Source organism: Wolffia australiana, chromosome 10 (assembly GCF_029677425.1).
Source record: "Wolffia australiana isolate 7733 chromosome 10, ASM2967742v1".
Taxonomy (NCBI): domain Eukaryota; kingdom Viridiplantae; phylum Streptophyta; class Magnoliopsida; order Alismatales; family Araceae; genus Wolffia; species Wolffia australiana.
In genome coordinates, this window is record NC_135844.1 from 10,716,614 (window position 1) to 10,788,702 (window position 72,089).

The 72,089-nt window shown below is 39.7% G+C and overlaps 2 protein-coding genes and 2 pseudogenes across 2 annotated transcripts; 3 read left to right on the plus strand and 1 right to left on the minus strand.

Annotated features, from left to right (window-relative positions):
• Positions 1–23,002: 23,002 nt before the first annotated feature.
• LOC144708279 (putative mitochondrial protein AtMg00860) lies at positions 23,003–23,377 on the plus strand. Its single transcript, XM_078581530.1, has one exon. The coding sequence runs from the start codon at positions 23,003–23,005 to the stop codon at positions 23,375–23,377; it is 375 nt and encodes a 124-aa protein (XP_078437656.1).
• Positions 23,378–26,598: 3,221 nt separating this feature from the next.
• LOC144708280 (GTP 3',8-cyclase, mitochondrial-like) lies at positions 26,599–32,305 on the minus strand (annotated as a pseudogene).
• An 11,593-nt stretch (positions 32,306–43,898) lies between these two features.
• LOC144708475 (protein LURP-one-related 15-like) lies at positions 43,899–45,052 on the plus strand. Its single transcript, XM_078581835.1, has 3 exons — positions 43,899–44,196; positions 44,357–44,584; positions 44,672–45,052. The coding sequence occupies exons 1-3, from the start codon at positions 43,951–43,953 to the stop codon at positions 44,804–44,806; spliced, it is 609 nt and encodes a 202-aa protein (XP_078437961.1). The 5' UTR covers positions 43,899–43,950; the 3' UTR covers positions 44,807–45,052.
• Positions 45,053–65,034: 19,982 nt separating this feature from the next.
• Positions 65,035–65,586, plus strand: LOC144708281 (nuclear transcription factor Y subunit B-1 pseudogene; annotated as a pseudogene).
• Positions 65,587–72,089: the final 6,503 nt, after the last annotated feature.

Genomic DNA, 72,089 nt, shown 5'->3' on the forward strand with positions numbered 1-72,089 from the left:
CATTGACACCGCTGCGTTGGCCAAGGGGCCCATCCTTTCCCCTGCGGCTGAATGGATTCAACGTGAACTCTCCCTGCCAGTCACCAGATACCATGGGTATTATTCTTCACTAGAGCGGTCAACCGTGTCTTCATGAAGACTCTTCAAACCAGCTCAAAGATCCTTGTAAGAGGATCAGGTCTTGTCAAGAATTATCTGCTACCCCTTTCACCCCCTTGTAATTGCTGGTCAATTGTGCCATCCAGAACGTCTTAGAGCCTCTTGATGGAACCATTGTGGACGATACTCGATCCAAGATACTTCGCACTGCACCAAAATATTTTAGGCTATCTGCCTGCAGGTCATATCCATCTCTCCTTTCATTTACAGCGTTGATTACTTGTTTCAGTATTGATTCACGAATGCTCTACTTCCTAGAGAGAATTTGAATGTGAATTTAGGATTAGCCACCATATTTGTTTTAGAGAAATTCTTGATGGTATCGGGCCTGTTCATTTATGTTGATGGTATGGATGTTCTTGGACGAGATCATTCCCCACTCGTCGTCTTTTGATCTACTCATATAGGCCAATGGGCGTCTGTTTTTGACATAACCCGTTCGTGTTGCCAATTGGTCACGCCTCGGATCTTCTTACTACTGTCGTACTTTTCCTTCTGTAAACCTACTCATCATCTCACCTCATTATCATCACATTTCTTGATTGTCTTCCGTGACATAACACGAATTGTCAATTTCTGACAGTCGTGTTACATCACTTCTTCCTTCATGACCCTTGTCAATGGAATTGATATCTCCTCTTGTGTGATGTATCAAGGCAATCATATGAAGTATTTCTTACATACAATGTTCCATGGTGAGGTCGACTGTCAAATGAAATGTACAAGGTCTTCTTTTGTGACCTCCGACGTGCGACCAGAGAAGTACTGTTTTGGATTTACTTTTCGGTCAAAGATGTTAGCCACCGATGATTGGCTAGAAGAGCTGCCTTCTTGTGCCTTCAACTCATTATGCTTTTAAGATGCACATTTTTCAACTATCGCCATAGGACCGTGCTGAAACTATACTTATTTTGCTCTATTGTCACAACACAACCCGGATTATGTGTCAACATGAAGTGTGTCTGTGCAACACACTCATTCTTTCTCTTCTTCTTTTTTTGCTTTGGCCAGCACTTCCCTCAGACAATGCAGAGCTTTCATAGGCACTAGATGTATGAAATAAAGGACCTCTACGCATCCTGTGCACCTCACTACGAAGTTATGAATAAAAAATAACCATTTTGTATGTGTTCAATAATTCATGATAATCCAATTTATCAAAAAAAAAAGATTAATTTCTTTTCCTTTTTTTTAAAAATAGATTAATATTATTTGAAAAAAGAATAGAGAGATGATATGCTGCCAAGAATTGAGTGAAATACTATGACGATGATGATGAAACTAATATATTCTAATGATGAATTAATTTCTGTTTGAAGAATAGAGAGAATATTTTTCAAAGAAGATTAATTTCTTTTTCTTTTTGAAAGATAAATCAATATATTCTGAAAACGGAATAGAGAGAATGAAAGAATCAATATTATGATGATTGATGACATTGTGAGTGAAATCCAGGCATGAGCATTGGGTACTAAAATGAAATCAGACGTTGGGTGCTAAATAAAGCAGTATTATAGGTGGAGTCCTCTTCGAGAACTCATTTTTCAATGGTGTACACCTAATTTGTTGTAATTACCCTTGAGAAGTAAAAACAAAGTATGAAGAGACTTACCAATAGAATTACAGACACAAGCATGTAGGTTGACAAATTAAAAATTACCTGATGTCAGACAGCATGAATGATGTCGTCTGACGGGTTATTCCCTAACGCGGTGTATCTACGTGATGACGTGAATCCTAGGCAGATGTACGTGCAGGCCCCGATTCGTGGGGATTCGCCGAGCTCTGAGCTCTGGGGTGGGCGACCGGTGATAATGACAGTGACCTTCTGACCCTCGTCAGAGAGACGACGGTGATTACAGCGTCGAACATAATAATTTCCGTTGAGGCTCGCAAGTGACGGACGGGCTCGACCCATACCAGGTAATTCACTCGTGACGTAGTTTTCTCAAGTTAATCTCTCACCTATTCTAACTGAGCGCGGTGGAGTGCAGCCAAAAATATACGGAAAGACATAATTTAACTGACGAGCAAGGGGAACGTCGTACTTCCTCTGTGGCAGCGTTCATTGTCGATGTCTTCTTTGGGCACAGGCCGGTGCAGGCAAGTTGGCAGAGGCGTGCCGTTGACGGACATGGCTTAGCTCGACATGCGACGATGGCGAGGGGGAGAAGGACGTGTGGGGCATGGGGACGATGGTACCGGGTGCAGCAGCAATAGTGTGGCGAGGTGGCAGCGTTGTTGCAGGCGGCGCGGACACGTGCAAGGGCGCGTCTAGCGGCAGTAGCAGCTGTGGGCAGTGCGAGTGCTGATCAGGTGCGATCGCAAGTAGAGGAGCGACGGGGACCTAGGCGCGTCCGACGACTAGGGACGCTATGAGAGCAGACACGGTCGCGACGGCATATTGGTGGCACCATAGTCGCGGTTAGGAGTTGGGCCTAGACAAGCGGCACAAGAAACGTCAGGGGACGTACAATGACAGGTGGCCGAACATGACCAGCACATTACTGGTGGGTGCTGGCAAATTACGGGAGCAACGTTCGAACCGTGCCCGCGGTGTGGATGATTTAGTGCTCGATCAGTGCGGTCGTCCACATGGCAAGCAGTCGGACTATCTGCGCTGATCAAACCGCGGCCAATATGTCGTAGTTGATCGAAGGCTGGTGCCAGGCGTCACTGTTGTGGGGGTGACACATCAGTGTTGCGGCCAGAATGGTCAAACGAACAGCACAAGCTGCCGGATGCCGGTGCAACAAGAAGATTTTCCAGAGTTGACGCGGTGCGAATAGGGGTCCTGGCGTGGTGGCTGGGGCGCTAGGATCAATGGCGTGGCGAATGGGAAGCTGATGGGTTTCCACGCATGCTTTGAACTATCGTGCGATGCGTTTCCCATCGTGCGTCGCGGACGTAAAGTTATATTTGTGGAGACCAAATTCAGTCAATGCCCCAAGAGTGTAGCGCACAGGTCGATGACCAGTTCGGGGGGAGGTGAAAGGAGTCGATTGGGCGGGCAAAGATCGGCGGCACTTCTGCTTTGATGTTCCCTCTGGACCCTCGATCCGTCCTCCCCTAGAGGCATGACAACGCCCAGGTCAGCCAGGCGACGGATTAACCGTCCAGCGTCCGTGAGTGTGCGATGATCAGAACGCGCACTCCGGCAACTTTGGATTCTCAGATCAGTCAAGTGGCCGATTGTGGGAAATATGTGCAGCGCAGGCGACTTTTGAAGGATGGAGACACATATTCACTTTGACCGTCAGTGGGGGCGGCAGTATCGCAGCCGTGGAATTGCACCACTGTGCTAGGACGTTGTTTAGTCTTGGTTCCAATCGAGAGGGTAACCTGGCCAATGGTTCACATACTGGCCTTCTTGGGAGAGATAGTCGACGAGGGATGACGCTGAGAAGGCCCTCTCATGAAACTATCCCCTTTTACTCCCTTCTTCTCTCCTTCTTCTTCTTCCTCCTCTTCCTTTTCCTTTTCTCTTCTTTTTGGGGTGAGATCTGGTCGACTAAACCTGCCAAATTGAAACTTCCAGATCTGATTCTTGACGTGCCCGTCATGGCCTTATATAGGGCCATGATGGGCCCATTACAATTAGTCCACACAAGGGGCCCAACAAGGAACCCCTTTTACAACAATTAAATTAAATAAAAAAACAAAAGGGGGAACTTAAAATGACTCAAAATAAAAACGACGGGTAAAATACGACGATACGGACGAGTCATGATAAGTAGGTGAACTCGTCGTGACAAACACAAAACATGAATTAGACAAACAAAAACGGAAAATTAAAACAAGAGCACGTGCGCGGACGTGCTTTACCCGTGGTATTTAAACTCGAGAGTCTTCATGGACGCTTTGGCGTGCCAGTCGTGCGGGGCATGAGCAGGCTGGTTGTCGGGGACGATGATGACGGCTTCGACGAGGTGGCTGCAATCCCCTGCAAGCACACTCCATCATTAGCATTTATATGCATAGTCGTGTAATTTTGATAATAAAATTTATAATCTCAACAATATTTTATAATGTAGAAGTTACCAAATTCTCCATTTTTTGGCAGTGGAGATGTTGATTCCCAAAGGAGCATTGACTGAACGATTGAGGGGTAGATTACTTAGTATTTGTGAAGAGAGGAAAGATAGGGAGACTGGGAAGACAAAGAATAAAATAATGAATTCTTGCTTACATGTAAACATCAATTAGGTGAAAATAAAAAAGAGATACATGGTTGTATAATGAGAAGATTGTGGAAATACAAAGAAAAATGACATAATGGAGACTGGGAATCATGGTCCATTAATCATTACAGTGACGGTAATGTATCAGTAGAAAAGAAGATTTATTTTTTTTTATTTTTTGAAAAATAAATTAAAGAAGATTCATATCTTACTGTGATTCTTGAAGGAATTCCGTCAGATGATTCTTGAAAATGAAGAGAGGAAATCGCCAAGCCGCCAAGGGAGAAAGGAAATCCGCGAGGAACTGAGGAAGAGAGGTAATTGCTGAGTCACCGAGGGAGAGAGGAAATCGCCACGGAACTGGGGAAGAGAGGAAATCGCCGAGGAGGGAGGAACTGAGGAAGAGAAGAAATTGCCGAGCTTTCGAGGGAGAAAAGAAATCGCTGATGCTGGGGAGGGAGAGAGGAAATCGCTGAGGGAGAGAGCAAATCACTGAGCGAGAGAGGAACCGCCAAGGGAGAGCATCCTTCCAAAGTTCAAAACCTAACAGATTAAAAAAAAATGCACAAATCGAACAATTCAAACTGCACACGGGTATGTGTGATGATCTGTGCAAATTTGTTAATGGTCTGTTGGGAAAACCGAACCGAACGAACAAATCACACAGATTCTCACAAAGCAAACTGAATAACCATGTCTATCTTGGACTCATAGCCAACTCTAAAAAATATTCCATAATAACATTATGCGTTAGATAAAGATTGTGTTGATAAATCTTTGTCCTTCACTCATTGTTCAAAACAGATACATATTACATCATATATGAATAGTGAGTATTTTAAAAATGCAATTCAAATTGTTATAAAATTTTGATTAATGTCATACATCAAACGCCTTAAAATAAATGGAGATACTGCCCACCAATATCGCCAAATAAAATTGATTCAATATCTATATTCTAGAACTAAGATTTTATAGCTGGCTTGTACATGTTCCTGTTAATGTGTTTACGCCAATTGAGATGCAAACCTAATATGCATGACTTTTCAAATGAAGAAAATACTTGAGTTGGGATGTACTTAAGTTTACGAATTTTGGAAATGGAAGAAACAATACAGTAAGGCTTTAATTTTTTTTAAAGTTAATGATAAAAAAATAAGGTATAAACTTCATGGGATGTATCATTCATCTAAAATGTTTGGATAGGACTATATCACCCTTTAATAATCCTAACCCTAAGATGGTTCACACAACCAAGTGAGGTGAATGAGTTTGTTTTCTGAAGGTGACAATTGCATTACATTTTAAATCAAACTTATAACTCTAACAGTCACATTTCAGGTTTGATTAATTCAGTAGGACTTTTGTGATGGAATTCTATGGACTAGAAGCCTGTCACACTCTAAATAAAGTTAAGTTCAGTTTTTTTTCTCGTTAAATGTAAGGATGAAAGTTCTCAAACTCTAGATAGGAGTTTAAGTAACCTAATGGTAACTTTAAGCTAAGTTCAACTCAAGTTAACTCATATAAATCCCGGTGAATGTTACTCATCGATGATTTCCAAATAAATGACAACTATTCTTAGGGATTTCTTTAAATTAAGCTAAGTAAAATAACAAATATTTTTTTTGATCACAATCCAATTGTAAATAATTAATTTACCAAAAACTACTCAAAACATAGTAAGGGTTCAAAATAATATTTTTGGAATTATTTTAAGTCTGAATATCATGATTATCACTTTGAAAGGTGTTATCAAAATGTTAATTTCCAAAACATAAAATATGAAGGTAAAAATAAGTTTCACATCATGAGTACGGAGTGAATATGAGGGCTTATTCACAATGTATGGTGTGTATATTTTTTAAAACTAGGGTGATGTATAAGCAGGTGGCTATACATAAATACGAAGTTAATTTAAAATTAAAGGAAATAATTGATGGAAATATATGTCACCGGCAAGCCTATCCCAGATTTCATCTCCTTCCATTTTCATTAATGGAACATTCATTATAGTGCACGGTAATGCTTATAGTGAAGCCCGTGAATACATAATCAGACTTAGTGAGTTATGATGAGTTCTTAATATGAACATCAGTTGTCTTTAAGCATGTATTCTCAAGATTTTTGATAAAATAACACTATCTAGCGTCACTCATATGACGAGTACACCATATCCACTAGCCATTAGTGTGGAGACACTAAGGATAGATAGTGGATGTTCTTTTGTGGAAATAGTTCACTGAATTGATCTGTGTGAATCCCTAAATGGTATTATACCAAACTGTCAATAAGGTTGATTCACGTTCGGGTTGTGAAAGTGGTTATTATACTTGAGACACCAAAGACATACTATGGGTAGATAGTTGTATTTTGACTACGACATTTGAGTCTCTAATCATGGGATTCTAAAGTTTTAGTTAGAGTGCATCAAGAAGTTCTTAAAGACAATTGAGTGGTCAAGATGGGATCGTCCACCCTTGATATAAGAGGTGACAACTCAACGAAAATGATGCAATGAAGTCCTTGGCCAAGGAAGCAAAATATCGGAGAAGAGTGCTCCGTTGATTTCCAAATGCATCAGTACTGACTCGAATGATTGATTAGGGTTTGATAATTTCCCATTCCCTATGGCATCCTACGGGTGTCAAGTCGATGAGGGACTATACTTGCATGGAAACCGATGACGAATGTGTTCCATGAGTGAGTTTGGCACCCATGGGTTGGAAACTCAACCTAAGTAATCGATGACATTAATTAATCTTTATGATGATATAGTAAATTAATTTGGAAGGCCAATTAAGGTTATTAGGATAATAACATTGTTAACTAGACTGATACATGGGCATAATGGATCACACGAAAATGGTTTTTTGGACGTCACAAGATATTCTTAAGTGTGTGGTTTTATGAGAAATATCCAATTAGCATAAATAGGGGAAGGCCTTGAAAAAAATTCACCTAGGCCAAAATTGTTCAAGGGCCTTCCCCTTGGCGCACATGACCACACTCTATCACCAAACGTGACACCACTACCACACGAGATGTCCTGTGTCATGACACGTCACCAACGTCAACTTCCAAACTGGTGTCCGAGCATCATTTAAAATTAGCTTTGAATTTTATAGTGATCTTATGTTTTCTCTTTCCTCCAAGGCCTATACATAGGTCAATGCTTTAATGGACTATGTGGTGATTTTTCTTTTGGAATTGAAGTTTTTTTTCTTCTAAGAGATGTTGCCTTAGTCCCCTCTCTATTGCTGCCATCGCCGTCTCTCGCCGCCGCCGCCACCGTCGAGAGGGGAGTTCTCTGCCCATCGTCAACCCCCCCCCCCCCCCAGTGCGCACGTCCGCCCGTGCGCACCTTGCGTAGGGCCGCCTACCCATTGTCCCCCCAATTGGATCCGCGACACCCTGTCGAAGCGCACGTCACTCGCCCCCGCCAACGATGCATCGAGAATTTCCTACATCGCCTCTTCGCACTATGATGACTCTAAAATATGTCATCAAATAATCAAGTTCTCAAGTTTAAATTCATTACAATTATCTTGTGAATTCATGCTAAGTTCATGCATATGTATTGTTTAATGAAATCACTAACCCCACTTGATTCTTTGAATCAAGTGGAATATATTTAACGTTTTATGGCTAGTGAACATTCAGAAACAGGTTAAGAAGATCAAGGAAGAGAGGAGGATCAACAGAAGTGGGCAAAAATTCGAAGTGGCAAAAATTACAAAAATGCCCCTGGGCATGACTTAAGAGAAAACCTATAAATACTCTCTTGAGAGAGGAGTTTAAGTGTTCAGAATTTTCTCTAAGGAAACTAGGGCTTGGAGAAGAGGATTTTTGCACCCTCCAGGAGCTGATGAGCTTTTGGAGTTGGAGAGGAAGAACAGACTAAAGATAGCTTGGATTGAAGAACCACGCCTCGCCGCAAGGACGTGACACCCGACGTGGGGAAATCGCAAGCTTCAGCCCTGTAATCCCTCTCTTCTCAGACAATTTTGGTTGGGTTGGAAGAGTCACAAGATCTTCCAATGTTTTCCAACTGAGGATTGTTTCGTTTTAGATTTGATTTCAGTTTAAACTTTGTTCCTTTGTTGTTCAAATCGTCTTCCCCAAATCTTCCAAAAGAACAGAACTCCTCCGCATCTCCACCACGCCGTGTGCAGCAAAGCCGCCAGCCAGTGCACAGCCAGACGCAGCACGCAGCACGCGTGCACCAGCGTCGCAACTGCACGCAGCGCGCCAGCAGCCGCGCGCGCGCAGCAGCGCAGCTGCGCGCAGCCGCGCCGCAGCGCACTGCTGCGCACAGCCGCACGCAGCAGCGCACTGCTGCGCACAGACGCACGCATCACGCAACCGCGCGCAGCACGCAGCCGCGCGCAGCACGTTGTTGCGTGCAGGCATTCCGTGCATAGGCAGCCGCCGCGCGCAGCACGTTGTTGCGTGCAGGCATTCCGTGCATAGGCAGCCGCCGCGCGCTGCATAGTCAGCGCGCAGGAGGCCGCCAAGCACGCAACACCTAGCGCGCGGGTTATCCCTGCGCAGGTGTTCGATCCTTTGCCCCAAAGGGCAAAGGATCTGTCTACAGAGAAATTCTCTGTAGACGGCTTGATTAAGTTGCACTTTAACGTACTGAAAAGGAATTTCCTGCTGTTTTCTTTTGCTCCCTGTGGATCGACCCTCACTCGCCCTAACTTGTGAGGTTTATAAATTCGTTGAATAAGCTTAATCCTCACACATGTTACTGATAAATAACCAGTAAAAAACACAGTAAAATTGAGCTTATCACACTACTCTTGTGCCAAAGGTACATTCTTCCCTCTTTCGTGTTAGTGTTACTCGTTTGTTTTTCCACCGCCATCGGACTTTGTAGAATAGGTTTGAATCTTCTTGTGATAGACCATTCGAGATATTGGTTTTGGAGCTTTGTTTTCATCGCGGTGGTTGTAAGACAGTCCTCCCACCCTCGACAGAGGAAAGGGGCTGCACCATCAACAATTTCACTAGATTTAAATGTTCGAAATCAATCGTGTTAATTTGTGGTCTATTTTATCCATCCCTAGTTGAGTTAGCCTATCCTAGTCGTGTCAGTCCTAGTCATCCTGCATCACCCCTTCTTCTCCCTTCACCCAACACATCCACTCCACTCCCGATTCAATCAGGACTGGAGTAATGACGACGAAGGGTTAATGGAGCTCGTCAAGATGGAGGAGATTTGACATGCTGTGGACCACATAGATACATCCATAGGCTGCACACATGAGCAGCTCGGCTCGTCTTGCTTCAAGATTAAAGAAATCACGGATGCGATCTGTGCACATGTGATTCATTTTATTTTTTTTACTTATGCCATAATGATTCCGTTTAAGTCTTGCACTTCATGAAATCATCATGTTCATCTAGATCCAGGCCTCTAGAACCCCTTAGTGGTATCAAAGTGGTGCATGGTAACTTAGTAGTGGATGTTCAACGCACATGAAAAGGGTTCTACAAACTTTCAGAAACTTTCTTTAACTATATGAAGGTATAGTAACAATTGGTGATAGTAACACTGGATAAATTAGAGGGATTTTAGAAAACAAGGTTGACACTGAGACTATTACAAATACAACTTTTGGTTGACATTCAATGAGGCAACTATATGTTTATTAGCCAATTACAATAATAATGAGCATGGATTATTGCAGAAACAACTTACTCATTTAAGATACAAAACTTTGAGGATGTTGGATGTGTAATGTTGTAAACGGTCTGCCTTGAACCAATTAAGATTCAAAATTATAAATATCATCCATTGGATTGGACAAACAGGTCCTTTGAGCTGCACACATTTATGGATGGTGAAGTGGATAATATTGCAAGGATACCTTCACATTTTGATTAGAAATCTAAAAATACGTGTACATGTGCAGAATGAAAAAAAATTCTAGATATCAGATGGTTGAAATATTGCATATGGACTTATTTGGTCCAAACCAAATAACCAGCTTAGATGAAACATTATAGTTTTTAGTAAAATTTTGATTTTTTAATATTTATTTGGTTATTTAAGTTGAGCAAAACTTTATATGTTTTGAAATATCCTCATAGAGCATGGTATGGGAATGCAGAAATTTTCATATAGGGAATGTATAGAGCATGGTATGAGAATGCAGAAATTTTCATATAGGGAATGTATATAGTGCTTATATGATTGTTTTATACATTTGTGCAGAAGATATTATTTTTGGTTCCAAATGAGATGAATTTAATGGGAAACCTATTTTCTAGGACTCAAAATAAAACAATAATCAAGAGTATTTTTATTTTTCATGATTGATATACAAAATGGAAGAGTTTAAAATTGCTTCAACCTTTAAGTCAAACTATAATTAGAAATAGGGGAAAATATGTGTATCATAAAATGTATAGTGGCATAATCAGAGAACCTATTTACATAACTGGAAATAGGTATAATATTGTCTGCGCTTTAATTATTTTGTAGAATTAAGAGTCAGCCAAAATAATCTCATTTAACTGTAATAAGAAAATTTTTGCTATATGTTATGGAAGACAAGGAACTATGGTATCCAAAAAGTCAAGATGTTAAATCAAGTCCTGTCATCAAATCAAATTTCATGTTATATAAAATGATTTGAATTTATCATTTTCATTTCAAATAGATACCAACTAGTCCACTGGTTTTCATTATTGAAACCTAGTAAACTTCACATGTAGTTGACTGCCCCTACACCACATATAGGTAATATATTTATATATATAAGTGAAAATTTTGAGTAAATAATTTTATTAGATAAACCCAATAATAATAATTTAATAATATTAATTACATATTTTTTAGTTCAAGGAAGTATTAAATTAATAAATTTTTTGGGTTAGAAGATGTATTTTATTTCTTTGATACCCTAGAGTGATTTAGTCGGATTTATTGTGATGTAACGCTCATAAATGAATGGTATCTTTAAAAGAATCTTATATTTCTCAACTGGAATGGGTATGCCTTCATTTTAAAAATGTTTAACAACTGCAGTATTGATAGGAAAGTGTGCACAGTAAGTTTGGATGGAGTGCGCCAGCCCGCTCCCCCAAAGATGTCTGCAGAGACGCTATCACCGCCAGCACCATCATTTGAGGCCCCACCAGTCCACGTCCAGCCCGACCGACACGACAAGGCAACAATGAAGACGCCCGGGTTCAAATACCCCGAGTGAAAGCATGTCCATGCTCATTCGGTTTGTTATTTTATCCTGTTTGTGTGTTCATTTTGTCATGTTCGTATCATTGTGTGTCGCGTCGTCTGCGTCATCCTCGTGTCCAAGATTGGTGAGCCGAGTTCGTGCGTCATGCATTGTTTTGTTTGTCGCATTATCATATGTTTTCTCGTCTTTCGCTTCTTTGGATTTTTATATTTTTCTCTTTGGTTTTAAAGGGGGTCCTATGTACATGGACCCCCTTAATGGACCCTCCCTAGGGGCCCATTTAGACCCCCTATATAAGGGGATAAGGGGCGCCTCTGGCACAACCCCCTATGTACATGGCCCATTTAGACCCCCTAGGTCGGTTAGACTAGAATTAGTATTGAATTTTTTTGTTTGAGTTTCGCTCTCATGCGAGGAAGAGAAAGGAGAAGAGGGACAAGGAGAGAAGAAGTGGAAGGAGGGGAAGAGAGAAGGGGAAGGAGCAAAGATGGCGGAGTGCCGACGTTGCCCGCTCTTGTGGCTTCGTCCAATGCCGGCTTCCTCTAGTCCATCCCTATGAGCATGCCTCCGTCCCTGGTGGTCGCAACGTCGACACCAACTGTTTGTGATCTCGCATGCCATGGCCCTTGGGTAGGAAGGTCGCCCCAACTTGGTTACACCCTGTTGACCGGCATGCGCGATCCTCCGGGCACGTCTGCCATTCTGGTTCGGTAGCATCTCAAGTCGATCGGCGCGAATGACCCTCCCTCTAGGCACACTCATTGCCTGGTCCAGCTGTGCCCTACTGACCAACGCGCACCATCCTCCAGGCGCGTACACCGTCCTGGTTCGGTAGTACCCCGGGTTGACCAGCGCGAGCAACTCCTTCCTTTGGGCACACACATTGTCTAGTCCAGTTGTACCGGGTTAACCGGCCGTGCAAGCGACCCACCGCGTACGTACCTTGCTTGGTTCGGGTGGACCCCGAGTTGACCGGCTGCGTGCAATCCTCTGGCATCTCGGCTGATGGGACTACTAACTCCCCTGAGGACGTACACCTTCTGCCATAGTTGCTACCCAGTTGGCTGTCTGTCGAGCAAGATGACCAGTTGACCACCGCGTTATTGCCAGCTACCTACGCAAGCCAGCGACTTGTACAGCTTGCACCACTCCTATCATTGCCGTAGGTTAGAGCATACTGCTGCTACACGCCGCCCTACACCTCTCTCTCGATGCTGTAGTGCCTGCCCGTCTCAAACCCACACCCGCATGTCTGTGCCGCCGCATCCAACTCTTCGACCTCGCCTCCATCTTCCCACACCTGCTCTAGTGCAGCGTCCCGCCGCTTGTCGAGCTACAACTTGCCTGCCTCTGGCACAACTCTGCCACACCTGCCCACACCGCATGTGCACTGACGAAGATGTTGACGACAAAGGCCACCACCGACGAGGTATGCCATTCCCCTTGCTCGTCAGTTAATGTACGTCTTTCAGTACTTCTTTCGACTGCACTCCACCGCTCTCGAGTTAGTGTAGGTGAAACAATATATCAAGAAAAGCAACTACAAGTTGAGTGTTCTCCTAGGTGCGGGTCAAGCCCGTCTGTTATGTGCGAGCACCAACGGAAAGCATTTTGTTTGACACCGTAGTCGTCATCGTCTCTCTGACGAGTGTCAGAAAGTCACCGTCACTATCACCAGTCAACCACCCCAGAGCTCAGAATTTGGTGAATCCCACGAGTCAGGGCCTACACGTGTATCCGCCTAGGACATGCGTCATCACATAGTTACATATCCTACAGGGAATTACTGTCGGACGATGTCATTGACGACGGTCGACATTATCTTGGTATCAGAGCATCATCTCGGTACCAATCGGATGATGTCATTGGCGACGTCCGGCATCAGGTTTCTTCTCAAATACATGTATATATGCTTATGATTCAATAATAGTTGTTTTGAAACCTTCATCCCATTGGGATCTCAATGTAAAGAGGAAATATTGCCTTATTTATCCGCCATAATATATGTTTGGCAGCCTTTGCTACTTTGAGAACTTTAACTCTTGTTTATCATAATTGCTAGATGGGGAAGATCCTTTATGAGTCTTGAAACACAATATTATTAGATCACTATCATGGATTTCTTATGTTTATTTTCAATATAGGTAGATCTTTGTGTGTTCTGAAGTTTAGATTATGGTATCTCTTTTTTTACAATCATATGATGATTTTTGACGTCTTGTGACATCATATTTGGAAAGAACTTTTTTTGATATTTTAGAATAATAACTATATGACGTCAAATTTATACAGAAAATTATTTTATAACAATGGATATCCTAATATTATATTCATTGATACAGTAATTATGTACCGTCAAAATTGTAAAATTAGAATCCAACTCAAGAGTTTATTTTTGATATTTTTAGGAATGAAAATATATTTATGGTATAATTTAATGAGAATTCTGTAGTTTCTATGTGTTTCTTGATGATGGATTATAGTTTTTGATTCAGGTAAAACTATATTTATCTACGTAATTGAAGACTTTGAACGTTATAGCGATGATCTTCAAAGATTAACCATTAAGTCAACTATGCATCTACCAGATTCATGATTTCTCAAGCGAGACAGATTGAGATATCTGATAAGCCAAAAATAGGGGTGAATTTTACAACTTTTTAACCCTTTGTTGTTGTTAATTTTAGCTTATACAATAAAATTTATAAAACCTTCACTTAAGATGTATAATGATAAGTATAGGTATTGTCCAAGGGAAGCTAATAAGGAATTTCAATTGTGATCTGCGTATATAATTTGACCCTAATTAGAGTCAATTTGATCTTCAATGAAGATCCAACCTAATTAGATGATGAATTTAGAAAGGCGGGTAGGAGAGATGAGAAGAATATAAGAAATAGGGAGCTCTAAATTGAATTCTTTGATCCAATTTAAAGGATCAAAGGAGTCAATTAGAGGGATTAAGAAGAAAATTTGATTGGTGTTGGTTGGTTTTGGAGGCTTGGTAATTCATAAATTACTAAACTATTAGATAGTAAAAGCAATAAAATATCTCCTAAAAATTAAACGTTTTTATAATTTTCCTTTTAATGTGCAAATGGAATAGCTAGATCAATTTCATAATTTTTTCCCAATCCTGAAATGGGCTTGTACATTCCGCTGAAGCCAAGCGATTTATAAATGCAGACCAAGATCAAGATGAACAATCACAAATTTACTAACACAATCTAAATCACACTAAAAATCAAATACAATGAAATAGAAAGCACCTAATAGAGTTGATCCAAGATAAAGCTCCTCTCTGTCTTGCAGCTGTAAATAGAGCCACCTCTAGAATGAACTTCTCCTCTTGAAATTTGGCTTTTATACTTAAGTTACATGGTAAAAATTTCCATTTTAACCCCATTTAGTAATTAATTTGTATCTATCAATGTAGGATTGATCTGAATGATCCAACTGTACAGATAGAAAGAGGGTAAGACGAGCAAATTCAAAAAAAAATCATCTCAATCGAACTTCAGGATCAAACGTTAGTAGTAAATGAAAATCGACCAATCTAAGCCATTGGATCAATTTCCATTTATTTAATTTAATTAAATTTATACGTGCAATGTTGTGTTGTTCCCTGATTGGCCGACGCATTTGAATGTTAAAAATCGGGTTCAACCTCGTAGTGCCACATACCCCCTATCATGGAATCAAAAATAAAGAAAAAAACAAAAAAAACAACATGATACATAGTGATTTGCGCGAACCTGTACGCTCTTTGAAAGGTAAACCAGTCAAAAGGTCTCACGTCACCTTATTTGCATGGGCTTTGCATGCACATCACGAGGGTGAGCTTACCTCCCGGAGAGAGACTGGCCTGGAATTTTGCAATAAAGTTCCTGATAAAATAGGCACATGCAAACGGACGCTGCTCGGAAAACACTTGGTGTATATATCCTTTTCGCTTTCTCTCTCCTCCTCATAAACATTAAAAATTGTTGGTTAATTGCAATAAAACCCTGTAACTATTTAAATAATATCTTGATGCCTGCACACAAGACCGAGAGCTTTTTTTAGGGCATAATTACAACAATAATTTAAGAAAAACTCCCAACTTTAGAAATTTCTCTAAAACTCATATTTCCTTATAACTATATCCTTTTCCAAGTTAAAAATTCATTTCTTCCTCGAAAGAATTCCCAAAAATTCCAATAAAATTTCAGAAAATTTTAGAAAATTCAGTAATTCATCTCCGCATTAATTAACATCAAAATTAAAATTTAAACGTGCCTTACTTAAACAGAATTATTTCAAAATTTAATAAATTCTAGAAAATACATAAAATTAACAGAAAATTAGGGAAAATCAGAAATCACTTGGAAACATAAATTATATGTAACCCCATTTTAAACTCTTTAAATGCGTAAAATTGTGCTAAATTGCTTGAAATAAAGACCAAATTTAAGGTGTTATTAGTATATATGTGTCCAGCACCCACGTGTATCCATGCGATCCTGACATGTCCAATCTACTTCATCTTTAGAAACCTCATTAATCGCTCCATCATCATTGTTATGCTATCTTATGACTTCGGGAGTGGATAGAAGCTAAGGGGAGAGTGGAGAAGAAGGATGGCCCATGTAAAACTTGGGCCTACATGAATTTAAGTTCAGACCTTACCCATTAATAATAAATATAATTATTTTATTATAACCCATTAATTTTATGCATATCTTATGACATCCAAAAGACCTTTTGATTGTGACACTATAGGTCCATGTAACAGTCTACTTAATGAATCTAGCATCACATAAACTTTAATGGTCCTCCAATAGAATTATCTAGGTCAATATATAGATTAATTAATCATGAACTGCTTCTGTTTAATTGATACATCAAGTTTCAAGCCTATGAGATGCCAAGCTACACCTTTCACTATATAAGATACAAATGAGTGCGTTGCCTCATGGAATCTCTCTGTTATTGGTTAGTCTTTATGTATAGTATATAAACCTGTTAGTGCTCCCATGATGACTAAGATTATAGTTGATTGTCAAAGCCTAATTGATCATCTGGGTTACTGCTCATGCATTTGGAACTCCTCGAAGAACTCTCCTCTAATATTCCACTACCTTGGTGAAAGTCTTCATCACATCATCTTCCTTCAGCTATATCCTCTTATACTAAGGCCTTGTGGTCCTCTCTTTTTCATTCCATCATCTCAGTAAACTTACTGTTGTACCACAGCTAAGACAGTTTTGAAATCCATGAGTATGTACCACAGCTAAGACAGCTAAGACAGTAAACCAGGCACAAACGTCCATTCAAAGACGTCTTTGGTATCTCTATTCAAACGACTACTTGGCAACTATGACTTGAATCATCCTAAGCTATAGCTTTTTATAATATCACTCATAGGTTTATGCAGATCAATTTGATGAAATATTCCTACTAAAGAGCACCTACCATCTATTCTTAGTGTGTCCACACTACACTGTATCACATATATTAATGGCAATTGAATGAGATATGATATGTGTAATTGACTAGTCAACCACATATATTTCCACCAATTAATTAATCATAATGTATCTCAATGTTATTTATTTGGAATGTTGTTAATAGTTATGGATGGATGTCAAGAAGAAAATTATGAATGTAGCACACGAACTCAGTGTTATGCTAAAATTATGGGAAATCTGCACAAGTTTAGTTGATTAAATATAATATAATTATCAAACAATCTTAGTCATATTTGAATAATTCTTATTAAAAATTATAGGGACTTAGGGTCTCCTCTAATGAAGGGTGAAACTGAAGGATTATCTAAAAGTCACTATTTAATTTAAAAAGGTGTTAATTTTTTAATTAAAGCTTTGTATGAGAAATTTAATCTCGGGGTTTTAAAACCTATAATTATAAAACTAAACTTAGAATATGTCTCTACTAGGAAATCTTATAGATTGTATGTGTTAAATAAGGCCCATTAGGTCTAATCCACTATCCTTTTCTTTCTCTATCTCTCTTGTCCAACATGGATTAAATCTCTAATCCTACTGTCATTAGCCTTTATTAAGGCATGTAATCCTCTCTTATTAATATAGAAAAGGAATACAAGCATTCTCTCTTTTCCACATGGTATGAGAGCATTGATTGATCCTAAAATTACAAATTTTCCAGTGAAAATTGGTGTTGGTTATTCCGCTCTTTCAGCACCTATGTCTCTCTCTGGTGCGGCCTGTCCTTTTGCTGTCGGCCGCCATCATTGACAATCGTCCTCCTCGCCAGCCTCTCCTTGCCAGCTCAATCAGGTGACCATGTCTCCTCACCATCCTCCTCCTCGCCTGTAGTAGGATCGCCCTACGACAGCTCCTCAGTTGCATGTTTATTTGCATCAAATAACATGTTTATATGATCATATTTACATGTATATTTGCATCAAATCACTCATATTGGATGTTATCAAGCTTAAAATGATTAGATCTATTTATAGAATTTTTTTTTAAAATTTTCTGCATTTTTTGGGATTTTTATAACCATAAAGAATATAATTTTGAACACAGATTATGATTTTTATTGAATTGTTTGACATTAAATTTGGAAAGATATGATTTTTTTAAGTCGAAATATATATTTATATGTATTATTTAGGCTTTTCTTCTAATTATCATGATTTTTTTATATTTATTTTAAAGCCCTTTTATTTTGAGCGTCACACATCGCCGTTTAATTCGTGGAACGGTGACAAATAGGAAACCATTTGAATGTTTGGTGACAGCCTATCATTTTAGCATGAATCATCACTTCGCAATTCTGTGAAGTGATGATTGCAGTCAAAACTAATGGCGCTGCCTTTTTAATGTGTTTCTGCGTAGGCTGAAGAGGCTGAACGAAAAAAATGGGAAGTTTTTTTGGCAATAAATGACACCAAGACAGAGGCAAAAAAGGACAAAAATTACCTTTTCCCGTCCTCTCTTTGGATTCCAGTGACGGTGAGGTGGCGCGCGCGCAGCCACATAGTAAAGTCAGTAGATTCCACGCGCCTGATGTGGCAGAAGCTGATGCGCCATCACGTCAGCGCGAATCTGCCCTCTTTCTTTCTTTTGTCATTTTGCTGCCTTTTTTTCCTTTTCCTAGGTGCACGGGGCGCGGAAACGACAGCCGTCGTGTGGAAAATGAAAAAAGCACACGCAGAATACAAAGTGGTGTGGAATGTGTAACACGCTGACTTCTTAAACGTACACGAAAAATGATGACGATGACGAGGAGAGAGAAAAATCAAGGGCTAGGATTGGCTAAAATTCAAATGGCCATAACTTTTGATCTACAACTCCGATTTAGCTGAAAATTTTCAGTGTTGCTTCATCTTCCCTTCATATTTCAATTCATACCCTTCGATCTATAAATAGAGGCCTGGATCGTTGTACAATTTATCTTGAACTTGCTTCGTACTTGTGTGGGCTGATTAAAAGATAGTGAGTTTTGAAATCCATCAAGAGTGTTCTTGGTGTCCTGAGTGTGTGTGAAGAAGCATTTGAGAAGAGGGGGAGCTTACCGGCACTAGTAAATTATTGTGATCTTGGCGGAATGTACGGATCTAAGGTAAGCGTCTTCGTCTTACGTTGTCTTCTTCCTGTTACTAAAGTTCACAAATTTAGGATTTATAATCATACTAGCGCGCTAATTCTACTCTCTTATCTCTTCTTTTCATCATCGCCACCATACCACTTCACATCCAAATAATATCTTTGTTCACACCGTCTTCATCGGCATATCCATCACAATCACGCACTCTTTTCTTTAAGTTAAATTAGCTTATAACTACGTATATTTTATCGATTTTACTAGATCACGTCCTCGAATCTTGTTCCTGTTGATTCTCTCATCAATCATAACCATTAGAAGAAGGTAATCCCTTAATCATCGTTCCCTGTGAAGACGATCCATACCAACCACTAACTACGTATTTTTTAATTTGGTTAAAAATATTTTTATTGAAAAATCTCAACTACCAACGATAAATTTTAATCCTAAATTTGAGATTATTAATTGGCGCTGTTGTCGGGGAACGGTAGCCACTAAGGATTTTAATTTCTTTTATTGTGGTGATCTTATCTCTAATAGTGATCCAAATAGTGTAAACATCTCCATGAGACTGACAAAGACACGAAGAAAAGGTACAACTCTTAAACTCTATATTTTTTGTCATTTAGTTTTAGATCTGATCATGAACGGTAGACGATCACAAAAACATAATGAGAATGAAAGTGAAGGATATAAAGCAGATACTTTGAATAATCAAAACAACCACCTTGAGAATTGTGTTATAAATGAAGGAAATAGACGACGTAGATTAAACGAATTTTCTGCTCCTTTATGATATGAGTCTTTTACTAGGATTAATGCACCGATCGACGAGGGTTCAAATTTTAAAATTGATGATCATATGATTCAGTTGCGCAATTTCCATGGTTTATCTCAAGAAGAGCCATATAAGCATTTGTAGGAATTTACTTTGATTTGTTAAACATTTCACTTTTGTAATGTTACGAATGAGGTTATTAAAATGCGGTTATTTCCCTTCCATCTTAGAGATAAAGCTAGAAGTTGGTTTACATCTCTCTCTCTCTCTCTCTGAATTTCGATTCATGGAAAGAGATGGAAATTGCATTCCTAAAAAAATTCTACTCCGTTGGAAAAATGAATTCATATAGACAAGCAATAAGAGAATTTTGTCAAGGGCCTGACGAATCCTTAGGAGAAGCATGGGAAAGGTTAAAAGAATTAACTCAAAAATGTGCACACCATGGCATAGAAGAATGGGAGATAGTCCAAACATTTTATGCAGGGTTACGAGATCAAGACTGGAAGATGATCGATGCTGCTAGTGGAGGTACATTTATGCATAAATATTTAGATGAAGCATTAGGCATTTTAGAAACAGTGGCATAAAATGATGCGTATTACGCTGCTCGTAATCGGAATGGGAGAAGTACAAATCCTAAGAGGGGAGGGATGATTGAAGTGAATTCCATTGAACCTAATATACGAATTGAGCAATTAGTGAAAGCTTTTTTTGATCTAACTACACGAATTGATAGTTTAAAATCACCTTATTCCTCCCATTCTTCTCAAATGGTTACTCCACTTTGCCATCGTTGCTCTAGTGCTGATCATGTTGAAATATATTGTCCAATGCATGAGCAAATCATGGCTATTGATCGGTCCAAGATGAATAGACCTATAACTCAAAATTCTTGGAATCCGAGAGATAGTGGCTATCCAAAGAATAATATGCCAAGAAATACATATCAAAATCCTATTCCTTTTCAACAGAAACAAAGGAATTTTTATCCAAGGCCTAATCACAATACCTTTCACCAAGCTACTAAGCCTTTGTTTTATGAGCTCGACATGAATGTGCAGGAGAAACAAGATAAATTGGAGCAGATGCAAGCTCAAATGATCGGAATGCTACAAGAATTCAAGAAGGAAATGGAGTGAATGAGAGAAGAAAATAACTCAAGGGCCGACCTCAAACTAAAAGGAAAAATGAACGAGAATGGATTCCCTATCCGTGAAACTGGTCGACTCGCAACTCAACCCCAAATTAATCATAGGAATTTGCATTTTATAAAAAGTCATGATTCATCTTCTCACGAAACCGTGCATGCAATTTCTAAATTACGAAATGGGAAAGTTTTGCCGGATATTTCTTAAGTTCAAAGAGAAGAAGAAGAAATATCTCAGGAAGATAATGATGACTCTACCAAAAGATAGCCTAATCCAATAGGGTATGTTCCACCTCTTCCTTTCACTGATGCTCTAAGAAATTCTAGAGTTAAACCAAACCCTCATAATGAAAGTCTTTTAGAGATTTTTAAACAAGTAACCATCAATATTCCCTTCACTGAAGCAATCCAACATATTCCTTCGTATGCAAAATTTTTGAAAAATCTGTCCACACCTAGCTGAAAGCATAAGAGAATTCAATTATCCAAAAATGTTAGCTGTATTTTAAAAAATCCTCCAGAAAAAAGTAGGGATCCAGGAGCGCCCCTAATAAAGTACGAGATAGGAGAAATGATATTTTCTTAATCACTACTTGATTCAGGAGCTAGTGTCAATATTCTGCCAAAAGCCTAATACAATAAATTTAAGTTTGGGGAATAAGAACCAATTTTTTTAGAGTTACGATTAGTAGATGGTTCTATTAAGCAGCCATGTGGGTTATTAGAAGAAGTTGTTGTCAAAATAGAACAATGTTATTTTCTTGTTGATTTTATTATTGCCGATATGAAGGTAACCGATGACATTACAAATGCTCCTATCATTTTCGGAAGACCCTTCTTGGCAACAGTTAGGGCAAACACGAATTGGGAAAAAGGAATAGTAGAACTGAAAGTTGGTAAAGAAAAAGTGGAGACTAACATATCTAAGTTAATGAAATATCCAGAAAAATCATCCGAAGAGTTATGTTTTCTTGATGTTTTTTAGCATACTGATCACAATTCTTTATATGAATCTCCTTAAGAAATTTTAGACTCTTCAATTGTTGATGTATGCTCACTTGATGTAAATATTGATTTAAAACTGTTACCATCAACTTTAAAGTATGTGTTTCTAGGAGTAAACAATAATTTTCCAGTTATCATTTCATCATCTTTATCTTTGAAACAAGAGAATGAATTACTCGACATGCTTAGAAAATATAAATCTGCTATTGCATGGTCTATTTCTGATATGAAAGGCATTAGGACAACTGCATCTGTTCATAGAATTTTTACAGAGGAAAATTCTAGGCCTACTAGAGGATGTCAAAGAAATGAAATCCCATCATGCAAGATGTAGTTAGAAAAGAGACATTAAAATGGTTAGAAGCTGGATTTATTTACTCCATTTTCTGACAGCCCTTGGGTGAGTCCTGTGCATGTAGTCCCTAAGAAAACATGAATCACTGTAACTAGAAATGGTCAAGGGGAAGAAATTCAAACTAGACTTCCAGCTAGTTGGAGGATATGCATTGATTATAGGGAGCTTAATGCAGTTACAAAGAAAGATCACTATCCACTACCATTTCTTGATCAAATCCTAGAAAAATTAGCAGGAAAAAATTATTTTTGTTTCTTAGACGGATATTCAGGATACAATCAGATAGAAATTCACCTTGATGATCAAGAAAAGACTACTTTTACTTGCCCTTTTGGAACTTTTGCCTTTAGGAGAATGCCATTTGGACTATGTAATGCACCAGCTACATTTCAAAGATGCATGACAGCTTTATTTTCAGATTTAGTTGGAGACTGTCTAGAGATTTTGATGGATTATTTCTCTGTTTTTGGACAAAATTTTAATGCATGTTTGACTAATTTAGAAAAGGTTTTGCAGACTTGCATGGAGAGACGGCTAGTGCTCAATTGGGAAAAGTCTCACTTCATGGTCCAAAAGGGAATAGTACTGGGACACATGGTCAGCAGCTGTGGATTAGAGGCGGACAAGGCCAAAGTGGAGGTGATCCAGAAGCTTCCACTTCCCACCAACACCAAGGAACTTAGAGGGTTCCTCGGCCACGTAGGCTTCTACAGACGGTTCATTAAAGATTTTGCTAAACTATCAATACCGTTGTTGGCTAAAGATATGAACTTCATAAATGATGATGCAGGGAAGCAAGCTTTTTTGCAGATAAATGAAGCTCTAGTGAAAGCACTGATACTACAAACTCCAAACTGGAACTACCCATTTGAACTTATGTGCGATGCTTCCGACTTTGCAGTAGGAGTAGTGCTTGGTCAACAATTGACAAGAAGCCCGTGGCCATCTACTATGCTAGCAAAACCTTAGGATAACTGAAAAGGAATTTCTAGCGATTGCGTTTGCATTAGGTAAATTCAGATCTTACTTATTAAGTAGTAAAATAATAGTATTTTCTGATTATGAATGTATTAGATATTTAATAAATAAGAAGAGGCAAAACCTAGATTAATTAGGTGGATATTATTAATTCAAGAACTTGACCTAGAGATTAAGGATAAACGAGGATCTAAAAAGTGATGTAGCTGATCATTTATCCCGATTAAATATCAGTGGCCCAATCTCCATTGTTAAAAAATTTCCCGGATGAGCATATCCTTAAGATTAACACCAGAAAAGTCCTGTGGTTTGCAGACATAGTTAACTATTTAGGTAGAACTCCGAAGGATTGGTCTGAACAAGAAAAGAAGAAATTTATGAGAGAAGTCTAATACTATTTTCGGGAAGATCCTGAATTATTTCACTTAGGGGCTGATGAAATTTTGAGGAGATGCATTCTAGAAGATGAACATAGGAATATCCTAGAGTTATGTCATTCATTTTTTTGTGGGGGACTTTTTGCATCTAAAACCACTGCTTTAAGAATTATTCAATGTGGTTTTTTTTGCTTACGTTATTTCACAATTCATATGAATTTTGTAAAAAAATTTTAAAATGCGAATCCATGATCAATCTAAGAAAGAATGATGACATGCCACTAAAACTTATTATAGAAATAGAGATATTTGATTTATGGGGTGTAGATTTTTATGGGTCCTTTTTCACAATCCTTTGGACATGAATATATATTGATGGCATTAGATTATGTGTCTAAGCTGGTTGAGGCAATACTCACTTGGGAAAATGATCATAAGGTAGCATGGAAATTTTTAATTGGATATATATTCTCTAGATTCGGTTGTCCAAGAGCAATAATTAGTGATGGTGGGTCCCATTTTATTAACTCACATTTCAGGACCCTCCTCAAGAAGTATGGGGTTCATCATAAGATGACAACTCCTTACCATCCACAAGCCAATGGCCAAGTTGAGGTTAGTAATTGTGAAATAAAAAAAGATCCTTCAAAAGATTGTATGACTGGATGGTAAGGATTGGAGTGAAAGATTACCCGATGCATTGTGGGCTTATAGGATAGCCTATAAGGGACCCATTGGGATGTCTCCCTATAGGCTTATATTTGGAAAGGCATGCCATCTTCCTGTTGAGATTCAACATCGAGCTTATTGGGCAATTAGAAAATTGAAACTTGCTATGGAAGATGCAGGGAAAAATCTAATACTACAACTTCAAGAATTGCAAGAATTAAGAAATGAAGCATACAAAAATTCTGTAATTTATAAATCTAAAATTAAAGCCTTTCATGATAGCAAGTTGAACAGAAGAAATTTTTATGAAAATCAAAAAGTATTTATTTACAACTCTCGATTGAAATTGTTTCCATGAAAGCTTAGGAGCAGATGGGATGGTCCATTTATGATCATTAAACTGTTTGACAATGAAGCTGTTTTGATTTCAGATCCAAAGACAGGTACAGAGTTCAAGATGAATGGAAAAAGGTTAAAACCATACATAGAGCTAGAACCCCAACCTATGGAAGCAATGATAGATCTTCTTGAACTAGGGGTTTATACTTGCATTAGTATAATTCACTTCTTACCTAGATTTTCTTCTTTCACTTTTTACCTTTACTTATATTCCATTTGATGTCTTTTAACTACAGAGACAACCATATCAAGGACAAGGATCCACGGCAAGATTGTGACATCGGAAGCACAGAATCACGGTAAGACTATCCCCTTACATTTTTTTCTGGCATTAGGGACAATGCATATTTCAAATGGGACGGGGGGAGAAATATGGTGCCAAAATTTTATTCCTTACATCTTTTCGAGTTGGGGGGTAGGATATAGTTGTAGGAATTTAATCATGCCCATCTTAGAGAGTCATTCACCCGATGTCCTAGCAACATGAGTATAGAAGTTAGACTCGTGTAGCGGATCAAATACATCTCTCAATGGTATGAACCATGGTCTAGATGCATGTGTTTTTCTTCTGAATGGTTAGGATATCTGGTAGGGTGAGGAACAGATATGAAAATCAAAGGGTTGAAGTACTATCATCTTAGGGGAATGCCGACTGAGCCACCATCATCCAGCCACCAATGAGCGAATCATGTCTAAAGTTTCTAATCTCCACTAAGTGAATTTCTCATGAGGTAAAAATGGTCATATGTTCAATTCTTAAGCACAGAATCACCTTTCCCTGAGCCACCTTGAAATACCTTTTTGAAACCTACACGTGTTTCCGCTTCACCCATTTTCCCTAGCTGACCCTTACCATTAACCAAATTTCACTCATTCTTATAGGTGTCCATCTATTCCCCGCTAGTCCTAGATGCTTATGATATGCTTACTCCCAAGTTTCTTTTACTCTTTCCTTGGTGATATCACCCTCTTATGTTATCTTTCCCTTCGTATACCTCGATTTGTTTATGTCTATGCCCTCTCTTCTGAGTTCATTTTCATGGCACTAGCCTGGAATCCATCTAATGTTCTCTAGTAGATCAACCATTATTCCCATATGAAGCTTCCATTTATGTTCACCCTTGTTGAAAAAAAGAAGAGAAAAAGAATAAAAAAGAAGGTTGATGAAAAAAAAGAAACCGAATTGTGGGGTTTTTCTTGTTATCTTGGAAGCATATCTGTTTACTCATTATGAATGCTGATTAAATTATCACCCATGCTTAATCGATAACCTCCATCTTCGCTCATTCTGTCATACCATTTTACTCTTTGTCTATCTTGGGAGTAAGCTAAGTATTCTAAGCCCGTAAGTCATCTTTAACATACGTCTCACCCATTCTTTTGAGCCATTCCTCAATCTCTTCTCTCTATACACATATTTGGATAGGAGCCTCATCACACGTGATTCCTTGATACACAATTGATATTAGGGAACGACACTTCTGGGATGTGATGCCCTGGACGTGACGGGATGTATGACGATGCGTGACGAATGGTGACGTGATGAACTGTTCGTCATGTCACCGTCTCGTCACGCGTCTGAGGGTCTTTCAAACTTTTTTCATGTTCCTGTCATGCATCATGTGTTCCTCGTTCTGTCACGTCACCATCACTGTGACGCCATCACCGTCACCGGTGACGCAAATAATGTTATGTATTTTACTATGTTTAGTAATACTAAACATAGTGAAAACATCCATTATCTTTGAGTCAAATGGTCGAAGCCCCTTAGGTAAAGCCGAAGTAGGAGTCGCCACTCGCCACTCGCCATTGACAAGGAAAATTGACAATTGCCACTTGCCACTCGCCATCACCATTCATAATTGCCATGAAGCCAAACTGAAACAAATAAATTAACAAGTTCGATCGTTTCTCGTTTGATTTGTGCTGATTCTTATCAAATTTTTCTCAACTTGACACAAAGGATTTCGGAGGTAGGCATTCCCCCCTTCTTCTTTATAATTTTTTCGTACGCTAGTGGCTGACTGACGAGGTGATTAGTTCGCATTCAAAGAGGACTTATATTTGGCAGTTGAGATTTCAGAAGAAGTTCTACCTTACCACTTTATCCAACATCTCTGTGTAAGGCACGAGTTTCTTTGCATCCCTGACATTTCCATCGAAAGGCATGAACTCGATGAATCTTACATTAATCGGCTTCTCACAAGTGAGCTCCACAAAATCGCAAATCTCATCTTCATTCATTCCATGCATTGCAACACAGTTCACCTATCGCTAAACAAAATATTACAGAATTAAAGTAAATAGATAGAAGGAATCAATTACGAAGAATGCATTACCTTGACTGGATTGTATCCAAGCTGAATTGCTGCATCGATCGACTCCATGACTCTCTTGTGCCCTTTTCGCCGAGTTATGAACTTGAATTTCTTCTAAACAAGAGTATCCAAGCTGATGTTGACAGAGTTGACTCTGCAATTCTTAAGCTTGGGGAGTTTCTTACCCAGGGTTATCCCGTTGGGGGTGATACCCAAAGTTTTCAATCCTTCCAAATTGGATATTCTCTTTCAAATTTCTTGGATATCTTTTCTGATCGTAGGTTCTTCCCCGTCGAACGGATCTTATCCACACCAACGCTGACAAAAATGCTGCTCAATCGAACAATTTCATCTTGGGACAAGAGCTGAGGACTTGGAGTAAGCTCTACTCCCTCAGCGGGATCGTTTGGCGGTCCTGGTCAACTGCTTCTGGCTTTCTGAAAAAGCATGATTCCTACAGCCTTCAAGATGAATTTTGGCAGTCTTGGTCAACATGAATTTTCTCCGATCTCGCTGATCTGTAAATGCGATGATTTTAGTGTTCTGAAGTGATTTTTCAAGATTGCATGGCCGCCCTCTACTATTCTCAATTTCATGTAATTCTGATGAATGGCAGTGAGGAACACTCTCTCTTTATTATTCTGTATGAAGTTAATTGCGCCAAAATTCACTGCTTGGGTTTCTGAATCAGCATTTAATTAATGATTTCAAATTTTTGAACATTGCCTACGAATGAGATGAATGAATTCAAAATAGGATTCCTTGTAGTTCATCGTTAAAATGTAACTAAAAGTTTTTAATCCGTAAAAAACTTTATTCAATTCTACTGTACTCTACATTAAAAAATCCTTTATTTTTCAGTCAATAAATTAATTAATACAACAAATTTCTTGCATCCCCTGGCAAGTGGCAACAAATTAGTTATTTAACTGTATATAAAAAATAAATAAATGTGTTCAGTTTTCTGTCAACAAATTAGTTATTATATTCTTCAATTTTTGAATCAATAACTTGATTAATAAATTATCTATATTCCCAATTTTACGTCAATTATTTGATTATCATAACATATTAAACCATACGTAAAAAATTGTTCATTTTTACAAATATCACGGGAATAAATTAATTATTAACATCTATTTAATAAAAAATAAAATTCTATTAAAGTTCTGTCACGATCGTCATCCGTGACGCACCTTTCGTCGTGTCACGCATCCGGACTACCTCATCACTGTGACATCACCTTCACCGACAACCTGTCATGCGTCACTATCAGCGTCATGCCTCATCCAATTTGTCACCGTCACCCTCACTTCATCCGTCATGTGGTCGTGATGGTGACGTGTGACATGACGGATGATCCCTAATTGATATTCTGTGTTTAGGTGAGCAGTGAATAATGACTATCTTTTACTCTGAGGAGGGAGCAAACTTAGTGGGGAGCCATCATATGTGAGTGAGTGATATGAGAGAGTGAGGGAAAGCATTACCTAGATTATAGTATCATACACGGCGAGAAGTAGGTTTCACTCCACATGACCACCAGCTCTTTCCAAAATCACAAGGTAGTCTCTCATATGCGTTCTAGCATTACATGGGTAAAATCGTACTTAGAGGTGTAATTAATATCTGATAACATGCAAATTAGCATTTTTTATTGATAAATTTTACATTATATTTATGCGTTGGAATAACCATATTTGCATGTTATCATATACAAATTGAAATAAATGATATACATTTTTATTTTATTGTTATTTCTAAATTTATAGTACTTTTACACAATATTTAAACTCATTTCTTGAAGAAATAATTTTTACTGGGCATTAATTACTTGGTTAGAGGTTGGTAAGGGCTTTCCTAATTTTTGTGGAATTTTTCCAAATTTTCATATAATTTTCTGTTCAATATTTAGCCAAGAAATGATTTTTCTTATTTAAATAATACATATTCTACTTATATGGCATTTTAGAAAGCGTTTTGAATATATATTTATATATATATTGAGTGGCATCCACGTGATTCACCCAAAATTTGGGTGAATAAGTGGTGTATATTATTAAAATAATTAAAAGAGAAAGAAAATGAGTATTATTGGCTCATTATGGCATTGCAAATCACGATGCCATAACGAGCCAATCATTAGCTCACAAGTAATTACGACGTGGCACGGAAGGCGATGAAGAAAAGGCATGTTTTTGAAGTATCATGCAATAAATGCACAAGAGATCGATTCTCCGCGTGCATTTATAACTATAATTAGTTCGTTAACGTGTACATTTAATGCACGCACTAACCGACAAACACGATTCAATGCGCATACGGCGTCGATTTGCCGCGTGCATTAAATGCATGCAGAAATTGACGATGCGTGTGTCAAAAATTGCGGCAGACTTTGTCATTTTCTGCTTATTTTACAGAAAAAAATAAAAAGAAAGGGCGATGTGGCATTTTTTGGGCCATTTAAATGCAAGAATTATTCTTCAATCATTTTTGCATGTGGAAGTGCACAACACGTGTCAGAACGTGATCCGAGAAGGGGGGAAAACAAAAATAAAGGTGGCAACCAATCAGAAAAGGGCATTTTTTGAGATATTTTGAAGAGAGGTAAACGATCCAACAACCATGATTAATGCTCGGTAACACCTTGATCTCTTGAGATTTGGACGTCCGATTGGGCTGAAATTTTGAGGGCACGTTTGTCTTTTCTCCCTCTACAATCCAGATGGTTGGATCTTTAAATAGAGGTCTGGAAAAGGGCAAAATTCACTTTTTGAAGCTCTCCCAAAGGATTTGGCCAGGAAGGACACAAGAGTTGCTTTGGAAGTCGACATATCTTGGTTATGCATTCAAAGTTGTAAGTTTATGATTTGTATTTTGAACTTCTTCTTGAGAGATTTTAAACCGCCCTGTCATGGGCAAAATGTACATGCGCTAGAAGTTGTTTTGAATGAAATTAGCATTGGATTTTGAGTCTGATTTGAGATCTGAATTTTAATCTTTAATTTTTAATAGATTTGGAACAATTCTGCATTTTTAGATTTTTAATTAGGGTCGGATTTCACATTTTCCCCAAATTCTTCACTTTCTCTCTCTAGGTTAATTCGTCTAGTTGCTCTCTCTAGATTTCAAAATTGATTATTTATAAATTTAATTCAATATATAAAAACCCTAAATATAAAATTTCATCAAAAAATTCATCCATCTTGAAGTCCAATTTCAGAACCCCTTTCTTGATTATTAAATTCCCAATTTTAATTCATAAAAATTGTCTAAATTTTTTATAATAATTCGGAAATTAATAATCCGAATTAATATGATCTTATAATTAAAATTATACTATTTTGAGTGTTTTGACTGAAAATATTTTAAATTAAAATTAAGTTTTTACTTAATTTTGATTAATGAAAAACATAATTAAGTATAATTAAGGTCTATTAATTGCAAAATTTATTCATTCCTGAATTAATTTATTAAAATTGAATACTTTTCGTGCTTGCTGCCTCACTGCAGTTCGACCCCTTGCTTTCTCTATACACTGTATTTATGATAAATGGTACTTTTAATTTTCTTGTATAAGTCTAAATACAAAATCAACGACATATTTACACACCATTTTAGGCTTATCAATACCATAAGTACTTCAAGCTTATGTTGTTAGTACTAAAAGGTGAATGAATCAACCAAGAGATTTTAAATGCCATTGCTTAGGGACTAGCAATGATTTAAGTTGGGGGCTCGATAACATGCATTTTTCGTACCTTATATGATCATATTTAGATGTTTATTTGCATTAAATCACTCATATTTCATGTTATCAAGCTTAAAATGATTGAATCTATTTGTAGAATTATTTCCTGAATTTGCTGCATATTTTGGATTTTTTCTAACTGTAGATTCTAAAAGAATATAATTTTTAAGACACAATGTGATTTTTCTGAAATTATTTTGTGTGTCACGTGTTGCCATTCGATTCGTGAAACGTCGATGAGTAAGAAGCCATTTTAATGATTGGCGATGACCAATCATTTTAGCACGCAATCATCACTTCGCGATTCATGAAGCCATGATTGCAGTCAAAACTAACGGTGCCATCTTTTTTATGTGTTTCTGCGCAAGGTGACGTGGCCGAATAAAATTTATAAATTTACTCCGATGATTGTAAAATTTATCTTGAACTTGCTTCCTAGTTGTGTGGGCTGATTGAAAGATAGTGAGTTTTGAGATCCATCAAGAGTGTTCTTGGTGTCCTGAGTGTGTGTGAAGAAGCATTTGAGAAGAGGGGTAGCTTACCGGCACTCGTAAATTACTGTGATCTTGGCGGAATGTAAGGATCTAAGGTAAGCATCTTCGTCTTACGTTGTCTTCTTTCTGTTACTAAAGCTCACAAATTTAGGATTTATAATCATACTAGCGCACTAATTCTACTCTCTTATCTCTTCTTTTCATCATCGCCACCATACCACTTCAAATCCAATTACTATCTTTGTTCACACCGTCTTCATCGTCATATCCACCACAATCACTTACTCTTTTCTTTAAGTTAAATTAGCTTATAACTACATATGTTTTATCGATATCACTAGCTAATATCCTGGAATTTGTTTCTGTCGATTCTCTCATCAATCATAACAAGTAGAAGAAAGTTATCCCTTAATCATCATTCCCTGTGGAGACGATCCGTACTCATTAGTAACTAAAAAAGTATGGTGAAATATATTTTTATTGAATAATCTCAACTACCAATGCCAAATTTTAACCCTAAAATTGAGATTATTAGGTGCCCTTTGCGGATCCAATGCGGCTGCCCACTGCTGGCTTGACCGCCTAGGGGTCAATCGCGGCCCCACCTAGGGATTGATCGTGGCCCCGCCTAGGGCTCGACCGCGGTCTTGCCTGGGCTCCGTCTAGGCACAGCCAAAGGCTCCACCACAAACGTCGCCGAGAACTTAGCGGCACCTTGTTGTGGTCTTCACCACTGCCCCACCGCGGTCTCCACTACAGCTTCTTTGCAACTTCCCGACCATCCTAGTGTCCACTTGCAGCTTGTTGCCTCGCTCACGTATGAGCACATCTTGTTGTTGTGTTGTCAAACTCTGCAACACCGCCGCATCCTGCTCCGCAGTGCTCCACGGCAAGTCAGCCGGTGCTCCCATTGTATTCCCGGCCTTCTTTCAGCGCTCTTGGTATCAATACCGGCGATCTTCCCAATTAGCAATTATCTCCGAGCTGTGATCCTTTGCCAAGTCTTGAGGTATGGATCATCTAAATGATTCAAACCCATTGACATGGATTCTTTGTCCACTCAACAAAGGTGCTCTCTGACATTCTATCACAGTACAACTCACTCGGCCGGTGTATATCTTCAATGGACACAACTATGGGTCATGGGCATCAGGATTTGAGCATTTGCTGACGTCCCGCAACCTGAGTCATCATCTAATGGAGGAACCTCCTGACATGACATCGCTGGCATATGCAGATTAAAATCAGCTCGACATGGCCATATTAACATGGATACTCAAGAGCATTGAACAGCCAATCGCCAAGCCCCTAGCTCGTATCTGATCGGCTAAGCGACTATGGACGACATTGGATAACATGTACGCCAATAAAAGCAACATTGATCGCACGGTGGAAGTCTTTGAAACACTCCTCCCATTTAAGCAAGGAGAATGTACGCCCCAAGCTCACTTTGGGAAAATCTAGGCTATAATTCAAGAATTGGCCGTCTACCAGCTAGCCAAGACAGACTTGCGAACGTTGGAGCGTTATCACCAAGAGTTGATAACTGGCGCCTATCTTGGCGGACTACATCTGTCTATCTCCTCCCAGCTCAGGGGTCCTCTTCTCTTTGGAGATTGTGTTCATGACATCACTCAGATGTTCTCCACTACACTTTGGGTAACCACAAGAGTGTCACACGTCTCACAAGGGGCCTCTCCTACTCCGTCAACAATGGCAGTATAGGCACCTTCTGTTCAGCGGACTGAAGGTAGTCGACCACCTTGCTAGAAGGGACGGAATTATTTTCCCCCATGCTCCTACTGCTGGGTAACAAAATCACTGCAATATGCCCAACTAAAGGTAGAAACTTCAGCTAATCAAATGCCACCCTCCCCATCAAATGTCCCATTACTGGCATTTCAGGTAACACTCACATCAGCTGAGTTGGATGCATTATGGCAATTTAGAGGCCTATCTGGATCTTCTCATCCATCACTGACATTTGCCTCATCCACGTCAAGTACACATGCCTTTATTGCTTCTTCATCTTTGTCATGGATTATTGACTCAGGGGTCTCCAAACACATGACCAACAATCCTCCCTCCTTTCATCATACAAACCTACCTCTCTATCTCCTTCTGTCACCATTGTTGATGGTCGAACATGTCCAATCAAAGGCCTTAACCATACCACAGCCTCATCACACCTACCTCTCACCTAAGTTCTACATGTCCCCAAAGTTCCAGCCAATCTTCTCTAAGTCAGCACCATCACCTGTACCCTCCAATGCTCTGTAACATTTTTTTCCTACTTATTGCACCTTCTAGGATCTGCATACCAGGTGGAAGATTGGTCTAGGGAATCTACTAGCTCGTCTCCGATGACATCCATTCTAGCCCTAGGGTACTTTTTTCATCCGTTTTGTGGCATCAACGCTTGGGACATCTATCTTTTGAAACATTACAGAAAATATTTCCTTCTCTCGCTCCTTTATTTGTGCGAGTTATGTCAATTAGGGAAACATCATCATTCCTCCCATCCACGTCGTGATGGACCACCCACGTCTTCTCTGTTTGACCTAGTCTATTGTGATGTTTGGGGTCGTTCGTGTACTCCTATTACTACATAGTCTTTATTGATGACCATACCAGAGTCAGCTGACCTATCTTCTCCACGATCGCACTGAAATTTCCTCTACAATCATCCATTTCTTCAATGAGGTACAAACTCAATACTCGACTATCCCAAAAATCTTTCGTAGCGATAATGCCTTGGAAATAGTTCAAACATCACTTCAAACATTCTTTAGTGATCGTAGTATAATTCATCAAACCTCATGTCCTCACACCTCACAACAAAATGGCATCGCCGAACAAAAACACCGCTCCCTATTTGACATAGCTCACACACTTCTCATTGAAATGCATGTCCCTCAATATCTCTGGTCAGATGTTATCTTCACCACTACATATCTCCAAATTTGTCTCCCCTCCACAGCCCTCAACGGCGACATCCCACTTCATCATTTTCATTTGAATAACACTCTTTTTTTTTACCTCCAAAAGTGTTTGGTTATATTGCCTTCATCCAAGATCACTCCACATCTCTTTCTAAACTAGCCTTTCGTGCTCAAAAAGGAGTCTTCATTGGCTACTCTCAGACGCAAAAATGGTATCGTGTTTATTTTTCATATACCCAGACTTTCATCATCTCAGCCGATGTTACATTCCATGATGAGTTTCCCTGATGGAGCGCGTCTAGATGACGCCAGCAAATCATCAGCGGAGCCATCAGCATCGTCATGAGCATCACCACCGGTTCATGTTCAGCCCGACCGGCATGCCAAAGCATCCGTGAAGATGTCGGGGTTTAAATACTCCGGGCGGAGCGTGTCCGCGCACATGTTTGTGTTTTAATTATCTGTTTTCAGTCATTTAATTCTGTTTTTGTGTTCATCACGACGAGTGCAACCTACTTGTCATGAAACATCCGTATCATTGCATTTTTGTATCTGTCCGTATCATTTTCGCATCGTTTTAATGTCTCGAGTTCTATCTTTGTTCTAAAAGGGGGGTCACCTAATGAGCCTCCCAAATGGACTCCTTTTAAGGGCCCCATCATGGCCCTATAAAAGGCCATGATGAGCCCCACGTTCATTTGAGATCTGGTTTTCATTGTGGAAGTTGTTTTTCAGAACCAGGTCTCACAAGAGGGAGAAGAGAAGGAAGAAGAAGAAGAAGGGGAAGAGGGGAGAAGGAAAAGGAGTGGATCCAATGTACTACCTTTTCTAGAACTTTGGTCATTGTTGCCAACTCTGAATCGTCTCTGTTGTCAACCCCAACAGGAAGCCCTTTTCCGGATAGTGTTCTTACACCAGCCAGATCAGCAGTTCCTAGAATGATTCATGCAAACGATTGCGTGACACAATGCCTACTGAACTCGATGCTTGCTGTGACTCCTCAGTGCGTTGACGATCATCACACAACACCGCAAACACCTTTCTCTTCACGAACTGGTAATCAGTTTGCCGGCAACCTCTACAGGTTCTGGGTAGGCTTGACTACTACCCAATAGGTGCTAGTCACCGTCGCCCATTCCACGACGGATAGACACACCGATCGACTCACCTTTCAGCCTTCAATTTGACGTGGAACTATCTGGTTGGTTGATGCGACCGTTGCCCTGCCTCCGTGCATGTGCAATTTGGCCGCACCCCTGCACGACAGGAGGGATACCTTTCGCAAGCCATGTCAACTAAATAGTTAGTCAACGGGTCCCGCCTTGCCACCACATACAATTGTCGCCGCAATGCAATCGTTGCCTTGAGAGGGTCAGCGCTGTTGTTCGATCGCTGCAAGGAACTGCTGGACGTTGGCCACTAGTGTGACGGTTGTACTCATGGGTTAACCGCTAGTGAAAGCTTGCCCAACGCGCTGTGTTTCCCACCACCACGAGTCATCACTTGTCGTGTGTTCACGACGCTCTGGCGTGCACAAGATCCACCAGATAACACTACTACCACCGTCGCATATGCACTTCTGTCCTGGGATGTGATCCATGGCATCCAGTTGTACGCCCACCATCGGTTCGGACGTCACCAAATGGAGCCAAAAAGTTAGCCCACTCCATCGAGCCATCGCTGTGCACTGCCACCTGTCTCCTCGCTAGACTTGACTGACCGCTTGAGCCCTTCGTGGCTAATCGCCACTACCACTCTTTCTCATCTCCGACATTCGATTAAACGCTCCTGTGCCGCGACATTGCCGCCGGTCAAGCCCGCCTAGCAACATCAACGTCACGACTACACCTTCTTTCCCACCCTGTCCCGGGCACCAATGAAGATTTCAACGACGAGCGAACCCGCTAAATAGGTACGCCGTCCCCTTGCTAGCCCGTTACCTTACTTTCAATATATTTTTGACTGCACTCCACTGCGCTTGGGTTAGAGATAATTATGAGAACTATCGCAAAATTTATGACACGAGTGATTCCTTAGGTATGGGTTGAGCACATCTGTTATGTGCGAGTCCCTATGGAATTCTTCCATTCGGTGTCGTAGTCGTCATTGTCATTACGACGAGAGTCACAAGGTCACCTTCATCGTCCTTTGTCGCTCGCCCTAGAGCTCGGAACTCGGCAAATTCCCCGCAAGTCAGACCTGCACGTACACTCAACTAGGTTTTATCGCATCATGTAGTTACATTCACTTAGTGAATTTACCCATCGAATGACGATTCCTCCCTTCTTCTCTCTAGAAAGGATTCCTTCTCGTGTCCCCATAACACCTCCACCGGGCTTCTCTCCTTTGCTCGACGTTATGGATTTCCCTCCTCTTCTCATTTGTCTAGGATCTGATTCATCAATTCCCACTGGATCCTTCACGGCTCAGCCTCCTTCACCACCGCCAAATGCAGATCTGCCAGTCTCTGATGGTGCCTCGATGCCTGCCTCTCCAGCTTCTTCACGTTCACTAGTGCCCGATGCTGATCCGCCAGTCCCCGATTGTGTCTCAATAACCGCCTCTTCCCCACCCTCCACAAATGATCTTCACCTTCCCATTTCCCAATGCAAAGGTACATGTATGTGAACTCAACATCCTACCTCTAACTTTGTTTCCTATTATCGCCTCTCTCCTTCCTTTCACACCTTTGCCCTGGCCGTCGCCTGTGAGTCATTACCCAGGATGTATGAAGAGGCAGCACAAGTACTTGCGTGGAAAGCTGCCATGGATCTTGAAATAAATACACCTACTCACGGGGCACATGGACATTAGTCTCTCATTAGTGGGATGGGAATATTGTAACATGCAAATGGGTGTTCACAGTCAAACACAATCCGGATGGGTCAATTTCCAGACAAAAAACTCAATTGGTTGATCGCGGCTTCACCCAAGTATATGGGATTGACTATACGAAAACCTTCTTTCCTGTAGTTCTCTTTTCCATCTGAGTGATTCTCTCTTTGGCGGATAATCAGGCATGAAGTATGCATCAGCTTGATGTGTCTAATGCGTTTCTTTATGGTGATTTGGAGGAGCAAGTCTTCATGGAGCAACCTCCGGGGTATATTGCTCCAGGAGAGTCATCCAAGGTATGTCATTTGAAAAAGGCAATCTATGGCCTTAAGCAGAGTCCTCGCGTGTGGTTTGCCAAATTTGGTAGACTTCTCAAGAATTTTGGCTTCACCTCATGTCAAGTCAATCCTACGGTGCTCACCAAGAGCACTAATGCAGGTATTATCATACTTGCAGTCTATGTGGATGATATGCTTATTACTGGCAGCACCAATGAGGTTATTCAGGCCACCAAGGTCTATCTCATGCAGCATCTTAGTTTGTGTGATTTGGGGACTCCTCGATACTTCCTCGGCATTGAGTTTGCTTATTAGGGTGACAAACTCTCTCTCTCTCAAAGAAAGTATGCCCTAGATATACTCCAAGAAATGGGACTTCTGAGATGCAAGCTGGCATCATCTCTAATGGAGGTTCGTCCATCCTTTTGGCATACATCATCACCACTCCTGGCTCATGCAACATCTTAGTTTGCGTGACTTGGGGACTCCTCAATACTTCCTCGGCATTGAGTTTGCTTATCAGGGTGACAAACTCTCTCTCTCAAAGAAAGTATGCCCTAGATATACTCCAAGAAACGAGACTTCTGGGATGCAAGCCAGAATCATTTCTTATGGAGGCTCATCCACCTTTTTAGCATACGTCATTGCCACTCCTAGCTCATGCTGACCAGTATTGACGATTGATGGGGAAACTCATTTATCTCACAATGACACACCCCGACATTGCATATGCGGTTAGTGTCCTTAGCCAATTTATGCAGGAGCTACGTCAAGTTCATTGGGCAAGAGCTTTACGGGTAGTTGCATATATCAAAAGTGCGCCTAGGAGAGGACTTCTTTATCAACACCATCATCTTCAAGTTGAAGCCTATTCTGATGCGTCATATGCGACAGACCTAGGGGACCACAAATCCCTATTACACTTATGTCGGTGGTAATCTGGTCATTTGGCGCTCTCGTGAGCAAAAGGTGGTTGCATGCTCTAGTGCGGAATCTGAACATCGTGCCATGGCTTCCATAGCTCGTGAGATGGTATGGCTTCAGCTTTTGTTACAGAGGCTTGGTGTAGAGTCTCCAACACCTACGCGTATGCACTGCAATAATCAAGCCGCTATCTTCATCGCAAAAAATGAAGTGTTCCATGAGCATACCAAGCATATTGAAGGGAACTGCCATCACATTTGCAACAAAGTAATGGCAGGGATCATTTTGACTCCATTTTCACATCATTTCAGCAGCTTGCGGACGTCTTCACTAAGAGCCTGCCGAGAATCTCGGATGATAGGATTAGTACCAAGCTGGGCATGACTGATCTATATGCTCCAGCTTGCAGGGGAGTGTCAAATAAGGCCCATTAGGCCTAATCCACTATCCTTTTCTCTTTCTCTCTTTTGTCCCACTTAGATTAATTCTCAAATCCTGGCGTCATTAGCCTATATTAAGGCATGTAATCTTCTCTTATTAATATAGAAAAGGAATACAAACATTCTCTCTTTGCCACAGTATGAAAAGATGTTGTTACAATATATCACCGTCTTCTTCTTGTTGATTTTGTTGTAGCTGAAATGTGGGAAATTTAAGATATTACCAACCCTTTTTTTGACACACCTAGGGCAAAAAGAGATTAGGAAATAAACAAGAATAGAACAACAATTGGGGACAACAAGTTGAAGTTTATCATGCATGTGGTACTTATGAAGAGTGTTGGAAATGAAAAAGGAGAGCAAAGTGAAACTAGAGTCTCAATTAGTTGGAGAGTATGCATTGGTTATACAAAATTAAAATTTTTTACTAAAAATATCATTATCCATCCCCTTGTCTTCACCAAAATGTAGATGAATTGGAAGGTTCAAATTATGTCGGTATTTCTACGCATATATTTAGGATCTAACCAAATATTAATTTATCCTGAATGTTAAAAATTATGACTATTGGTCTTATTAGAACCTTGTCATTCAGGAGAGTGTCTTTTGGATTATGTACTTGTTTTACCGCATACCAAAGAAGCGTAACTGCTATGCATTTGAAATTATTTATGGATGCATTTTCTATCTTTGCTTGATGGATGTTTGGCTAATTTAACAAAGATTTTACAAAGAGGAGTGGAAAGAAAGCTGGTGCTTTGTCGGGAAAAGTCCTACTTTGTGGTAAAAAAGATAGCAGTTTTGGGTCATCTAGTAAGCAACCATGGACTAAAAGTAGACAGCCAAAACAAAAGTCATCAATAATCTCAAGCTCCCAATGACACGAGGACATATAGCGATGGAAATTCATGTAATCAAAAGGACAGTCAAAAAATCCATATCACATTTAATGTACTTTATTATAATATATTCATTACTTACATGTTTAATGGATATAATGTACTACATATGTATTTGATGATACTAAATGACTTATGATTAGATCATAATGGGCATAAGCTTAGTGATTAAACATGCACTATTAGTATTGAGATATAAATGATACTTGAGAAGGACATTATGTTATCCAGTTACAAAAATACTTGATATTCCCTCTTATTATATGAATAAGGATGATCCCGTAGGCATTAGTATGCAGATATTAAAGTCAAATAGTGAATGTACTTTAGAAAAAGAGCCCATGAATTCATCTGTATAAATTGCTAAATTGTATTATACTTAACTATCAATCAGGTTGATTAACATCATGATAGTGTGAATGGTTCTTAGATGCAATCCATTAAATACATAATAAAAATTGGATGATTTTACTTTTGAGTATGATCTATAATTTCCTATTCATTGTGTGTTGCTAATTAGTCCAAACGAGACGAAGGAGCCAATCTTGTGTGCCAAGGATCCCCAATATACATAGCTAAACATATCTGTCTTGATGAATGGAGGAACTACAGATTCAATCAGACCAAAAGTGATTGATGGTCATATGTAAAATATATGTTGTGATTTTATTATAATTCTTACACTTCACTAAGCAATGCACTTTCATATGGATCACTACTCTAGAATACAACATGTAGAGGGTTCCTCGGTCATGCAGATTTCTATAAAAAATGATTATAATGTTTGCTGACTTTTCTAGAGAATTTACTAACCTACTAGCTAAAGATAAAAATTTGGGAAGTAATGAAGTAGGAAAGTAGCCTTGTATAAAAATTCAGAAAGCACTTGTGAAGGTATCAGCTTTATAAGAAATAAATTAGAGTTTGCATTTTGAAATGATGTATGATGTTTTTGACTTTGTACTAAAACTTGTGCTTGGTCAATGGAATTTCAAGAAGCAGCTTGAGATTTGTAATGCTATCAAAAGCTCTGGTGAGGCCCAGGTACAGTAGATGACTACTTTGAAGGAATTGCCAGAATTTTGTTTGGGTTATGATACATTTAGGTAATATTTATTTGGTAATAAAATAATTATATTTTCTGATGATGCTGTTATTTAGTACTTGATAAATAAAAGAACCAATGCACAGTTTTAGATGGATTTTAATAATTTAATAACTTGATTTTAATATTTTAAAATAAGCATATATTGGGACGAAAAAATCTTGTGGATAATCGTTCATACTGATGGCATGGAAATCAGTGTATAATTAAGTTTGAAAATGTTTTGGCCGAGTATATTCATTAAGTAAGCACTATAATAACTCATTGTTCTGCACATTCAGTGAATTATTTAGTTCAGGAAAAACCCTAGATCATAGATGCAGGCAAGAAAAAAATTTATGAGAGGTCTCTAATTATATCTTTGGAAAGACTCTGAATTATTTGATTTAGGAGCAGATCCTATTTTGAGAAAATATGTCTCTAAAGATGAACATATAACTATTTTAGAATCTCCTCATTCATAATTTCGTGGTTTAATTTTTTCTTCATAAATTGATACTTTTAAAGTTTTTCAGTGTGGTTTGTTATTGCCTTCTATATTTTAATATTCAGATATTTCTTTTTTTTAAATATTTTAATTGTAAATAAATAGTGAACCTGAAAATAGCAATGGAATGGTAGTAAAACTAATTATTGAAATAAGATTATCTTATTTATGGGGGATAGTTTTCATGTAAATATTTTCCACCATTATCTAGACAAGAATAGATATTGACGGTTGTTTGTCCAAATTTAGGGGTTTTATGTCATTGTTTCAATTTGGACTTAGCCAAAAATGTTTATGAAAATTTTCATTTAAATACTCAATAATTAATATAGGGACACTGAGGGGTCGAACCAAAGAGATGCAGACATTTAATTTCAGAATTTTATTAAGTTTGGAATGAAATAAAGTAGTTTAAAAGCGAGAAATATGATTTCTGGGATTTTTAGTTGATTTATAAAATTATCTATGATTTAAATGGAGCAGAAATTCAGAAAAAAACACTAAAAATATTTTATACTAGTTTTCCTAACTTAATTAATACCAGAAATAGAAAATAAATATTTTTTATATTTTTGTAGAATTAAATTCACACCCAAAGGCACTAGAAATAACAAATATGTTAATTAAAGCATTTGGAGAACTTTTTAAAATTTATATAAATCATGAGAAATTGACCATATAAATTTTAAAGAATTTTTCCTGAATTTTATGACTTGTAAATTTTAAATTATTTTTGTAATTTTGTAGGGAGTTAAGAGATTTTTCAATGCCAAAATAATTTTAGGGATTGTTTCTAATTTTTTTGCAACTCTGAAATACGGAAATAATTATTTAAACGTCTTTGGCGATCAGTAGCAGCGGTGGTGGATGCCCAAAGTTGGGCTTTGGGTCGGCAAGCCTAGTTTGACCCCAACTAGGGCGACTCAATTGGTTCAGCCCAATTCAGGTTTGGCCCTATTTGTTCCAGACTTAGCCAAATTTGGTTAAGTTCTGGACAGAGGGTGCTCTTCTGCCTGTCGGGTATGCACACAAACCATGTGCGAATTGGCAGGCGGAAGGGCGTCTTTGCCGTGTGCGGATTGTCGTGCAGCGCATACCATCGCATGCCAGCGGTGATTGGTGTGAAAGGACATTTTTAAAGTGTAGAAAACTTGTTTTGTTTTATTGTATTTTCAAGAGAGACGAAATGGAGAATGACGGAGGATATAGAGAGATAACAGAACAGACCTTAGAGAGAGAAAAGATGGGTCTAGCGAGAGAAGGTGGTCTAAATGAGGAGATATAGAGAGAGGGTAAGGAAATGATGTAGGGGAAGTTTGAAGTGGAATTTGAAGGTGAAAAAGGTTGAGATTTTTTATAAATTTTGGGGAATGAGTTAGATTTATGCATGAAGTTCTAGATAAAAAAGTAGGGAAAATAGGTATTTTGAGTGAGAAAGTGATTGGTTTAAAGGAGAAATTGATAGAGGATGAGGGAAAAATGGAAACCTGAATTCTAATTGCCTCAATGTAAGACTATTGAGCCCTCAATGCTTCCTCTCAATTGTGGATCATTATATTTTTCCAGGATTAGGCATTTTCAATGAAAACAAGAGATGAGATTGAATGAAAACTTTAACAAACATACATCAAGCAGGTTGAACAACCTGGATTCTGAAATATGCCTTTTTCTCCTGGCCGGCTACTTGCTAGAGCACATCCAAAATGAAGGAAAATGATGGAGGAAAAGAGTATTTATACATAGGGAGAATTACTAAATTATCCCTTTGGACATTTTTTATTCTCTTTCCTTGCCATTTTGCCTCTTTTTCTCCGTTGGTTGGGAGCTTTGCCTTGCAATTTCTGGCTTCTTTCTTTTGTAAGGTACTGGAAAGCCCAATAGGCAGGTCAGGTCATGGCCCATCTCCCTCTGATTGCTCTTTTGGAGGGCCACAACACCATTTGATCATTTCAAGCCCATTTGTCCAATCCATGAGCTCTCAAAAATTCTCCAACTCCTTAAGAGTTGTATCTTTTCATTCCTGTAAGTTTCTGCACAGGTGGAACTATAAAATATTCATAAGTAATAAAGCTTCTTTACTTCAAAGAAGTCAATGAGGTTATTTAAAAATAGCCGTAATGTGCAGAAATTGGACAATCCCACCCCAGCCTAATAAGTATGGGGTTCATCAGAAGATGACAATCCCACCCCAGCCTAAAGCAATTGGACAAGTTTATAATATGCATTGTTTATTATACAAATACTTTTAATTTAAAATTGGATGACGCAAATTGTTTAAGGTCAACCTAATAAAACTCCTAAAGTTGAATATGCTATTTGATCTGAAAACAACATTCAAATAAAACAAAATTAAGTTTGGAGTCTACAAACTCAATTTATCTTAAGTACTCAAATCCCAAAAAGGGCTCAATCAAATAATATTTAGGGGCGCTACGCCATTTGATTTCAGCCAACCGAGATAAACACACGGATCAAGCTGCCGTTGTTTTTTATCGTAGGTACTTGTAGCTTCCTCGTAAGTCGTTGTCCTTGTGGCGTGTGACAAATGCCTTCTCAGAGTCCATGGAATTTAAATCTATGGGCTCCACACTAAGGAGAAAGCCAGGCACCCAGCACAAGGCCGTGTGAGTTACTGTCTGTTCGCAGATGTCAAAGCCCAACAACTCTTCCTCGGCTTTACCCATCTCCGTCGTGAGCTCTGAATTTTGTTCCCCCAACCATGTCGATATCTTCATCCAACAGAAGTTCTTCAGCGGTACTGGAAAATACTACACCGTAGAAGACGCGAGCAATAAGGTCCTGTTCCAGGTGAAGAAGGAAATCTTCAGCCTGCGAGGACGACAGACGCTACAAGACGCTTCCCTCCGACCCATATTAACCATGCAACGAAAGGCAAGTACTTTCTTTCTAAAACAGTTTTCCGAGTGATTGTCTGAGAATTTTATTTCCCGAAACTCTGTGAAAGCTGACTGACCAGATTTCCGTCTCGCCCTGTTCGAACGTCCGTTCCCTAACCCTAAAAAACGTTTTTTATTGACGGGTTTGTCTTCAGTTTTGCACGGCCCACAGTACGTGGAAGGTCTTCCGGGGCGACGGGACGGAGGACGGAGATCTCCTGTTCATCGCTAAAAGATCGCGCGTGATGCAACTAAAGACTACCCTGAACGTCTTCCTCGCTGAAAACACTTGTGCGACCGTTCCTGATTTCAAGCTCAAGGGGAGTTACTGTGACAGATCTTGTATAATTTATTCAGGTGATTCCTCGACCATCGTTGCCGAGGTAATATGTTCAACTATATATCCCTTTTCTTCCATCTTTTTCCGGTTATCCTGTTTTTTTCTAGAATCAAACTGATTGTCTTGACAGATGAAGAAGCATCGAAAGCTGAAAGATATGATACTAGGAAAGGAGAGCGTGACTATTCTCCCCAATGTTGATCAAGCGTTAATCGTAGCACTAATCATCCTTTATAATGAAATCAACAAAGAAGGTGGATCATAGGGGAGCCACCGCCGCTGGAGTATGATGAGAAGTAATCATGACGAAGATAAGGCAGAAGTGGATGATTCCGCTTCACTCATTCCATCTTACTTGTTGACTTTTCCACTTGAATTTTGCTCCAGTTTTTGCATATATCATAAGTAACGGTGAGAAGGTAAATATCTGCTAGTTATGACCTTCCCCCCACCCCGTCTGACATGTAAATAAGTGTGTGACTTATGAATAAGAGTAGTCCCAATTAACGAATACGCATATGTATTGAACTGTGGGCTCTTTTCCTTCTCCTTAGTCAACTCTATCCTATTGATGACTTCTTATTTCTCCTCCACGGATTTTGAGGATCTCTCCCATCCACAAAAATTGTAGAAGGAAAAAAATCCTTATTATTAGAAGATGAATATGGGGAAACGATTTATTATTGCAACAAGGTTCTTAAGATTGCTGAAATGCATGAAAAAGGCGTTGCGGATTTAGAGAATAAGATATCTAACATAGATAATTGTTAAGTGTTAATATACCCATAAAAGCATGTAAAGTAATTCCACGATACGCTCTTGCCATTAAAATAAAGATTACAGAAGTAAGCCCAGGTGTTGGATCAGCACACTGGACAATCTGTGTTAAACATAACAATCGACAGGGGATATGTACCACAAAGAGTTTCAAATAAAAAATTGAGAAATTAAAAAATCAATAGACGAGGCACAAACAGCTTGTTATTCTTTTGACGTTGTGGATCGGTTCTCATATTTCCTGAAACAAGGAATAACAACAAGGTCGGGTCTGCCTTTCTTCGAACACAGTCATTTCCGCTTCTGAAGAAACAATGAACTGAAATGAGCAGTAGAAATAGATTGAAAAAAGAATTGGGTGATAATGAAGAGAATGTTGTCCCCTAGAGTTCTTTGATTCCGACTAAATTCCAAAAGTATGTTGTTCACCATCTGAGCAATTTTGGAAAAAGTACAGCCTCTCGTGAAAGAAAATTTGGTTATTATCTTGTATATTGTGCGGAACATTCTGATGGACCCACAAAGGTATTCAATATGATCCCAAGGACAATGGATGATTAAAACAATGAGGTTGGCCTAACCCCAAAGATGCTCTCACATTGTTTGTTGATCAAACATAACTCAGCCAAAGCATTGTGGTATATAAGTAAACCATTAAATATGCAATATTACACAATGAATGAAGAAAGTATTGGGCCAGATGAGATTCGTCTTTCATGATTGATATCGGAGAAACAACATTGTATCGTTAAAAGAAGGTCCAAACATGAAAGTGTAGCATTAGCTGCCTGAATAACCAATTACACAGATCATTAAATTCCAGGAAAGAATTTGAATTTCACATTTGAAATGGGATAGCATATAGTAGAGTGGACTGGTAATTTTTTATTAAAGTCATTTTTTTTTATTTAGTACTCAGTGAATCAATATGATGAAAAACTATAATGAACCAACAATATTTGTAGTATAGTTGATAGAGAGACTCAATATCACCTAGTTGATTTATCTTGGATAACTAATGGATAAGGAGGGGGGTATAACCAGATTGATAATTTAAAAATTGATAGAATCTCTAAAAAAAATAAATATCACTTGATCATGATTCATAGTTTTAAGTTATACCATTATACCCATAAGTTAGCAAACCCGTTGCATTCAAAACATCATTAGGATGATATGAATAATTTGTCAGCCAATAGATGTCTGACTAATTTTTAAGCCTGGAATTCATATGATAGATCCAGTATACCTCAATTCCTTGGTCAACGGAAAAAAAATAATTATACAAATATTTTGGATGTCCTACATTCAAATCTCAACTAAACAGTTTATATTAAATTGAGATTAAAAGTGATTAGAATAAAAATGAAATAAAAGGATGGTAGAGCTTGTATCACGAGGAGAGTAAATGTAAGAGATCAAGCATTGAAAATTATTATTTTTGATATATAAGGCATCAATGTCCTTCACAAAAAACATAACAAACCTATGGATAACTTCCTATCTTACAATAATGAAACCTCAAATTTAGATACTGGGTATCATGGAATGACGTATGTTGCCAGCATTACAAAAATAGACTAAGAATTTAGAAAATTAAGAAATTATGAGCACTTAGAAACAACATGGGTTTCCATTGAAACTCTTTGGAATTGTAGAGAGGCTACTCATCCCACTAAAATTTAAAATGGAACAAAACCGTCATAGAAAGAAGATTTCTGGAAGGAATATCAAAACTAAATAAAGCTTATAAAAAGTTTCATAAAATAAATAAGTATATGTAAATCTACAAGATTCAAGTATTCAAGAATATTCTTATGAATAAAAAATACATCACAAGCAACACTACACACAATATCACCAGTGCAAAGGATATCAACTTACCATGAGGAACTAACCATTGAGTTTTAAAAACTAAAGATTAAGTATCATTATCTGGTAATAGTTATACAAATCTGAGAAATATGCCGCAGTGACTCAAAATATCTCCCGGACAATAGTTTCAATCTTCTTAGAGCTTGCATATGGATATATGAAACTAAAATTACTGAGAGCCTTAAAAGGATATATCTGAAAATCCAATAGGTGGAAATCTAAGAAAACAAGTTGGAGACGTAATTTTGGTTTTTAGGATATGATACTGTGTGGCAACAGTTGTGAAGTTAAAATTTAAATCTCAACAAAATTTAATAATTAAAGTGGGATATTCCACATTCCTTGGGGCATTTACCGATTTCCCACAGAAAACATTGGTGTTATGAAGTATTAGGATTATCAATTTTCCCCGTTTATATACTATATGAATGGGGAGGTTATCATTTTGTTCAATAAGATGTCGATATTGAAAATATTTTTAATAAAAGGACATAAAATGCACAGTTAAGCTTCCCAATTCAACGAGTGATTATAAAGCAATAAAAGTAGAACTATAATAGCATGGATCCCACAAAACAAGCAAAGCCTAAAATAACATTCTGTTACTTAGGAAAATATGAACATAGTTCAATAGTGCAATGGGAATCAAGCAAGGGACAATGGAGGCAGAGTGTGCCAATCAGTTGCTATATTTAATAATAATTAAACTTTATGTAGATGTTATATTTAATAATTAAACTTTATGAGTAGCAATATTTACCTGTGTGAAAACAGAGGTAAAATATTAGCATTAGGTCATTTTACAAACAATATTTCACTATGATTTTAAATTTAAACCCAAATACCATAAGATTAAACATGCATCTCATAGTAATAAAATAAAACATAAAACTTAGAATCAAGGCACAACTAAAATTACAATTTGACCATGTAGACAAGCCTCAATAAAGGCCACAAAGATAGACCCTGAGACATGAATGCATAAAAATTTTAAGTTGAGAATGAACTTGATATGAATAACTAAAGGTAAAATCTTATTTATGAATGATACGAGGATTTAATCCAGGATAATTAGACCAGAGGAAATTTATGTGAACTCACTTCAAATTTTGGTGAATAAAGTATCCATAATAATGCAGTTGAATCTTGGTTGACTGTAACAACAACTATCTAATTAATCAAACTGAATTTCAATCATTTAAAATAAATCATGTATCAATCATAAACATTATAGACTTAATATCACTTCATAACTCTTAGATGTCTTTAAATGCGTATGGAAATTATATATAGTTATTTATCGATAAGACTAACTTTGTTACATTAATATCCAGTTGATGAAGATTCTTTTATGTTTAAAACACATTTTTCGGTTAACCTGAACCCAAATAAAATCATTTAGATAAATTCAAACATGAATAAGAAGAGGCAAAAAGAATGCTAAGATAAGTCAGGTTAGAGAGAGCGTACCAACACATTTATCTGTCCTGCATTATCAAGTTGTAAAAATACAGAAGTAACATAAATAATATCCACAAAACTGATCTGATAATATGAAATTAACTGAAGTAAATGAATAATATACATATTTCACTCAACAAAACAAATTCGTACCTCAAATTTTTGTTCGTACAAAATAATTTTAACTAAAAAATATATGAAAGCAATGTCATAAAAGCAGTGTACAAACTATTTATCGAAAGGAAGGAAACAATAAAAATTGAGCAGTACCTTATTTTTATCTATTTCATTCCAATTGTATTCTTATAACTTCCATTTTCAACTAAAACCATTTGGAATGTATTTTTGATTAGTACTCCTTCCATGCTTTTTGTGTAGTAACTGATTCGTTTTAATATGCTCACTAAATATTTTCATATTATTAGATATTGATCTTGTTTTAATTTTATTATATAGTATTCATTTAAAATATAATAACATGATATAATTTTGATAAAATAATTGAGAATTTGTATTCTCTATTACTCAAAATAAACAGAAATAACATCTACCTACATTGTCTTCTTAGAAATCATCTCAATTTTCTATGCTGTTTTGTATCCTATTAATAAAATATTTAATAATCCAAAATTATGTTTTTAATACATAGAACAGAGTTAAATATTTTCTTATGAGTATCTGCTTAGAGTTTACCAAACTATTATTTTGTAAACTTTAATTATTTTTCCCATCTATAAAATACAGTACTATCTTACTTATCCAGGATATCACTTATCATTATTTCATCCTTAATTATATTATTATTATTCCATCACTTAATATTTTAATTTTTTTTTTCTATAAATTTTTAGACTGACTGTTTTCCCTGTGTTACTTAAATATTATTTATTTTAGTGCAAATCTCTATGATCCTACTAAAATCATAGTACATTATCCTATTTTATATTCACTTCTATTTTAATGGTCTATAGATTGCTGGAGATGCTTTTGTCATTTCTATTAAAAACTTATTTTTATTTCCAATAATATTAATTTAATTATAAATTATAAATATTTTAAAAATAAAGATATATTATCAAGCGAGCTCCCCTCCCTTTGGTGGGTAACCTCTTTTCCTCTTCAGTGCTCTCCAAAGTATGCAGGAAGGTTTCTCATCACACGGCTCACCACTAGATAAGGAGATTATATGAATTTCATGTGTTCCCCTCCATATTTCTTCAAATGTAAGTGATTAATAAAATGATAAATCCACTGAATATCAATCATCATATTCACAACATAAAGTTAAAAATAGCTTTGCCTCACTAATGGTGCCATTAATGATGCAATGAATATATATATATATATATATATATAATATATTTTCATTGCATCATATATAATTTCATTGCATATATATATATATATATTTTTCATTGCATCATATATAATTTCATTGCATATATATATATATATATATTACGTTCATATTTAAATAGAAATGACAGTTCACCCTTTAGGACTTAGAACCATCATATAGTTATATTACTGATAAAAAACTTGTTCAGATTTAAAGCAAAATAATCAGGTGAAAACGACTGAGAGTCCACACCCACGTGACAACACGTACGACTCTGGCCAAGTGTCTATAGTCATGATACTAAGAAATTTATGTTCACATTTCTTTTCACAAGGAAGTTGTATGCTTCATAGTTGTAATTTAATTGAAAATGTGATAATAAAAAATATAAAAAACACAAAAAAGGTCCAAATATATAATATTATTAGTAGTTGGTTCATTAAGTCACAACCCATCCTACGTTTAGGTTTTTATCCTAAACAATCCATAATAAATATAGCTGGAGAAGTATTAAAGTTTATCTTGACAGATGACACTATAAAAATCAAGATAACCGAAGTTCCTTTTCTTGAACTACTAGATTTCTCTAAAGTTTTTGCAGTTGCATGTGATGTATATGGAATTAGTATAGACAGTGTCTTGAGTCAAGAGGGCCATCTTACTGCCTTCCATAGTGAGAAATTGAATGATTCTAAGCTTGAATGAACTCTATGCACTTGTTCAAGTCTTTAAGCATTGGTGTAATTATCTGTTCTCTCAAGAATTTATCCTATACTCTGATCGTGAGGCTTTTAAATATTAGAATTCCCAAAAATAAATGCTAGGAATGAAAATTGGCTTGAATACATGCAATCTTATAATTTTTTCACCAAACAGAAGCTAGAGACACAAGATAAGGTTGGAGATCCATGAGTTTAAATGTCCAACTATTATCTGTTTTAAGTGATCAGGGTGTTGATTTTTAAGGGCTAATGAACTTTAAAAAGAATGGCATGATCTGATGAAATATATGCTCAAAACCTAGAAAGCCCTTTAAGAACCTCCCCAGTGATGGCGCAGCATTGCCGGACGTCATTGAGCCAGCACGCGAGGAGCCACCGTTGTCACTGAGCCCGCCACAAACTCGTGTCCAGCCGACACGACGAGCCGCTGCAGCGACGCGCGACCCCGAGTTCAGATACTCGGCATGACTAACGCGCCACTTCGTCGTCGAAGCATCCACTTATCCGTTGTTTTCTTTCTTTTCTTATCTTTACTTTGCTCTCTTTCTTTATCTTCTATCATCGTCGTTTCCCTTGTGTCGTGTAGCGAGGGGAAGGGCATATGAGGACACCTCCCCCCCCCCCCCCATGGGCCTGACAAGACCACTGCCCTTTTATTTTTAGTTTATTCTCCTTTTGTTGCTCAAAGGGGGCCTATCTTCACCCATTATATAAGGGGGGGGTGGGCGCCCAAGGAGACACTCTTGAATTTCTAAGTGATGACTTTATGAGAAATTGAAGAGTCACGATCGTGAGAAGAAGGAAGAAGAAGAAGGAAGAAGAAGGAGGAAGAAGAAGAAGAGGAAGGAGAGGAAGAAGGAGAAGACGGAAAAGAGAGGGGAAGGGAGCCGCCGTCCTGCCGCCGCCCGCCGCCCGACCGCCGATGTCTGTCACCCGGCCGCCGCTTCCTGCAGTCCAGCCGTCGCCCCGCCGCTGATCGCCGCCGAGACGTTGCCACTCGCACCCCTGTCGTTGCCCCTGCCGCCGAACGCCGCCCATCAACCACCCTCCCACGTTCCTGCCTCCGTTCTTGCCCCCATTCGCCACCCGCAGCCGCCGTCCTCGCTCCTGCCATCGCCCGGCCATTGCCTGCGACTTCTGCCGCGGCTCGCACCACGTCCACACTTTCTGCCACCGCCCGCGCCGTCTCTGCTCCTCCCATCGCTGTCTGCACCCTTCTCGCCATCCCTGCCACGACCCATTTTCCCCGCGCCGCGCCCTTCCATCACCCGCTTCCGCCCGCGCCACGTAGCTCGCCTCCCCCGTCGCGCGTCACCCCATAGCTATAGCCCGACCCTGCACGGCCTTGCGCCCCACCCCAGCTCTGCAACCATCGTCTGCCCATGCCTCTTCTTCCCCTCTCCTATCCCTGCTGTCCTATCCCTGCTGTCCTATCCCTGCTGTCCTATCCCTGCCGTCCTATCCTGCCTAACCGCCCGCGACACCCCATCCCGCTGCCGTTCTCTCGCCACCCGCGGACGCCCCTGCCACGTCGGTAGACCGTCTGCACGCGCGGCCACATGATATCGCCCTTATCACCTGTGGCCTGCCCCACATCGACAACGCGAATCACCACCCGCCCGGCCGTGCTCGACGCCTCTCAGTCCCCTTAGCCCGGCTAGCTGGCTGCGCTCTTCTGCCAGCAACCTGTCAACGTCCGAGCTGCCGCCGACGACGACAACGTTCGCCATCCTACCCTTGCCGGCGCCCTCCCGTCACTCAAGACTCCCGCACTCCTACGGATCTCCGGTTACGCATATCTGTCGCCAGCGCGACACGGTACCCCTCACTCGCTCTCATTTACATCCTTTACTTTCTTCAGTGCACTTTCGGTTCGCCACTTCCGCGCTCGGGTTAGATAGGTGAGCAAGAGACAGGCTGAGAAAATGACGAGAATACTACGAGAGTCTTACCTGCCCAATACGAGTCGGCCCCGCCCGACGCGTGTGAGCATTACAGCGGGGTTTCCCCGTACGGCGGCGTACTCGCCGTCGACCCTCTCGAGCGAGGTTCAAGAGGCCCGTCCTGCCTCACTCAAAATGACCCGTCAATTCTCTGGGACGGCACCCACCGCTTGTCGGTGCACGCACGTACAACACGTAGGGTCTCATTTCATGTCATACGTCATCATTCCTACCCGTCTTTAGCATCCGTCGGACGACGACTCTGGATGTGTTCCGATGAGCCCTCGATTCGATACTGAGTCCTTACCCTCGGTGACGACCGGACGACGTCCGGCATCACCCAGATTATCATTTTATTAATGGGTATCTTTTCAAAAAGATCCAGTTGTGTATACCAAAAACATCTATATGATATTTCAGGATTTTGTGTATACAAAATACATCAGGGAGGCCTTTCTAGACATTCTGAGAAACATAAAATAAGATGTGAAGCGGAAAAATGATTTTACTCTAGACTGGTCTTAAGTGCCTATGTTTATAAAACGTCTCTTGATATAATACTTAAGATCTAGGTAAAGATGATAAACAAAAAATTGGGTTATACACACATCTACCAGTTCCTAAAAAACCGTGGGAAGAGATTATCATGGATTTTTTTCTAAAACTTCCTGATGGAGCAGGAGATTCCACTCCATCAAGGATGACGTCGAAGCGCACACCGTCGCTAGTGACAGCCGCCAGCTCGTACCCCGCCAGATCGACACAATAAGAGCAAGGCGAAGGCACTTCATCACTCATAAGTTTCGGGCCATATCCTCGTGTAGAGCCCTTCTTTTCCTAGCTGAACCGATGTTTTCTCCTTTGTGTATTGTTTTATTGAAGGGGGACCCCTATGCTAATGGCCCTCCCCTTATGGATCCCTTGTTGGGGTCCATAACCATCCATATCCAAAGGATGGTGAGGGTGCCCTAATGCCTTAAAAAAGTATTTAATTTTTGGAAACATTAGTTTGTGAGAAAGAGGAACGAAGAATAAGAAGGAGAGATAGGAGGAGGAGAGGAAGGGGAGGAAGAAGGTCAAAGCCGTTGTCCATCGTTGCCTGCACCGCTGATCTGCCCAATGCAGTGCCTTGCGCCGCGCTCAGCCCTTTGCGCGTCGATCACACCCCGAGTGCGTCGTGCCCAGACTGCCTGCATGAGCCCCGATCGCCGCTTCCCTGGGCCTGGCTGCCGCGTGTTGAACGTCGTCAGCCGCTTCCCCGCACGTGCCTCAATGCCACGTCTCGCATGATGCCAATGTCTCGAGTGCTGCCAGTCTCAACCGCGTCCATCTTGGCCACAGCTGTGCCCAGCCGCGCCCAACCGCCGCACGTCAATCTTTGCCAGTCACTATCACACGCCGCCAGTGCCCAGATTGCACCAAGCCAGATCATCAACACCGAGCACCGCCCACAGCTGCTGCGTGCCGCGACACCCGCACCCTCGTAGGGCTCAGCGCACTTGCTGTAGTGCGCCGTGCTGCCCGCACCAGCATTTGTGCTCTAGTGTGGCCATGCCTAGCACCGTCTGTCGTTGTCGCGTACCGCATTACCACGCGTCGCGCCATGCTGTGCCTTAGTGCGCCTGATGCCATGCTCTACACCAGGGCCAGAACGCCATGCTGTGCCAGCATCATGCTCTAGTGTGGCCACACCTAGCAACGTATGGTGTTGTCCCATACTGCATTGTCACGCGTAGCGCCACGCTGTGCCTCAGTGCGCCTACTGCCATGCTCTACACCACGGCCAGCACGCCGTGCCGCGCACCGATCACCGTTGTTGTTCGCCGTGATCATCCGCACCCTGCATTCGAGCCACGTCGCCTTGCTCCCTTTCCACCTCTGCTCCTGCGTCACAACTCATGAGCCGCGACAACGCTGCCAGTCGAGTGACGTCGTGCCCATCTCTTGCACAGCTCCACCAACTCCACCCACCATTTCCAGCATCGACAAGTATTACAACCCCTAGACGACGTCAACTCAGAGGTACCTCACTCCCCTCGCCCGCTAGTTAATTTATCTTTTGTGGTATATCTTTCAATTACACTCCACCATGTTCGGGTCAGGGTAGGTGAGAGGATAAACAGATACGAGAGAACCTACTGAGCATTATCCCTAGGCATGGGCCGAGCCCCTCCATTACGTGAGAGCACTCCACGGACTTAGTCCGTTCGGCATCGTAGACACTTTCGTCAGTCTGACGAGGGTCAGGGGGTCACCATCGCTGTTATCGATCGTCTGTCCCTAAGTTCAGAGCTTGGCAAACCCCACGTGTTGGGGCTTGCACGTACATATGTCTAGGAGTCGTCATGGATGAGGTCTTGGACGACGTCTGCTATTCCCTGATATTTGAGCATCACCTCGATACCCGACCAGACGAGGTCCGTCATCATACCGGTATCCAAGTATTGTCTTGGTACCCTCGAGACGATGTCATCGACGTTGTCTTGCATCAATTCCTAAAAATTCATGGAACTGGTTTCTATGTTTGTTTGTAGCCCATCATTTCTAAAAAAATGGCTCATTTTATAGTGTGTCTTGAGATTGCAAACACAACAAACATCGTTTATATTTCTTTAATAAATATTTTGGGCTCCATGGTATTGTTAAAAGCATTGTCGCAATATCTAATGTTAAATTAATTAGCTATTTGACGATAATATTGTGGCATCACATGGATACCAATTTAAAATCAACATCTGATTTTTCTCCTCAATCCAATGGTCAAACAAAAGTTGTTAATCAGAGTCTCAGAAATCTTCTTCGATATCTTCTACATGAATTATCATTACACCTGGGAGTCTCTCATTCGTAGTATTGAACTTCTATATACAAGTTCTATAGATAGATCCATGGTAAAAACTCCTTTGAAATTTCAAATGGTTTAAATCCTCAAAAACCAATATATTTATACCCGAATAGCATGCATGGTCAAACATCTTTCTATACTGAATCTCTTATCCAGCATATTCATGTGTTTTATGTTGATATTAAAAATAAATTATCTTTATCAAATGAGATTTGTAAGAAACTTGAGGATTCACATTGTCATTTAAAATAATTTTAAGCAGGTGATCTTTTAATGACCCAGTTAACTTAAGCTATAATGCCCAATTTGTATTCTAAACCTCGTTACTGAGGTGTTTGGCCCTTCAAAATTTTATAGAAAATAGGAATGACTTTCTATTTTAAATGTGTCCGATTTAATTCAGTATAGAGGATTGCCAATAACACACTATATTTATATGTTCATATAAAATTTTCTAACTCAAAATGTATATTAATTTATATTTATGTCTTTATTCCTTATTTAATTTATATAAATTTTAAGCCATGTTATGGGGTTTTCATTTTCGCGTCGCTATTCAATACCTTCAACGACGAAAAATGAATTATTACAGTTAATGATTGGCTTCAACTTTTCATTAGAGGCACATCCTTGTGGCATTCCGGTTTGTGAGGCCATAACATCATTTAATGCTAACGACCCCCTTGTACAGGTGATGTGACCCAATCAAAGAAAATAAAATTTTTTTTCAATAAATCCATTGCAGTGACCAAGGGAATTCAAAATGTGAAATCATAATTAGAAAAATTATCTCTCTATTTACTGGTCATAAGCATATGCACCTCATGGCATGTCCCACACACCTGTCACTAAGCAAGCATATGCATGGTGTGCATGTGTGCATGTGGCACCCATGTGTCATTCACTAATTGGAGAAGCTTAGACATGACACTGACGTGGAATGCCTTGACACTCTGCCACATCACAAATCCTCTTCTTATTGAAATGACATTATAAATATAACGTTATACTTACCTTTTTGTCTTTTTCAAGATGCAACATGTGGTAGGATGAGAGCTCTCAATTGAGGAAGATGTAGGGCAATCTAAGAAAATGATTCTATTTGATGCTATGATGAATCAAATCCTTGAAAAACAACATGATGGCACTGAGAAGGATGAGGAGAGAGAAATCTTAAGATTAAATAAAGGGCCAGTAATTACACAATTTCAAGGTTTGATATCCAATAATCCAGAGCTCAGATTGAGCTAAAATTTTATGGGTAGCATTGTTTTTCTGTCGTCTATCCAACCATAAGGGATAGACTGAGCCCCTAATATTTTTAAAAGTATCTCTAAGCTCACTTCCCTTAGAGAAGGCACAATGAAACAACGTGAAGTTTTGACGGTCCATCAAGTGTGTTTTTGCTTTCTTCAGTGCTTGGAGAAGGTTAACAAAGAGGTGGGGAGGATGATCTATATCAGGAAGATGCCTTAATCCCGGTGGAAGATGGGGATCTAAGGTTAGTCTCTTGCCTTATATTGATCATTCATTAACACATTCACTTAGGTAGGTAATGTTAATCATCACTATCTACATTATCCATCATGGATTGACATCTATTGTTGGGTTCTAGAGGCCTAGATGTGGACTAATAAATGGAAATGACATGGAGTAAAAGACTTGTGAAATCGTAAAGGCATCGATAAAACCATTAAACAAAGTACTTTTACATCGATCAAATCTGTGACTTCTTGGATCGTGGAGTGAGATGAGTGAAGCTACTCAAATGTGCAACCTCTAGATGTATCCAAGTGATCCTCGGCACGTCAGATCTCCTCCTTCTCGTTAACGAGCCCCGTTCAACCTCCACCGTCATCATTACACCATTCCGATCGCATCGAACATGGAGAGGGGGGTGCAGGGAGAGTGGAGAAGAAGGGGAAGGCCCCTTAACAATTTTGGCCCGGCTAAATTTTATTCAGGGCCTTCCCCTATTTATACTAAGTGGGTATTTCTCATAAAAACTCCCAAAACTTAAGTATATCTTCCAACCTCCAAAAAACCATTTGTATGTGACCCTCTAGGCCCATATATCAGTCTAGTTAACGACTCTGGTGGCCCAATAACCTTTATTGGCCTTACAAATTAATTAAATTTATCATCATATAGACTAATTAATGTTGGATTGATTGAACCCAATCGGTAGGTCTAGTCTCCAACACGTGGGGTGCCAAGCTACACCTTGTGATCTAAAAGATACAAAGGAGTGTGTATTGACTCACTTATAGAACCTGTTTGTCATTGGTTACACTCTATGTATAATCCCTGTTCCACTTGATGCTCCTCGGATGATTTAGGGTATGGTCAACTGTCAAACCCTAATTGGTCATCCGAGTTAGTACTGATGCATTCAGAAATCATCGGAAAACTCTTCTCCAATATTTCACTGCCTTGGCCAAGGACTTTATCACATCATCTTTCTTGAGCTGTCAGCTCTTATACCGAGGGTGGATGATCCCATGTTGACCACTCATTCGTCTTCGTGAACTTCTTGATATACCTGAACTAAGACTGTTTAGAATTCCATGATTAGAGACTCGTTGGCCATAGTCAAAGTACAACCGTCCGTCCACAAGACATCTTTGGTCTCTCAGGTCTAAGGACCACTTACACAACCATGACGTTTATCAATCTGATTGACAGTTCGGTATAATACCATTCATGGATTCATACGGATTAATTTAGTGAACTCTTTCTACTAAAGAGCGCCCACTATCCATCCTTAGTGTCTCCACACTAATGGCTACGGGACCGGCCATACTCATCATAAGAGTGAGGCTAGATAGTGCTATTCTATCCGGATACTTCGATGTCGTTCTCCCGTGTCCTTTGAATAGGAATGTTTAGAAAACATGCTTAAAGACTAGTGATCTCTGTATTGAGGTCTCATCATAATTCACCAAGTCCGATCATGTATTCATGGACTTCATTATAAGCATCACACCTGCACTACAACGAATATGTTCTACCAATGAACATCGAACGAGACATGGAATGTGTGATTGGCTTGCCAGCCACATGTATTTCCATCATCTGTTACCATCCCCCATCAACATGTCTCACCTTCAAACCCTCCTAGATTATAAGAAACCCTAATTTAAATATTAAATACTAAATTGGATATTCCTTTTTTTATCATTCCCCCTTAGTTATCATCTCCTCTTCACATCATCTGCTATTCTACTCTCTCATTTTCATTTGCTTTGATCACGACCTACTCTCATGTAAGGCTCGTCTTATTATTATTACAAAATTTTATCCCTATCTCTTATCACCATCTTCATCCTATCGCTTCCTTTTATGCTATACGTATCCCTTCTTGTCACCTTAAAGAAAGCTATTGTCCTACGATCCATTCCCTTGGGAGAAGACTCTTGCTCATGACTAACTAGTTAAATTTCTTATGAGTAAAGGATTATAAATTTTATTGATTAAACTCAAATGCACAATGACATAAATTTACCCTACTTTTGAGTTTAACAATTGCCTAGTATTCCAGTTGAGCTGATCGAGCCTTCCCCTTTTTCAGAGTAAACACAACCTTATTCCACCAAATACTTATCCTTCAAGTGAGAACGAGAAATTTACTAAACGATCACTAACAAATTTATATCTACTGCAGAATCTGCTCAACATTAGTTTGTTACAAAATGAGTTAACACATTTATTTGAGTTTCTTGTTGGATCTCATTGGCAAAATTACTTGATCTTGATCCCCAGTGAAACATTAATTTGGAGCACTAATAAGTCTTTCGCTAGAATGAAATTCATCAAACTGGGAGTTAATTGCACTAAAGATACTATTTCCACTAATAACAGTCAACAAAAATTACATAAGTCTAAATGTTACAAGACAGAAGCTTCATTAATAACACCAAATGTGAGAAGGAAATGAAAGATGAGTGCAATCCACTCAATGAAAAAATTTGTACTCCATTGTGTATAAACCTCATACCAATGAAGAAACATTGATTGCGTCGAGGACGATGGAGTAATAACTGAACTTGAAGATCAAGGAGAATACAATGACCGCCAAGACAAAGAAGAGATGTCAGATGATGAAGATGGTGAAGAGTATACCAATCTGGAAGACACTGAAGATGAATCCAATAAAAAGGAGACAAGTAACCTGAATATGAAAGCAAAGAAGTACCTGGATATATTGCCAACTTATGAGAGCTAGATTAAGATGAAGATTGTGTTATGCCAGATCAAGGAGACCAAAAAGAACTGGACAGCACAAAGGATTATAAAAAATATGCAAATGTTCAAGAAGGAAATAGAAGAATCAAGAGTGTCAAGATAGAGGCCAAAAACTAGGGTGACACAAGTTTCTCCAACACGAGAATAATCCTCTCTTATATTCCATTCTCTCACTCCCTCTCCCTTGCTCCATCTCTTCCTCTCTCTTTCCCTTATACCTTTGTTCTCTTTCCTGCACAATTTTTCTCTCTACTTACTCCACTTTGTTTGACTTTTATTTCAACCTATTCTCTCATTTTTATATCCTCTCTTATATTCTCTCAATGCCCATTTTTATTGATTATTCTACATTCTTTTCCCTCACTAATTCTCTCTCTTCCTTTTCTTATCTACAACCCCCGTATTTATCTGTAATAATACCATTTTCTTAAAGTTAAGATAGATAGATAGATAGATAGATAGATGGATAGATAGATAGATAAATAGACAGAAAAACTATCAATATTATTTATAAAAATATGTACTACGTAGTAAAAAATGTTTTTATTTTATATTAAAATAGAGAGAACCGTTCGAGATGTCGATCTTGACAAATGGGGACAGTTTCATGAAGTTATGCAGTGGTATGTGTCTTGGTATGATTGAGTGAAAGTAAATTTATTTCTTATTGATGAGTTTACTAATGTTATAGGGGTGTGTATCTTAATGCGATGAAGTGAGAGTTAAGGTCATACTGGCTCTCATCTTTCTGTATACGTGAAAAATGTTACGTGGCCGACTTATTTGGGCTGGTAGTCATCTTATTTGTTATTATTTCAAATGGGTTAGCTCAGTTAGTTGGCCTAGGGCAAGCGTAGCCACGTTAAGTACTTGTTGCCAAAAGCTTAGGCCGAGCGTTAAAACTTAGGCCGAGTGTTTTTAGTAATGCAGACTCGAGGGCTCATTACAAGACTGGAAACCCACAAGTGGATATCTTATTAAATCCGGTCAAATCTTCAACGAGCTTGAAGAGCAGACAACTGGGGAGTGGCCCACTCAATCACTGAGAGTGAGTACAAGGCCTTAGCCAATCCAACCGAGAACTAATTTGTCTGCAATCTTTGCTTGCAGAGATCAATGGCAAGATAAGCGGCAGTAAAATTGCGAGTGTCTTTCATCTCAACGCACAGTCAACTAGCTGACTCATTCACCAAGGCACTACCAATAGAGAAATTCCTTCAGCTAAGTCCCAAATTCAAAGTCATCCCAGTAGAAGCGTCTAGATAGGGAGTAAACGGTTCAAAATAATTGTCTATTTCTGTCGTTCTCCAATAAGTAGATGTATCTTCAAGGTTTTAGTTAACTGGAATTTTCTCATTGTATTTATGATTTCATTCTCCGTTCCTCTTCCAGCCTTCTCATATACTCAACGATATAACTTTTGCTGAATAATCAGATTCCGCGTCGCAGTTTACTGTTGTATTTTCGAAAAATATTAAACATCGGAATTTATGAATGTTCTCCAATTTTTATATCGTCTTTCCAGCTCGAAGGCCTAACCTTAGCTTCCCAAGATCATCGTGGCACCTCGAAATCCCCCCTTCATTGTCTCCCATTTCATTTACAAATAACCATATTTATGCTTCTCGGTTTAAATGTCGACCCTTCGCCTCTTATATCGCAGTCCGCCAAATTTATTTTAACTTCTCAAAGAGCGTATGAGAGTCCCAGTAGGGGTTGATAATGTTCTTCATGACTTTCAAAAGATTTCTCCTTTACTTGGGATTCCTTCGTGATTTCCTCATCGACACGTGTTGCTATTTGTCTGGAACTGGTTCCCTATAAGAAGGGCGTTTCCATTGGGACGATAGTTTCCCGTCTAAAAAGCTAAATAGAGAAAAACAGAGAGGGAGAGAGAGAGATAGACTGAATGGACAGAAGTTCTTTTCTGGGCGGCGGAAAGCTGGAAAAGTCTAACTCAGGTAACATGCAAGGAGAACTCCATCTCTTTGGGGATCTCTCTCTCTTCGTGTCTTTTTTTTCTTCTCCATTTCAGTTTTGAGATCAGCAACTCCCTCATCCATCCACATTGTTCTCAGATGTATCTATCTCTGTTCTTCATCTTCTACCATCTTAACGAGGAGAAAAAAAGAACCGCTAGCGTTCTATATCCAATTTCTTTGATGCCGATGCATGCATGGTGGTAGCATTTTATCTCTTTTAATCATCTCTTGTGCTCAAACAAGATATCTACATCCTCATCTATCTCTCTTCAACGCCTCGTGAAAAAGAGGAAAACGAATCGTCCCCTGAGAAACAACATGCGGGGAGTCAGAGAGCAGTTTTTGATGGGCACCTCGAGCTCTGCTCCTTTTGTAACGCCTGAATTTTTCTGAAATTTCCCCTCATACCCCTCCAATCCTGTTGGCTATAAAAATACGTTTGATTTCACATCTTTTTGCGTAAATAAGTTTATTTTGAATTTAATACAATTTTAGTTTTAATTATATTTCGCAGAAATTTGATCTCTGACTTAGGGCTACATTAGACAAATTCTCCAACACTCAACCTTTGCTACAGATTCAATAGACTACGCCAGATAGATATCATTGTCGAATATGATACCGTTGATGGATATATGATATTTCTTGAAAAGAAAAATATAGCCGAAGCAATCAGATGTCCAACTTTGGCCCATATCAGAGAAATAATCCAAATCCTACGTATTTTAATACATTTTTGTGACGAAAGTACGATTAACTTTCTTTCTTAAGGAATCGCGTCTTCTGCGCTAAGGGAAGGAGATGAAACGGCAGCGAGCGGAGGAGGAGGGCCCGTAGTGAGAGAACAAGACAGGTTCATGCCCATCGCCAACGTGATACGTATCATGCGCCGTGTACTGCCGACACACGCCAAGATCGCTGACGACGCTAAGGAAACTGTTCAAGAGTGCGTCTCAGAGTACATCAGCTTCGTCACCAGCGAGGCGAACGAGAGGTGTCAGCAAGAGCAGCGCAAGACTATCACAGCGGAAGATCTTCTCTGGGCCATGAGCAAGCTCGGCTTTGATGACTATGTCCAGCCCTTAACCATTTATCTGCAGCGTTATCGCGAGGCCGAGGGAGATAGCCGCGGAGGGCTTTTAAGAGGGGAGCCTCTCTTGAAGAGGGCAGCTTCGGATGCTGGGATCTTCAGTCACCATGCCATCGGCCATGACCCGCTTAATCATAACATGCATATGTACTACCATCCTTATCATCATCATAATCATCATCATCGTCATCATCAGCCGCCGCCTCTGCCCTTTTTACTCGGCTCCAATGGACCAAGCGGCGGACCTGGGAATGGAGGAGAAGGGAGCTCCGTTCTGGCTCCACCCAAGGATGGGTTTCATCCATTTGCTTCGTACAAGTGATTTTCGTTGAGTTTTTCAACTTATCATGGGTCATTTGATGGTGTGAACCCAAAAACTTCCTATCTTTGATTCCATCTTTTGAAATCACCTTAAAGCCTGCAAGTACGTATTTTTTTGGTCTTGGATTTTCTCCTTATTTGGTTTGATCACAGTCCCCATTTTGGCCTCATGTTGTGCAGCTTTTATTTTGAATGATGCGATAGTCTGAATGATTTTAGTTAATTTGAATGTTGTAACTGTTTGATCTACTCGCATCCATGATTTCCGTGTTATGTACAAGAATAGCCGGAATTCAAGCGAAAAAGAAATCTAAACTCAACGACGTTCCGGCATTTCAGAAGAGATGATGATCGAGAGGAAAAGAATAAAGTATTTTCTATTGTTATTACCCATTTTTCTGCCAGTTTATTCGGCTCAAATTTCCTTCCGTAGTGACTCACGTTTACTTGTAATCATTGGAAACTAGTAGGCATTGTTGAAACAGAAATGGGGTATTCTATCGTTGATATTATTTATTCAAATAAACCTCTATCTTAGTTGAGTTGAGTGTTTGTACGATAAATTTATTCAAATACACCTCTATCTTAATTTACAATATTAAATTATTAATATAATAAATTACCATACTAAAAATTTTCATTTATTTAGTTTAATCTTCTTACGATAAATTTATTCAAATGAATGTTCCTCATCTTTATGTGCATTAGAAGAGATTGCGAAAGATTTTGTTTCTTAGGGTTTGACGAGAGGGGGGAGCTTACATTAACTTAGTGACGCGGATCCAAATCTCTCGTAATTTCGATTACCGTGCGACATCTTCTGAAAAGAAACTTATAGAGACATACGTAAGATGACAGAATGCTAAATATTTCAACCACGCTGATTTGAAATCGATAAAAGCAAGAATGAAAAAAAGCAGAAGAATCCCTATGAGATGCTTCTCTTGCGACGAAGATGGCGTGCGGAAACTACTAAATCCATCAATAATTAACGTGGCGTTTCTCAGTAATCAATGCGACAGGCGACACTTGGCATTGCATCGTTTCTATCGCTATCCTTGCCATCTAGTGGTGCAGTTAGGAAGCGGAACAGTCTATATACGAGTGGTTCCCTAGGTCGTCTTCTTCCTCTTACCAGAGCCACTTGGAAAGCAACGGGGTGTTAAGAGCAGAGCAACTATGGAGAGCATTTCTCGTCCTGGCGGAAGAAGACTCCAACAAACGGCAGCAGGTACGCTCTAAAAAGACGGCGATCGCGCCTAGTTCCCTTTGTCAAAACCTTAAACTTCAACGTTGCTACCGCTCTCTCAAAAACGCTAGTGCAATTTTCCACCTCTAGCGCACCCCGCGTTGTTTTCCGATGCATGCACCAGCGAGACGTTTTTTATTTGTGGGAAATACTTTTTGATTTTCTTATTTAAGAAGGCAAATACACGTTTGGATTGCATCTTTCAATCAGCCCTTCGTTAATTCAAAGTTAGTGCTGACGTTAATGGTTCAATCGGCCCCACATTTTTAGACATAAACTTATTTTAGTTTTGAAGATTATTTTGAGTTTTTAAGAAAAAGTCGAAACAATCTTGTTTCAGTTTACAGGATAATTTACTCCTTCATGTGATCATGGCAAGACAAATCTAATCGCACTATAAAAGCAATCCTTCATTTTGTACTTTGTTTCAAGATCAAACCTCCATTGACAAACGTTCATGGTGTCATGAATGGCTCTTTTTGACCTGCTTTTTTTTAGTCAAAAATTTAGGTAAATAAGTTGTTTGTTTTGAGTTTCTCAGAAGAAGAAAAAATCCAAACAAAAATTTTCATTTTATTTAATGAAATCCTCCCTGCTTATGACTTGTGACCCTGGCAGGAAGCGTCAAGGTAGAGCCTTCAACGATGGAAGGAGCCTCGGTGAGAGAACAAGACAGGTTCCTACCAATAGCAAACGTGATAAGGATCATGCGGCGTGTGCTGCCACCACACGCGAAGATCTCTGACGATGCGAAGGAGACAATCCAAGAGTGCTTATCGGAGTACATAAGCTTCATCACGAGTGAAGCCAACGAGAGGTGCAAGCAAGAACAGCGTAAGATAATCACAGCTGAAGATCTTCTCTGGGCCATGGGCCAGCTCGGTTTTGACGCCTATATCCAGCCCTTAACTCTTTACCTCCGCCGTTACCGCGAAGCAGAAGGAGGGTCGCTGCACAGAGAGATAATAACGAACCCTTTGAAACGAGCAGCTTCCAACGCAGGCCTTGTAAACCCAGTAAACCATCGCCATCACAGTCTAAGGTTTTTCTTCCAGCCTCAGTCCTCCATTTTACTTTCTCCCTTGGAGGGAAAGGAGCAAATATGGGAAAGAAGTAGCGTGGATGGAGGGGAGTCGTCGCAGGCGAGAACTCAGCAGGTTCCTCCGTGTGATGGATTCCAGCCCTTAGGCACATAGAAATAAATGCAAGTCTTGGCGACGTTGCATGCAAATGTATCCTTCTATGTCTAACTTAAGCTGTATTTAACTCTGGCGTAGATTATTTTAATGGAACATCGACCTCTATGGAATAATATTTTATTGGTAGAGAAAACCTCTCACTTCCTATCCTCTGATATACGGACGAGAGATAGATAATTGATAGATTGATGGATTAGTATCCCAATTGAAAAAGATGTTTTGTAATTTCCTACATGGACAGTACTATGTATGACTGTAGGCCTATGTATCATTTTATTGCTAATTAAAGTGATCCGTTATGACAGTTTTAACATTAACATATTTCATTAACTGTGGGGATAAATTTTCTTCAATCTTGAATATAATGACAGATTAATTCAAGATATACTAAAGAGGAAATGGATTCTCCTCTTGCCTATAGATAGCTGTCACGCAGTCAAATCCCGAGCTAGGACAAATGCTCGAATCTGGGGTGTGTCAGCCTCACTGCTGGGAGCAGAACATTGAGCAGCCTTAATCTCTTGCAGCAACAGTCTTTGCAATAGCTTCAGTCTGCATAAAAGGGTTTAAAGGAGTGGATGGGGCCGCGGCCCCATCGGGGAATAGGATCATTGCATTGATATCATAAAACGGTTACATTGTATTCATGAACATTACATGGGGGAAGACGAGGGATGATACCGAAGTAACGAGACGAGGCATAGAGCGCCTTGGTAGTGTCGCTCTTGTGCCTTGAGGCCCGATGCTTTGCTCGCATGCACTCGCTGGCCTCGCCGCTACACGCGTGCCCCCAAGAGGGGCTCTACACGCTCGTGGGTCTGTCGATCACACACGCCATCCCAGCCTTGGCGATCACACACGTCATCAGCACATGCGCTGACATCGATCCCTCAGTCCTCTCGGATGCCGCCGTGTTCGGTGCCTCAAGTTGGGCGCTGCGTGCCCGGCACTACCCGTTTGGGCGTCACGTGCCCACACCGTCTTGGTGCTCTTTGTGTGCCAATAATCACTTGGCAAGTGCCTTCTGCCTCATGTCGCGCACACGAGATGTGCACAACGCGTGCACGCATGGCCGCACGGCTCACCCCCATGACCTCGCTCGCAGCGCCGGAGCACTAACGCACAGCCTCCGCGTCCCGTGCACACGTGTGATGCTTGGCGTGCGCGCGTCCAGTACGTGTGGGCTTCCCCTGATCTGTCGCGCTTGAGGGCCGACGGGCATACGCACCTTAAGGGCAATGGTTTAAAAGATCAGGGTAAGACATTGTTGCTTGTAGTGCGTATTGTGACATCGCACTACGGAACTCAATCTCCAAATCATGAGTCCTGATGGAGAGTGCCTGCCTGAGACCATCAACACATCATCGAAGCTGTCATCATTGTCACCGACAACCTGCTGGCTCATGCCCCCCATGACCGGCACGCCACGGCAACAGTGAATACCTTCGGGTTTAACACCCCGGGTGATAAGCACGATCGCACCATCGCATGTTTCGAATTTCACATTGGCTTGTGCTCGTTTCATTTGCCAATTGATCGTGTTTTCATTTTTTTCGTCTGTATCATCATGTTCATATTCGTCCATATCATCATGTTCGTATTCATCCGTATCATGGCTGCGTCTAATTTCAACAGATTATTTCGGTGGAAAAGGGGTCCCCTTATCGGACTCCTTATTTGGACTCTTTGTAAGGGCCCATCATGGCCCTATGTATGACCATGACGGGCACCAATTGTTGTCAGATCTGGAATTTTTTTTGGCAGTTACTTTCACGTCCAGATCTCAACCAGAAGGAGAAGAGGGAGACGAAGGAAGAAAAATAAGAAGGGTGGGAGAAGGAAGATAAAGGAGGAAGAGGGAGGGGGAACGAGACTCAGGGCTGCACCTTTAAGTGTCCCGCATATTCTGCATTGTTGGGTTGCTCATCATTCTGGTCCTACTGCTGCACAAAGAAGTTAGGTCGTCGATGTCCTTCAACGTATCGAGGGGGTGGAAGTCCTTTGCACGGTGTGATTCTGTTTTTTCGCGCGACAGAGTGGACCCCCCTTCCAATGTCGCGATCACTCGCTCGCCGTCACCTGACACCAAGGTGTGTTCACGCAGCCCCCGAGCATTGATCGTGCATGTACTGCACAACGATCTGGGATCGAGTCTGCTTCTACGATGCCCTATACTGCGCACTATTAGGCTATACACGTGACTCAAGCGATGCTGAATAGTCTCGCGGAATTGGTTTGATTCCCGTGTACCATCTCACGAGGTGTTGGTCACTTACCGTGTGACAACCTCGATCCAGTCAACGTGTATCACCTCCACTAGAGTCTGCCTAGCTGCCGTCTCTAGTGCGACCTGTCTTTAATGGTCAGTTGTGCTTGCACCATGCATGCCTACCCGCGGTACGCCCCTTGCATGTCCGCATTAACGTAGAAGGTGCATGCTGCGATTGGTAAGGTTGTCGCGTTCCACTATTGGTGCACCAATGAGCCTAGGCGATGAAGACCTCAACGATGAATGCCACCGAACGAGGTATGTCCTTCCCCTTGCTCGTCAGTTATATTACGTCTTGCAGTAAATTTTTGGCTGCACTCCATCGTGCTCGGGTCAGAATTAGGTGAGAGAATTTATCAAGAAAACTAAGAGGTGAGTGAATTCGAAGGTATGGGTCAAGCCCTTTCGTTATGTGCGAGCGTCAACGGAGTTATTCTGTTCAACGTCATAGTCGTCGTCGTCACTCCGACGCGGGTCAGAAGGTCATCCTCACCGTTACCAGTCATCCATCCTGGAGCTCAGAGCTTGTCAAATCCCCTTGAGTCGAGGCCTACACGTACATTTTCCTGTGGTTCATCGCATCATGTAGTTACATATCCTGTTAGATCATTACCCATCGGATGACACCAACGACGACGTTCGACATCAAGTCCCATACACGGACATGTCCCCATAGTTAGCATGCAAACATCTGTGTAGGAATGTTGAATACTTTGGAGCCTTACACGCCCCCACCACCTGAACTTGTCAACGCCCTCGTCGACGCCAACTGCGTCATTTCATAAGCCCACAGTAGGTCCTCGAATTGCCATAGATACGAGTCGCACTCCGATGTGCTAATTCAGCTGGTATGTTCTTCAACTTTATGAGGTACTCAATCTTTTGGTAGCAACTATGAGATCCTCCCCGGTCAATCTCCCATTTCGCCAGCACCGCCTCTGCCTCATGCTCAAAATGCGCTCGCACATTCGGTGGAGCACACCAAGGCTGGTTCTTCGTTGTGTCTTCATGGTCTGATATATACTTTTTCAATACTGATAATGGAAGACCAGATGGACCGCCAGCAGTTGGGGTATGTTGAGCCTGTAGGCAACTTGTTGGATCTTCCCCACCACATTGAATGGCCCATCGTAGCATTGTACGAGCCCTTTGTACCTTTGCTTTGCATGTTTTGTCTTCAACATTTGGGTGTTTGTCTTCAACAAGACCATATCACCCACTTGGAACTCCATGTCTTGTATGTGTTGATCTGGGTTTTTCTTCATTCTTTGAGTAGCACGTTCTAGTGCCTCGCGAACTTCCCCTATGGCGTGATAATCGCCTGCAATGCAGAAGGCTGTGGGGAAATGTCCATTCCCTTTTTTTACCACTTCGTGAGGGGTTAACAGCTGCCTTCTTGTCACAATCTCAAACGCTCCAGCTGAGCTCCAGTTGATATTGTGTGCAAACCATGTTGCATCTAGTAGCTCTACCCAATTCTCTTGGTTGATCGATACTTAGTCATAAATACTCTTCAAGCATAGTATTTACACGTTCCTTTTAGCCATCAGTTTGGGGGTGGAAGCTCATTGAAAACTTAAGATTGGAGCCCATGTACTTGAATAGTGACTCCAAGAAATATCTTACGAATCTTGGTTCGCATTCACTGATGATGTCCAATGGTAGACCCCGGTACTTTGCCACATGGGACATAAAGAGACGAGCCACGCCATCCACGTGAACTTCTGATGTGGTAGGGATGAAGGTTGCGCATTTGGAAACACAGTCCACAACCACCAAAATATCATAGTGTCCACCCACGTGCAGAAGACAGGTGATGAAATCCATCAAGATGGACTCCCACAGCCTGCTCGTGCTTGGGGGAGGTTCCAATGTTCCTACAGCTTTAGCCTACTCAATTTTATTTTGTTGACACACCAAGCACAAATGGACATAAGCCTCCATATCTCGTTCCATTCCTGGCTAGTAATAGATGCTAGGCAAGAGTGCCACAATACACGTGATAATCTTGATTTTAGGGTTAAAATTTGTCGTCTGTAATTGAGATTATTCAATAAAAACATATGTTCAATCGTACTTAAAAATCGTAGTTAGTGATGAGTACTGATCGGCTCCACAAGGAACGATGATTGAGGAATTATTTTATTATACTAGTGATGATGAATGAGAGGATCGACGAAAATAAGATTCGAGGACATGAGCTAGTGATATCGATTAAAAATATGTAAGTTATAAGTTTATTTAACTTAAATAAAAAAGTAATTGCAGGTGACAGACATGATGATAGACGATGGTATCAACAATGATATTGATTGGATTTGGAATTGTATGGTGGCGAGGATGAAGGGATGAGAAAAGAGAGTAAAATGAGAGTGCAAGAACAATGATAAACCCTAATTACGTTAACTACGGCGTCGGGAAAGAGACAACGTAAGGTGAAGATACTTACCGTACATCCCTACATTCAGCCAAGATCACGGGGATTTACAAGTGCTGGTAAGCTCTCCTTCTCTAATGCTTCTCTCCACACACCCAGGACACGAAGAACACTCTTGATGGATCTCCAAACTTACTATCTTTCAAACAGCCTACACAAGTAGGAAGCAAGTTCAGGATGAATTTCACAATGATTCAGGCCTCTATTTATAGATCAGAGGGTATGGACAGAGGGTAAGACAAAGCAACGCTGAAAATTTCAGCTCAACCAGAGTTGTAGATCAAAAGTTATGGCCGTTTGAAGTTGGAGCAATCCTAGCCCCTGATTTTTTTCTCTCCTTGACATCATCCTCCAATTTCGTGCCTAGTAAGAAGTCAAAACACCTTATATTCCACATTTTTTGGTCTTTTATGCGTGTTTTTCTTCTCTGCACACATGCTCCTAGAGTGGAGAAAAGGACAAAGAGAGCGAAAAAGAAAGAGAAAAAAAGCTTTAAAAAATGAGTTACTTTTCAAGGCTGACCTGGTGGCGCATCAGCGCACGCCACATCATCCTCTCTCTCTCTTCTTTCTCCATGTTTTCTTTTTTTTGTTTTAATCATGTGGACGTGATCGAACCACGTCACCGCTGCACCAACTAAGTTAAGATTACGATTTAATAATGACAGCAATCATCCCTTTGCGAATCACGAATCGATGATTGCTGAGTCTAAATATATATCTATACATATTTTTTGGACTCTTATTTTATTTTATATGAAGGGATCATTGGCGATGACCATGAAGCGATGATTGATGATTGACGCCAATCATTAACTCAACTAATGATTCACTGGTGCCAATCATCATAAAAGCCCGGATTTGTCACCGTTCAACAAATCAAACGACGACACGTGGCAGCGCAAATTTCAAAAAACTAAAAAATATTTAATATTTTATATAAAATAAAATAATAGTCCAAATAATATGTATAGATATATATTTAGACTTAGAAAGTCATATCTTTCCACTTTTAATGTCGACATTTCCTGAAAAATCATATTCTAACTCTAAAATTATATTATTTTGGAATCTATTATTAAAAAAATCCCAAAAAAATGCATAAAATTCAGCAATTCCTTATAAAAATATATTTAATCATCAAGCTTGATAACGTGAAAATACAAGTAATTTAATGCAGATAAACATGCAAATATGATCATATGAGGTACTAAAAAATGCATGTACTCAACGTGCTTGTCTTGGGTGTTCGGCGTGGGATGCGTCGTGCAGCCCACCCACACACGACACATAAGGCTGGTTTCCACTCTCATAGATTACATCTTATTCAATCTAAAATCTCCTCATCTCACCCCTGGTAATGCACTTCATAAGGCTAACAACTAATAGATCGTCTTTCAGCGCCAACTTGATTTCATCTAGTTTGCTTCCTTGGATTGCTGATAGTGCGGCCACAAAAATATCTGTCTCTTTGCGGCTTAGGACGTGGGCAACTTTATTAGCATGCCTTGGTTTGTACTTCAAGTCGAAGTCAAACTCCACCAAAAAGTCTTGGCCATTTGGCATGCTTCGAGGTCATCTTCTTCAATATCTTGAAGCAACTAGTGGCCACATTGTCAGTGTAGACTACAAACTTACCTCCAATGCCAAAATGGTGCCATACTCTTATGCAGTGTAACATAGTTGTCATCTCCTTCTCATATACTGAATATCTTCTTTTGATGTCGTTCAATTTTTGGCTCTCGTAACCCACGAGATGTCCATCCTACATCAAGACACCTCCGAGTGCAAACTC

What these genes read in the sequence shown, in the direction of transcription:
- LOC144708279 (XM_078581530.1), top strand. Translation starts at nt 23,003, where the DNA reads ATGGTCAGCAGCTGTGGATTAGAGGCGGACAAGGCCAAAGTGGAGGTG.
- LOC144708475 (XM_078581835.1), top strand. Translation starts at nt 43,951, where the DNA reads ATGTCAAAGCCCAACAACTCTTCCTCGGCTTTACCCATCTCCGTCGTG. An exon ending in TATTAACCATGCAACGAAAG is followed by an intron (nt 44,197 to 44,356) that starts GCAAGTACTTTC and finishes GTTTGTCTTCAG; the next exon opens with TTTTGCACGGCCCACAGTAC. An exon ending in CCTCGACCATCGTTGCCGAG is followed by an intron (nt 44,585 to 44,671) that starts GTAATATGTTCA and finishes TTGTCTTGACAG; the next exon opens with ATGAAGAAGCATCGAAAGCT.